The 72089-nt window shown below is 38.2% G+C and overlaps 1 protein-coding gene and 2 pseudogenes across 1 annotated transcript; 1 reads left to right on the top strand and 2 right to left on the bottom strand.

Annotated features, from left to right (window-relative positions):
• Positions 1–4742: 4742 nt before the first annotated feature.
• Positions 4743–9109, bottom strand: LOC149159134 (WUSCHEL-related homeobox 12-like; annotated as a pseudogene).
• A 7417-nt stretch (positions 9110–16526) lies between these two features.
• Positions 16527–17247, top strand: LOC149159133 (phenylcoumaran benzylic ether reductase PT1 pseudogene; annotated as a pseudogene).
• A 724-nt stretch (positions 17248–17971) lies between these two features.
• LOC149159132 (WUSCHEL-related homeobox 12-like) lies at positions 17972–50540 on the bottom strand. Its single transcript, XM_089434196.1, has 5 exons — positions 50429–50540; positions 48687–49208; positions 48339–48550; positions 48049–48132; positions 17972–18076 (listed from the first exon to the last, which is right to left on the bottom strand). The coding sequence occupies exons 1-5, from the start codon at positions 50532–50534 to the stop codon at positions 17972–17974; spliced, it is 1029 nt and encodes a 342-aa protein (XP_089290322.1). The 5' UTR covers positions 50535–50540.
• Positions 50541–72089: the final 21549 nt, after the last annotated feature.

Genomic DNA, 72089 nt, shown 5'->3' with positions numbered 1-72089 from the left:
AGTTTTCCATTATTGCTTATTTTTTAATTGAAAATAACAATAAAAATAATAAAATTTATTAAATAAAAAGTAATTATAGAATTTTTTTTTTTAAATAAAGTGATTAAAATTTATTTATAATAAATTTAATTATATTTACTCTAATTAAAATTTTAGTAAATATATAAAAATTATAAATTTTATAAATAAATCTATCAAAATAAAAGATAATTTCCAACAATAATTCATATTTAATAAAATTTATACTGCAATAATAAATAAATAAACATAACAACACAAATTTCCATTTACAATAATAATAATACATTTCACAATAATAATTATAATAACAACCAGATACTTTACCATAACGATAAAGAACAACAATATCATTGTTTACAATAATAACGGAGAAAAACAATAAATTTTTTCAATAATACCAATAAACTTAATTGTTATAAAGTTCTTCCATTATAAAGACCATACAATTATGACTTAGTATAAAAAGAGTAAACATAGTTATATAACATGGATATTAATAATGAACATTAATATTGTTAATCTATCAATTTTATCAACATTAGTTAATTATTATTTAATAATTTATATAAATATATAGTCTACCAATAAGTCATATATAAATATAGTTTATCAATAAGTTATACGTCATATTTAATGATTATTTTATTAAAATAGAGATAGTATTTATCTATATATATACCTACCTTGATAAAGATGAATGTTCACTAGGATGAATATGATTTATCAAATAATATAGTATTATATTAATATCTATGAATATAAATATAGGTCTATTAGCCTATTATAATGGTAATTAACTATATAAAAATTAGTCCACCACTTCAGTAATGGTTTATATAAATATGTTTTATCAATAAATTACACTTAATGGTTGTTTTATTAAATTAGAGAGATAACTTTTGAATTAAATATGAGAGTAGAACCATACATAAAACTAGAATGATATAAATATTAGACATCAATAACTATAACTATACATAAGAATAATTAGACACATTAATGTATGAACATAGTTTAGAGATTAGTAAACATTTATATACAAACATTAGTAGATGCTAATAAACATTAATAAATATTAGTAGAAGTCAATATATTAATTAATAGAAATTAACACAATTATTAATAAATGAAAATTGAAGTCGCAATGTGATTAACACAATCAATGTTGCAATGTGATGGACAACAAACAACATCACATTTTAACATCATAATTTGACAAACAACAAACAATGTCACAATGTGATGAATAAAATATGATGTTGTAATGTGATGGAAAACAAATGATGTTCCAATTAGACAAGAAATGATGTCACAATGTAATAACCAACAATTGGCATTGCAATGTGATGGACAATAATACACTTTGCAATGTCATGAACAACAAATGACCTCGCAATGTAAAAAACAACAAACATTGCAATGTAATGAACAAAAAATGACATCACAATGTGATAAACAACAAATGACATTGCAAATATGACAAACAACAATATATTTTGTAATACGATGAACAACAAACAACATTGTAACTAGACCAAAAAATAATGTGACAATGCAATGAATAAATATCAAATTTGTAATGTGACAAACAAAACCATAGCTAACCATGACTAACTAATTGTTGACCTCGATCAAACACAGTCAACCATGGTCATCCATGGTCAATCATAGTCGACCATAGACAACATGATCAACCATGGTCAACTTGGTCAAGATAGCCAACCTGGTCAACCAAGGTCAAACATGACAAAACCATATTCAATCATGGTCAACATAGTCATCTATAGTTAAATGATGACAAGGTTGGTTAACCATATTCACCCATAGTCAAATATATATTCACCGTAGTCAACCATGGTTATCCATGACCAACCATGGTTGACCATGCCCAACTATACTCAACATGGACTACCATGGTCACCTATGGACAACAAAGGGAAAACATGGTCAAACCAAGGTCAACCATGATCTACATGGTTAAGCATTGTCGACCATGGTCAACATAGTCAAGCATGGTTAAACATAATCAATCATTGTAAATCTAATCAATTATAGTCTACTATAGTTAGAAAAGGACAACCATTAAGAAGAAACTTTGAGTAGAAATCACATAGGATAATTTTTTCCAACGCGTTTCGAACCATCTAGTGTGGTTCATCATTAGAATACGATGAAGAGGCAGATCTAGGCAAAAGCTTAAATAGAGAACGACGTAGAGACCCCTGGTTCCAATAACGACTATAAAAATGACTAGTTTATAAGTATATATATATATATATATATATATATATATATATATATATATATATATAAACAACTAGTATATATATAACATTAATTATTAGTAATAGGCTAAATTTGGATAGAAAAAGAATAAAAAAAATTCAAAGTCAAACTTTAAATAAAGAGTGAGGTAAAAAAATAATATAAATCAAGACCCATTACTAAATAAATGAGTGAAGACCCTATAATAACTAAAAAATTCTTATTAATTTAATGAGAAAAATTCCAAAATGCCAAAATAATCATAAATATAAAAATAAAAATAAAATTATAATTAAAGTAAGACTAAGAAACAAAGTCAACTATAAAATAAGGGGCCAAGGCCCTAAAGATAATGCAAGAAATTAATAACCTAAATAAAGTCTAACAAAAATGCAAGCTAAGAGAGATCAAGATGATAAAACTATACTTAAACAAGGTGGTAAAAACCAATCCAAAAAACTTATTAACAAAAACTTGGGAAACAAAAACAACAAACACATAAAAAAATAAAAAAATAAATAAAATTAACAATTAAGAAGATAGGATGGGGACCCAACTTATGCTAATATTCCAACCACCGCCTCTATTCAAATTATTGGGTCTTTTTTCAATTTCTAGGGCCTCCCTAAATTTTCAATGATGGAAATGACTAATCCTGGCAATGACTTGGGCACCCTCAATGCATATGTGATACTTAGAATTATCAGCATGCTCCGCCAAAGTAGAGGAGCAGGTCCTACCATTCTTATTGTCAGTGGCGTGCTCATGAATCCTTTGATTAATTGAGCAATTGGTCTCACCTATGTAAGGAGACCCACAAGAGCAAGGGGTAACATAAACACCTTTTAATTATTTAAGGTCCACTGAGTCTTTGACGAATCTTAGGGAACTTCAGATGGTATTTAGAGGCCTTAAGGCTGAGGGAACCTTATGTTTCCTTAAGATCTTCACAATCTTGTGAGTGGTCCCTTGGATAAAAGGGAGGTGTTTCCCAAAGTTTTTGTTAATAAGTTTTTTGGATTGGTTTTTACCACCTTGTTTATGTATAGTTTTATCGTCTTGATCTTTCTTAGCTTGGATTTTTGTTAGAATTTATTTAAGTTATTAATTTCTTGAATTATCTGTAGGGCCTTGACTCCTTATTTTATAGTTGACTTTGTTTCTTAGTGTTTCTTTAATTATAATTATAATTATAATTTTATTTTTATGATTATTTTTTGATTTTGACATTTTTCTCATTAAATTAATAAGATTTTTTAAGTTATTATAGGATCTTGATTCATTTATTTAGTAATAGGGTCTTAATTTCTTTTATTTTTTTGACCTAGCTTGTTATTTAAAGTTTGACTTTTGTTTTATTTTATTCTTTTTCTATTCAAATTTAACCTATTACTAATAATTAATGTTATATATACTACTTGTTAAGTTGTTTATTATTGGCACACACACACATATAAACTAGCCATTTTTATAGCCCTTATCTGAGCCAAGGGTCTCTACATTGCTTTCTATTTAAGCTTTTGCCTAGATCCTACATTGCTTTCTATTTAAGCTTTTGCTTAGATCCGCCTCTTCATATTGTCCTGACGATGAACCACACTAGATGGTTCGAAACATGTCAACAAAAACTCTCTTATGTGATTTCTACTCAAAGTTTCTTCTTAATTCAATATGGATCACAAAACCCTGAATTAGAAATTAAGGTCAACTATTGTCAACTATAACTTACTATATTTAACCATACTCAACTAAGGTCAGCAATGTGTAACATGGTCAAGCCATGGTCAATCATCATCAACATATTCAACCATAATCAACATGGTTAACCATTATCAACATGGCCAATTATAGTACACCATGGCCATTATTAACATGGCTAATTATAGTACACCATGGTCAACCTTTTTCTCCTACTTTGAAAATGGTGAACCACAGTCAACCACAATCAACTATATGCGACATGGTCAACCATACTCAATTATAAAGTATCATAAACAACTTTAGTTTAACATAAACAACCATAGTCACCTAAAGTCAAAGATCTATTAACCATACTCTACTATCAACTATTACTATATTTAAGCATAATAAACCAAAATCAACCATAATCAATTATGATCTATTAATCCTCCCTAATTATGTACCCGTGATAAACCAATCATGGTTGATAAAAAATAGCGAAACATAATAATAATGTAATGATTTATTTTTCACAGTTCACACATGTTTCCAAGGAATTATACTTCAAAGTTAGGGATTTGGAAGTTGCATAATTAAAACTTTGTGCACCTGAATTGTTTACTTAGCATCCATTAATAGAAACTAATAATTCAGCACGTGAGCCACCCAATTTTGGGCCCCGTCATCCTGATGAGGTCCATAGCAACAAAAATGATTTAAACTAATGCCGTACAGTGCCTAAGGCCTTTTGTTTTGGTACCATAGAATATAAAATATCAATTTATAAATAAATAAAACATATGGCCTCGATATATCAAATCTGAAGTGTCGAATCTAACAGTAACAGAGAATTTTGCTGCAAAAGCAACAGTGTTCAACGAGAAGCTGAACCAGGAAAGCAGATCCACCATTGATAAAATAGCCTTCATATCTGCAAAAATAGAATAAAAACGTACCCATAAGGCCACTTAGATCAAACCAATACATTTCTAGATTTAATATCGAGAAATATACCCATAAGGCCACTCAGATCAGACCAATACACTTCTATATTTATTTAATTTTTTGAGACTTAATTATACTAAGGCTGATTCCATATAAATGAACATAAGGAATATGTATAGCATACCAAGAAATATTTAGCTCCATGCTCCAGGCCTTCCAAGGTGAATCCCCATTCATTCACTAGCACCAACTCGCCAGAGGAATGGAGTAAAAGTGCATCATCCCCGAAGAAAGCCCTGAAGTTCAGGGGCTCCTTGGGGACTTCCATTGGAATGTCATTGTATTGATCGGTTAGCGTTAGTCACGGAGTCCTCCTGCACACCTCCTGCAGACCGAGCTTAATATTAGACATGAAAACAATTGTGTCACAACAGAGCACAAATATATGTATATGATATGTTGGCAGCTTGAAATTTAGACATGGTAACAATACTATTCCACTAGTATCAGTGCCTATGTACCTTCATTCAAAATTCCGCTGTTTCCTGTTGTCCCTGCCCCTCCTAATGCTTGCATGTTACTGCATTGAGTATTGCTCATTTATTGGTTCACCTGCATCTCGTAATGGTTCCCAGGCAATGAAGATACTGGCACAGTAGAAGATGAGGGGGCTTGATTTCCAACCGTTATAGGTTTAGACTGCACTGATGTTGACGTTGATGTTGTTGAGGTTGATGCAGTTGAAGATGTGGTCTTTGCACCCTTGGGGCAAGGTTTAGACTTTTGTGCATCTTGGACATGTCGCTTTCGCTTTCCTCTGGCCTTTCTATTCTGGAACCAGTAGAACACATTTACATCACCAACTTGCCCGAATTCTTCGAGCTGTGCTCTGATCCTTTTTATTTCTTCTCTGGGAGGGTTTACCACGCCAGAACTGAATATAGCTTCCAGGATCTGGATCTGCTCTGGTTTTGGATGCCATCTTTTTGTTGTGGGCATGCTCGTTTCCTTCTCCCGCAAATAATTACGTGACAATGCACCTGCTCTATGGAAAAAATATTTATGAATACTAATATCAAATCTCTATTAGGGTATATTCACCGATATTGCCAATTACCGTATGAAATTCTATCAAAACTTAATCTTTTACTGTACATGCGACTTTTAATTGAAATGGCACATCATTTTAAAACCTAAAGAAAATGGTTTTTAGTTTTTATTACGGTCAGAGAGTTAGAGTGAGGTTGGTACCTACGGCTGTAAGACAACAAAACCATATTCATAGACTCAAAGCTATTACAACAATTTACAGATGCAATTGCAATATTTATAGATGCCAAGCTATTATAACAGCATTTATCAACATATTATAGAATTATATCATTAACATAAAATAATAACCATTCCCCAACTTAACGTTATCAAATTACAGTTTGATTAATCAAACTAGCTGCGATCCCTATGTCACTACCTATATCAATCTGATGACGGAGAAAGTACTATATTTGCTTATGGAAATGTAAACATGACTGAGACAATATTATATCTATGTATTTGTGTATGCTCCTGTGTATACAAGCTTGATTTAGTTTGGACATGCAACAGAAAAATATTGCTGACCTTCAGAATATGTTGGCCTCACGGCTGAAAAATTAGAAGTTTCTGGCAATTGATTGGAGGACTTTGATTTCAGGAACATTCTGGGCCAATGCTTTTTGGAATTCATATTGTGCGAATGGTCTGATCTGCAGGAGATATTTTTCCGTAGTTGCCTTTGACCCGGTACTTTGTTGCCGCTCCTGCAATTTATAGACTCAACGAGAACAACGAAACTACACTGGGCTCTCCAAGAAGTGTGAATAGATCACTATCACATTTCTCAATTTATAAAGCACCCAGAAATGCCATGATCAAGAAAATAGTACAACTGAATAGCTGCAAGCTCACGGTGGAATGATTTCATGGTGCAGTTACTTACATAAGGGCATTGAATGGTTCGTTGAACGCCAATGATTTGAAGGTCAAATGACAATATGGCCGTCTGTGACCTAGGAGTCACATAGCATTGAATGGTTGAGTGCAAATGGTTTGAAAGTCAAATGAACATATTCATATAAATGACATATGGTGTATATAAATGACATATGCATCGAACACCCTTTTCACGAATGAGATTACACTCATTCAAACGACATATCTCATACGAATGAGCATTACATGTTTCCCTCTCAAAGAAATCTTTCTAGATGGAGCTTCGAAACCCGCTCGACAAGGGCTAGGGTTTCTCTGCAGTCACTTCTGAAGCACCTTACCCTTTCCTATCATCCTAAATCGACTATCCCTGCTGTTGTACTTGACGCCGTTTCAGCCTTCACCACTTACCCCATTCGCGGCTTCATCTTTTCACCTCCCGTGATTCAGCAAGAATTTTTTACTGCCTTCCCCATCTAGCCCTTGGTTACACTGTGACAGTCATTCACAAATTACGGAGGCAATTAGCGAGAAATTTTCGGGAGCAGCTATGGATATGTACATGGTAGACTATTCGGAAGACCCGTTAGAGGGTGCCTCCATCTGGACGACTCCCCATGTGACATTGGAAAGCCTGCTCCCTTTCTGTAGCGATTTGTTGGACACCATCGCGACCCTGCCCTCGATCTCGGGTCCCTCTTGCTTGATTGTAACCTTACCTGAGCCCTCCCCCTGCTGGATGGCACTCTCCACCCCACCCCCATCGCCATCCTTACTACATTTTGCAGCCGGTTTCATTAACCCTAACCTAGCTGCCGTTTCCTCGCACTGTCCTCCTCCCCCCCGTTCGCTGGTTCTCATATCCCCTCCTACCCTCTCCCCAAAGAACCCTCGATTACAGTTCAGGGGACTCCCCTTGCGACTCTTCTATCTGCTCCCCTCTCTGGTAGCTTCATAGGAATCCCTCCACTCTCGGACACCTTCCCCACCAGACCGCACCTGAACCCTGAACACTCTCAACCAAACCCTCCTTCAAGCGAATGTCGACAGGACACCACTGACGCGGGTCATCAACCGAGCAAGAAACACAAGTGTGTTAAATCCAGGGCAGAAGAGGTCATCATTCGCCTTGGCGAGGATATTCAGTGGGGAGACACAATGGACATCGCTGACCAAGTCTTGGTTGGAATGGTTCGGGGTAGGAGCTACACCAAGGCTCGATTGAAGCTATGGATGCCAGAGGTATGGGGACAACACTTGGCCGAATTACCCTTCGTCCAAACCTTTGTAAGAGGATGGTTCGCGTTGCGTTTTGCTAGAGCTGAGCATATGAATTGGGCCCTATCCTCGTTATGGCACATTAAACAGGCCCCTGTCCTCCTACGCCAATGGAACCCTCTTTTCAACCCAGAGAGAGAACAGCTAGGTGTTGGGCTAGTATGGGTCCATCTAATAGGTTTACCCCTTCAATTTTGGTCTGAAGACATCTTTCGACACATTGGAAACTCTATGGGCTCCTATCTGGAGCATGATAAGTCATAACTCTCCATTGGTATGATGGAATACACAAGGATTTTGGTTCACCTAGATACCAGGGAGGGTTTACAGGAGCACATCACCCTACAATGGAGGAATTTCTCCCGATTGCAGATACTTTATTACGAGGGGGTTCTATTTCGATGCAGAGGGTGCCACAATGTGGGTCACCTATATAAGGAATGCCCTCTAAATGGCAAGGCTCGAGTAGGGGAAAAAGGAAAGACCATACCTACAAAGGACCCTCAAGCTCCAGAGAATCCACCCTCATCTGAAGATGTAGTGACTCACACTGTCCCTGTTGCAACAGTGGAGGCACCAGTCAAAGAGGCCACGAAGAAGGATGGCAAAGCACCATATTGGCCTCCCTCACCTCCTCTGACCAGGGAAAGGTTGACTACAAAGGCTGCGCTCTCCACGGGTATGTTCGACTCTACCCCCTCCTCTGTACATCTCTCTTCTCCATCTGTTTTCTTGGAATTTACTCCAGTTAATTATCAGGCCTATGCTTCCATTACTTAGCCTCCGATTACCCTGTCATGCTCTCTTCACCCCCTCCCCCCATCTTCTCTTGCACCCCGCTATCCTTTTCGGAGGTTGCCCCTGCAAAATCCTCTGACTCTGAACAAGGAACCCTATCCCCCAGATACCCTCTTCGATCCTGGGTACATTCATAGGCCCTTGATTCCATGGGCATTGGATTGGACACCCCCCATTCCCCCGAAGCCACCTTGAGGTCGACCTTCCTCCTTGTCTAAAGAAAAATTGCAGGATGGGGAGGAGATAACATCTAAAAGACAACACTATCGATCGGGTACTTAGAGAATTAAACACCCTAGATGCTCCCCCCCCCATGAAGCTTTTTTCTTTCAATTGTTGAGGGTTAGCTAGCCGTGGGAAAAAACTAGCTCTTCGTAGACTGCTTAACACTGAATTGGTTGATGTCCTTTTCCTCCAAGAAACTCTAGGCCTAGCTAATGCTATCACCCTCCTGCTCAAATCCTGGCTCCTTGGATGGTATTTTCAATCCCTTGATTTTAATGGACGGTCGAGAGGTATAACCCCGTGTATTCATTCATGCACCATAAAAACCTGTAACATTTGGGGTGGCATTGGACACATAGGGGCGAAAATATACTCATCAGATCTTGACATAGATATTAGGATCATCAATGTGTATGGATCTTGCCAAAACTAGGCTGAATACTAGAATCGTTTGCTCAACACTAATCTCCTACAACAGGACAATATAATCCTTGGGGGGACCTAAATTTTTCTATTGGATTCGCGGAATCCTAGAGACATCATGCCCATATTTACCCCCTATCTGCATTCTTTGAGAACATCCTGGAGAATCACAGTCTTATTGATATCCCATCAACCAAAATTCAACCTACCTGGAGGAATAACAAGACTGGAGAGGATAGCTTTGCCAGAAGGCCTGATCGCTTCCTCATAAAGGAGCGATTGCTGAGTATGGGATTTATGTGCCATCAATGGGTTGGATCTGGGGGCATATCAGACCATCTGCCAATTTACCTTGAAATTAGAGGAGGACTGAATAAAGCAAAAGCCCCCTACAAATTCAACTCCTCTTGGATAAGGGATACAACCTATTCTCGAATGGTAACTGAATATTCGAAGTCTCACCCCCTTGTTGCTGGAGGGAACATTGTTGAAGGTTTTTGCACACAACATGAGGGAACAGAAGAGACTATCCAAAATCTGGGCACATAATAAGAGAGAACAGGATGACCAAATACTTAGGGCAACTGAAGAAGAGATAGATGCATTCGAAAATGTTCAAGGAGGGATATACACCTCTCAAGAGCATAAGGATAAGATTACATCCCCTTATCCAAGAGAAGCAAAATATTAAAGGACTGAGAAGAAACCTAGAGACTAAGAAGCAGAGCTATCTGGCTACTAGAAGGAGATGATAATACAAAATTCTTTCACAAATTTGCGAATGGGTGCAAAGCCATCAACACCATCTGGAAACTAAAAAATGAGCAGGGAAACACTATGAACACCTTCCTGCAATTAGCAGGCATGGCCACATCCCATTTCAAGTAGATCTACGGGGCACCCCCAAATGCTACACTGGCTGAAGTCATTCGCATAGCACAAATTTTCCCTAGGTTTGTAGCTCAAGAAGCTGCCTTGGACTTCAACAAGGAGGTCACAATGGGGGAAATTGAGGCCACGTTAAAATGGTTCAAGCACGACAAGAGCCCAGGGCCGGATGGTTGGTCCATGGAATTCTACATGGATTTCTTCGATACACTTGGAGAATATCTTCTAAAAGTTGTAGAAGACTACTGATCAATGGGAAGATGTATGAGGCCTTCAATACCACCTTCATCACCCTCATCCCCAAATCAGACAACCCTGCCTCCTATGATGACTTCCGCCCATCTCCTTATGCAATTGCATATACAAAATCATCGCCAAAATTATAGCCAATCGCCTCTAGCCAATTCTGTCTGCCCACATTTCGTCTGAGCAATTTTCTTTCCTACAAGATTGACAGATCCATGAGGTTGTTGGGACTGCACAATAAGTATTGCACTCCATCCAGATAAAGAAGATTAAAGGTATGATTCTAAAGGTAGATCTTTCAAAAGCATTTGACAGAGTAATCTGGCTCTACATTAGAATGCTCCTAACTCACTTAGGCTTCCCCTATGAATTTATAAAATGGATTAGGTGTTGTATAACTAATGTATATTTTAGTGACCTTGTAAATGGGGTGGCATCACCCTTCTTTCACTCTGAAAGAGGATTCAGGAAGGGCTGCCCTCTGTCCTCATTATTATTTTTACTCATCATGGAAGGGCTCAACAGACTCATAAAAGAGGAACATAGCAGGGGAAGGCTTAGAGGAATCATAATTACTGACAGATGCACCCTGACACACTTACTCTTTGTGGATGATGTATTGATTTTTCTCAATGGAGGCATTGGGGACTTGACTACATTGCAGAACACCTTCTCTTTATTTCATGTCCCCTCAGGAATGGTCATAAACAACACCAAGTCCACCTTAACAGCCACTGGATGCTCTTCCCATGAGATATAGTATGCTCTGCACAAATTTCCTTTTACTCTACTCCACATGGAAGATGGCATAAGGTATCTGGGATACAGGCTAAAGCCCCATAGCTATAAGATAGCAAATTGGACTTGGTTAATATCTAAGATGGAAAAGAGACTCAAAATTTTGTACCACAAGTACCTATCCAGAGCAGACAGACTAGATCTTATCAAAGTTATTCTAGAAGCCACCCCGGTGTATTGGATGTCTTTGGCATGGATACCCAAAGGTATACTCTCTAGAATACAAAAACTTTGTTGCAGGTTCCTATGGAAAGGTAATTAGCCAAGGAAAATATATGCATGGGTCAAATGGGAGGCGCTTGCTCTCCCAAAGAAATGGGGAGGGGCTGAATGATTTCTCCTCCGCACTGGCGGCCAAGCTTGGATGGCAACTAATCACCTCAAACAAACTGTGGAATAAGGTGGCCTCTTCAAAATACATAGCCCCCCTAAACCTAATGGACTGGCTTCAACAACCATAGTTGAATAAATCAGGGATATCAATCATCTGGAAAGTTGTTCTTAATTCACTGCTCATTATCTGCGGGGGACTCACATGGAGAATCCAATTTGGCACATTACTGAGAATAGGTGTCGATTCCTGGATCGGATGTGGTAACACAAATAGGCTGCCTGATGAGCTTAAGCTACACCTGACAAATGCGGATATCATCCATATCGGCCTGTTGTAGCTATGGCAACAGCGCCCCCAAAAATCTGGGTAACGATTAAATTTTTTGGAGCCCCTACATCAGGTCTAAGCTTTGACCCCGCTAGGTCCCACCCGAAGGTTCATCAATGTTGGTAAACCTGAAGAGAAATCCATGTTTTTGACTAAGTTAAGCCAAGTCGCTAGTTCCTGCCTTGGTAGGTTGGTCGCAGAGTCATAACGCGACTATCACTAATAATTGTGACCATGGCAACCATTGAAACCACAGCGACTCACGGGTCGCAAGGTTGCATAGTCGCACCTCCAACCTCTCAGCTATCTTGCGACCTCATGACCTTCTGAGTCGGAAAGTCGCAAAGTCGCCTTAATTACCATCAGTCAATTGTGCGACTATGTGACTCTGAAACTCATAAGGTCTCAAGGTCGCATTGTGCACATTCCGCAGCTAAAGTCCAATTCCGCAGTTGTTCCCCAATTCCGCAGCCAGAAAAAAACTCATTGTTCAAATCAGCCTAACTTTTTCATACAAAATCAGATTTTGATGATTTAAGTACCATTGGAAAGATCTCAACAAGATCTACACAATGAGAAATCCATCATTTGGGTTTGAAATGGCAAATAATGAAATAAATTGTTGAAAAGAAGCAACATCAACTTGAGGCACTAATTCCAAATCAGGTATAAATTCTTTTGATTTTTCCTTTGAGAACTTGTTTCACTAATACAAATTCTTAGTTTTTTGTGTAAATATCATAACTAGAGAGATTGGCCATCTCTCTCCTTTGATAATCTTACATTCCATTGCAGAAGAAGTATTAGTTTTTTTTTTTTTTTTTTTTGCAGGTTCCAGGAGGAAGGACAAATGACTACAAGAGAATGGTGTCTCTCTAAGAGATCAATTTGTTTCATAAGAGGATGATCAACAACAAAGAAAAATTATGCTGATGCAAAATCAGATCCAAACACTTGAAAAACTTTCAGATACTATTGTCTCCATCACATCCATCCATCACATCCATACTTCATAATAAACAATTCACCTCATTCCACTCCATATTTTCCATTTACATTCACATACACTTTCCATCTCTTTTTGTCCATTCATAACCCACAAATAAAAGCAAGAGGCTCATTCATATGCTTATTGCCCATTGTCATTTCTACTCTCCATTGCCATCTTCCATTTTCATCTTCCATTTCCTGTCATTTTCATTCAGCAAATAAGCCCTGCTTCAATGAAAATTATTGAGTCCATAGTCCTTTGAGTCTAATTTCTTTGTAAAAAGACCTTGAGGCTTGCATGCCTTAATGGCAAGTCCTCATGCTGACAAACAATGGGAATACATTAATGTCCCTTGTTCGTTAGATCTTCTAGGTGACTCGACTTCAGCAAATTCATTCGTACCTAGCAAGATGTGTTTGGGCATCTTGACTCTCATTGTCATCATTGGTGAGAGTTCTCGTGTTGACTAGTGGCATCCATTAATGGCCACTAAGCCAACAATTTCCTACTATGTTCGACATCAGAACATCTTTTCACATAGTAGGAATTGTGCCAATGAGTTTTGAAGACATGAAGACTATTATTTTCAGCATTTTGGAGCAGATTCAGCAAGTTTTAGTAGAAGCAATAAAAAGTCATCTTATCTCTCTATCCATGAATCCTCTTGTTCAGCCACTTGAAGAAGAATATGATCAGAAATTTTTCAGCCACCACACATACAAATCATCCATTCCAGAGGGTAAGTGAAGGTACGTCATTTTCTAACTTTTGACCATAGAATTCCATAAAAAGCTAGAATGATAATTGTTGGAAAAACATTTCTCTTCCTCATTTCATAAAATTGCCAATACCATCAGTTGGGGGGGGAATACATTCATATTCATATCTTTCCATGTCCATATCATATTCAGGGGCTCACATACTTCCAACATATATTAATTATTACATTGCTATTATGAGCATACAATGGCTTTTGAAAAAGTGCTTAAAGGATAAATTGGATACAAACAAAATCATGGTTGTCACACAAAAACCAACCATCATGCAATCCAATAAAGATATACTTTGCAACAATAATCAAAATATCATTATGCAAAGTTCAAAAATCAAAATAGAAGGCAACAATAAAAAAATTGGTTGTAACACAAGAACCAACCATGTTGCAATTCAAGTGAAACACTTTGCAGAAATATGAAGTTATCAAATGATATCATGCAAAGTTAAGCCAAAGCTCAAGGATCAAAAAAGTTAATGTAATATATGTTGCATGAGGACATGCAATAGCTTCAGTTGGGGGGTATGTTGAGTCTTGAAAATGTCATTCATTTCCATTACACTTTCACTATTATGTCCATTATATCACCTCCATTTCACTACTATGTCACCACATTCATCCCACTTTCATTATCATTGGGCCACCTTTATGTTTTTCCAATCTTTATTATTTCTAAGCCTTTTAAGTGAATTTGTGGTTAAACATTAGAAAATAATGTGCATATGCTTATACCTAACAAATGGGTTGAGATTGTTGACATGTGTAGGTTGAAAGGAGACTTCTAGAAGACCCTTATGTGGCACTCTAAGGCCAAATTCGAATTTGGTTGGAAAGAATCATGGGATCATGAGGATATGTGTCACATCCCCTAATTGTATTGTAACTCTAAAAAGACATGTGTCTTATCAGTTCCTATTTTGATTAGGACTCTAGAGGTAGAGGAAGAGATTCATGGATTATCATTAATGAGATGGCTCTCATCTTTTTGTATAAATAGGAGATCTCTCTCCTTCATTAGTTAGTCCTTTTTAGTCCCTAGTTCTTAAGTTTGTAGTTCTTCCTTGATGGCTTTTGAAAGCTTTGGAGAACTTTGTTGTACTTTGTACTTTTGAAGAAATTGAATAAAGCTTTGATGTTCTCAACATGGAAGGAGATGTGAAGTAGATGTCATGGAGCATATTAGAATGTAAGGTAGAGTAGATTTCATTTTGTAAATATTGCTTTGTAGAATGTAAGGTAGATTAGATTTTTAATTCATGCAATTTTAATTCATGCAAGTGTGTTCAATTTTGCTTTGATTTCATAGGTGGTAGAGGGGCCCCTGCCTTGTATAGTTGTCACTTTAATTTCTTGCATTTCTTTTTCTTATTTCATGTATATTAATGTATAGATGTCTTTTTAAATTGCTGCATTTTTTTTTTTTTTAAAAACATGTATATTAGTGTACATAAATTGCTTTCAAGTTGATTGTAGATTAGTGATGCACATAACCTTTTAATGAACTAATGACGTGATAGAATTGTCTTGTCCTTTTGCTGAAGCAGCAAGGATACTGGGTCACATAGTCATTCTCTCATTATTTGATTATTGCATTTTATTTTGATTGAACTAGTTGTATATTTACACTTTTGTTTAAATACTAACTCCATCAATAACATGTTTTAAGTTCTTTTGAAGTGCTAAGTTTTGGAAGTTACCATTAAGGACATAGGCCTTGTCTTGAAATCTTTATCCATACTTGTCCTTTAAAAGTATTCTTAAGACCTTAGAATAAGATTTCCATTTGCATTAAACACTTTAGAAAACCAACAAGAACAAAACCCCAAAAACAACATAAACTATAAAACAACGAAATAAGAGAAAGGTTAACTAAGCACATATAGTGCACCACACTTCATCAGTTTACGATACCGGATTGATAATTTATGTAGAGCAATTTAAGACATTAAATTGACTAGACATTTTGGCGCCGTTGCCGGGGAAGTGTAATTAGGAGACCTTATTTCTTACATCTGGAAAAAAGTTAATAATTCTTGAGTATGCTCTCCTCTTGCACTTTGTGTGATCTAGAGGATCAGAAAAAGGATTGTTAAGTAAAAAAAAAAAGAAAAATAATAATTTTTGAGTATGCTCTCCTCCTACACTTTGTGTGATCTGGAGGATCAAAAAAAGAATTGTTAAGAAAAAATATAGGAGACAAAATAAACTTCATCACTTCAATTGATTCAAAAAAAAAAGAAAAAAAGAAAAAAATAAACTTCATTTCATTTCCATTTTCACTCCATGCCATCCATTTCATTTCATCAATAAAAGTTATTTCCCCATGATCATTTCCATTAAGATTGCCTAACTATCTCTATTTAGCTAAGTGGTTGCTGTGCCAAGTTTCCGCAGCTGACACTGGTTTCCGCAGCTGTAATCAGTTTCCGCAGCCACCACTCTGTTTTTCATATTTACAGTCAAGATGTTAGTGCAATAAAATGAAAATGCGGGTATGACTAAGCAATATAAAAATTCAAAAATTCAGAGAAAAAAATGCATATAGAAGTGAGTTTATATTCCCCACTGCACTTGTCGTTATCTTGTTGCAGAACAGTTAGAATTTGAAAGTAGACATGGGAAGCATCAACCGAATTTTGATAATTGGAGCAACAGGCTACATTGGTCGTCATGTCGCCAATGCCAGCGTTGCTCTTGGCCACCCCACCTTCCTTCTCGTCCGAAGACTCACCGGCTTCTGCTAAGCCTGAGAGAGCCCAGCTTCTGGACTCTTTCAAGTCTTTAGGAGCTAACATACTCAATGGATCATTAGAGGATCATGCAAGCCTTGTGGAGGCATTGAAGAAGGTGGATGTGGTAATCTCCACAGTAGGAGGAGAACAGACAGCCAATCAGTTGAATATTATCCAAGCAATTAAAGAAGTTGGAACCATCAAGAGGTTTTTTCCATCTGAGTTTGGGAATGATGTTGATAACGTCCATGCAATGGAGCCTGCCAAGAGTGCATTTGAGCTGAAAGTCAAAATCCGTAGGGCAATCGAGGCAGCGGGCATCCCTTATACATATGTCTCCAGCAACTTTTTTGCTGGTTATCTCCTTCCGACACTGTCACAGGCTGGCCTTACAACTCCTCCAAGGGATAAAGTAGTCATTTTTGGAGATGGAAATGTTAAAACCGTGTATGTGAGGGAGGAAGACATTGGAACATACATAATCAGGGCAGTGGACGATCCCAGAACTTTGAACAAGACCTTATACTTGAGATTTCCTGCAGAACAGTAGATCAAACAAGAAAAATGAATGCAGCAATAAAAACATCAACTCAGAAAGAATGCAGAACAGAGAACAGTTAACTCAGGAAAAACGTAAACACAGAAAAAACATCAAACTTCAAACGTTCGATTTGACCAAACAGAGACGAATTTAGAAAAACTAAAACATGGGTTTTTTTTCCAGGTGGGTTAATTAGATAACCCAGAAACCGTTTGAAGAAATTTGTGGCGGTCTGGGAGAAATCTTTGGTTCTTTGGAGCCTCTTTTTTTGCTGCCGCGTGAAAAAAACTAGATTTGAATTGATTAACTGATAGTTTGAATGCTTGATTCGACTCCACGTGCCTGAGGGAAGGAATTCTAATTGGGATCAACTGCATGCTGGCATCTAAAACCAATTACACGCCTTCCATCTTATTCAATTCAAACCTGTTTAGAGACGTGTTCCAATTGAACACGACTCTCTGCCATTAAATCCCATGAAGTCGCTGCCAGTTAAATGTTGGGAGAAAATCATGTTTGAAGAACTCAGGGAAATGAAGGATTCCCTCACATTTCAGATTACTTGTCCTAAAAGTCCGGATCAGTATACACCACTTGTGTCAATTTCTTTATTGCATTCTGCGTTTATTGTGATTTAGGGGTGAAAATGTATGCTCCACCAAGTGCTCAGGAAATGACTTACTATGAACATGTTCAGAAGCGCCATGAGGAGAAAGGCTACTTGTATGCCTGCCTATTCACCATGTGCTGCTGCTTTTGTTGTTACAAAAATTGCGAGTGCTGCATGGATATACTCTGTTGTTGCTGCCCTTGAGAGAGCAGAGAATGATGCGGTCATCTTCCCATATAGGAAATTCATGTCAAAAAAAAAAAAAAAAAAAAAAAACAACAACAAAAACAAAACATTAGGATTTGGACTCCAAAGGATCAAAATAATTTTGTTATCGACTTTTTGTCATATGATCTGAGGTTTTTGTTGTAAAAGGTTTTGGGTATTATTAATAAATTTCCGATATTTATGGAGAATGAAAAAAAAATTTCAAAACTGATGGTTGATTGTTTCAGTTAGCTCAACTTTCCGCAGCCAGCCCAAACTTTCCGCAGCTATTTTGTTAGACTCTAGGTTGCAGGTGTAATCAAGCAAAACAAGCCACATGGGTAGCTAGGGGAATGTCAGTACATGAATGGTGTCCTATTCATTTGGTCAAATTTGATGAAAAAGACCCCGGTCAAAAGGAAGTCAAATTGTGTGTTATCACTGAGTCGCCACACTGAGTCGCTGCATGTCAAGAAAAAAATAATAATTTTGAATCAATGAATTGAACAAGTTATTTTCTCACTTTTCTGAAGGTATTAATTAATTTTGGATTGATGGTGAAAGATGAATGGCTAACTTTGTATTCAAGATTTTTAGCTACAGAACTGTGCACATTCCGCAGCTGTTCCCCAATTCCGCAGTCAGAAAAAACCTCATTGTTCAAATCAGCCTAACTTTTTCATACAAAATCAGATTTTGATGATTTAAGTACCATTGGAAAGATCTCAACAAGATCTACACAATGAGAAATCCATCATTTGGGTTTGAAATGGCAAATAATGAAATAAATTGCTGAAAAGAAGCAACATCAACTTGAGGCACTAATTCCAAATCAGGTATAAATTCTTTTGATTTTTCCTTTGAGAACTTGTTTCACTAATACAAATTCTTAGTTTTTTGTGTAAATATCATAACTAGAGAGATTGGCCATCTCTCTCCTTTGATAATCTTACATTCCATTGCAGAAGAAGTATTAGTTTTTTTTTTTGCAGGTTCCAGGAGGAAGGACAAATGACTACAAGAGAATGGTGTCTCTCTAAGAGATCAATTTGTTTCATAAGAGGATTATCAACAACAAAGAGGAATTATGCTGATGCAAAATCAGATCCAAACACTTGAAAAACTTTTAGATACTATTGTCTCCATCACATCCATCCATCACATCCATACTTCATAATAAACTATTCACCTCATTCCACTCCATATTTTCCATTTACATTCACATACACTTTCCATCTCTTTTTGTCTATTCATAACCCACAAATAAAAGCAAGAGGCTCATTCATATGCTTATTGCCCATTGTCATTTCTACTCTCCATTTCCATCTTCCATTTCCTGTCATTTTCATTCAGCAAATAAGCCCTGCTTCAATGCAAATTATTGAGTCCATAGTCCTTTGAGTCTAATTTCTTTGTAAAAACACCTTGAGGCTTGCATGCCTTAATGGTAAGTCCTCATGCTGACAAACAATGGGAATACATTAATGTCCCTTGTTCGTTAGATCTTCTAGGTGACTCGACTTCAGCAAATTCATTCGTACCTAGCAAGATGTGTTTGGGCATCTTGACTCTCATTGTCATCAATGGTGAGAGTTCTCGTGTTGACTAGTGGCATCCATTAATGGCCACTAAGCCAACAATTTTCTACTATGTTTGACATCAGAACATCTTTTCACATAGTAGGAATTGTGCCAATGAGTTTTGAAGACATGAAGACTATTATTTTCAGCATTTTGGAGCAGATTCAGCAAGTTTTAGTAGAAGCAATAAAAAGTCATCTTATCTCTCTATCCATGAATCCTCTTGTTCAGCCACTTGAAGAAGAATATGATCAGAAATTTTTCAGCCACCACACATACAACTCATCCATTCCAAAGGGTAAGTGAAGGTACGTCATTTTCTAACTTTTGACCATAGAATTCCATAAAAAGCTAGAATGATAATTGTTGGAAAAACATTTCTCTTCCTCATTTCATAAAATTGCCAATACCATCAGTTGGGGGGGGAATACATTCATATTCATATCTTGCCATGTCCATATCATATTCAGGGGCTCACATACTTCCAACATATATTAATTATTACATTGCTATTATGAGCATACAATGGCTTTTGAAAAAGTGCTTAAAGGATAAATTGGATACAAACAAAATCATGGTTGTCACACAAAAACTAACCATCATGCAATCCAATAAAGATATACTTTGCAACAATAATCAAAATATCATTATGCAAAGTTCAAAAATCAAAATAGAAGGCAACAATAAAAAAATTGGTTGTAACACAAGAACCAACCATGTTGCAATTCAAGTGAAACACTTTGCAGAAATATGAAGTTATCAAATGATATCATGCAAAGTTAAGCCAAAGCTCAAGGATCAAAAGAGTTAATGTAATATATGTTGCATGAGGACATGCAATAGCTTCAGTTGGGGGGTATGTTGAGTCTTGAAAATGTCATTCATTTCCATTACACTTTCACTATTATGTCCATTATATCACCTCCATTTCACTACTATGTCACCACAGTCATCCCACTTTCATTATCATTGGGCCACCTTTATGTTTTTCCAATCTTTATTATTTCTAAGCCTTTTAAGTGAATTTGTGGTTAAACATTAGAAAATAATGTGCATATGCTTATACCTAACAAATGGGTTGAGATTGTTGACATGTGTAGGTTGAAAGGAGACTTCTAGAAGACCCTTATGTGGCACTCTAAGGCCAAATTCGAATTTGGTTGGAAAGAATCATGGGATCATGAGGATATGTGTCACATCCCCTAATTGTATTGTAACTCTAAAAAGACATGTGTCTTATCAGTTCCTATTTTGATCAGGACTCTAGAGGTAGAGGGAGAGATTCATGGATTATCATTAACGAGATGGCTCTCATCTTTTTGTATAAATAGAAGATCTCTCTCCTTCATTAGTTAGTCCTTTTTAGTCTTTTTAGTCCCTAGTTCTTAAGTTTATAGTTCTTCCTTGATGGCTTTTGAAAGCTTTGGAGAACTTTGTTGTACTTTGTACTTTTGAAGAAATTGAATAAAGCTTTGATGTTCTCAACATGGAAGGAGATGTGAAGTAGATGTCATGGAGCATATTAGAATGTAAGGTAGAGTAGATTTCATTTTGTAAATATTGCTTTGTAGAATGTAAGGTAGATTAGATTTTTAATTCATGCAAGTGTGTTCAATTTTGCTTTGATTTCATAGGTGGTAGAGGGGCCCCTGCCTTGTATAGTTGTCACTTTAATTTCTTGCATTTCTTTTTCTTATTTCATGTATATTAATGTATAGATGTCTTTTTAAATTGCTGCATTTTTTTTTTTTAAACATGTATATTAGTGTACATAAATTGCTTTCAAGTTGATTGTAGATTAGTGATGCACATAGCCTTTTAATGAAATAATGACGTGATAGAATCGTCTTGTCCTTTTGCTGAAGCAGCAAGGATACTGGGTCACATAGTCACTCTCTCATTATTTGATTATTTCAGTTTATTTTGGTTGAAGTAGTTGTATATTTACACTTTTGTTTAAATACTAACTCCATCAATAACATGTTTTAAGTTCTTTTGAAGTGCTAAGTTTTGGAAGTTACCATTAAGGACATAGGCCTTGTCTTGAAATCTTTATCTATACTTGTCCTTTAAAAGTATTCTTAAGACCTTAGAATAGGATTTCCATTTGCATTAAACACTTTAGAAAACCAACAAGAACAAAACCCTAAAAACAACATAAACTATAAAACAACGAAGTAAGAGAAAGGTTAACTAAGCACATATAGTGCACCACACTTCATCAGTTTATGATACCGGATTGATAATTTATGTAGAGAAATTTAAGACATTAAATTGACTAGACACTAACTAATGAAGTATCTGAGCTAAAGCAAAGAACTAGTGATGCTTCGGAGGGTCCAAGCCCACTAAGCCCTTTTTCCAGAAGACCAATAATCTTCCCCCTAAAGTCTCGCAAAATCCCAGCTCAACCTTCAACATGGAAGATTTAGGCAAAGATAACTTTTACACTTTCCACCAGGCCTCACACTCCAAAAAAACCTGCCCACAATGGCTCCATAATATGATCGCCGTTGTCACCCATTTCTTAGAAGACCAGACCATCAGGGAAGCAGAAGAGGAAACTTAGGAGTTGGGAGAAGATGTTCCTCCCCTTGGTGACGACTCACCATCCGCTGTGTTAACTTTCGAGGTCATCCGGGGAGGAGAGTGTGCGCTACACAAGAAGCCTTTATCTGGGAGATTCCCCAAAAGCCTCCAAAAAGTTACAATCTCAGGAGTAAAGGCATTGTATTGTAGCCTTCCCTGGAAGACAAGAAAAGTGTTTTGTTGCGTAGGATCTTATGCTCGACTGATACCAGCCAACTATCTTCCTCCTCACCTAGAGGAACGGATGATATATGCCCAAACAAATCGCCAGGCAACGTGAAAAGGAACTCCTCCACACCTAAGGATGCATCCACAGGGGTTACCACTAAGACCACCACGACAACATCGTGCACAATGCCAGAATCTTTACCCGCGGATTTAGATTATAATATCATCGAAGATTTGAAGAAAACGCGAGCTAATATCTCATTATTCAAGTTGTGAAAATTGACCGCTCAGCGTGAGCTAATAGTCAAAGCCTTCGCTCTCTCCCCTGCCCCTGTTAAATCATCTACATCAAACAAGGGATATTTCGTAGCCCGATCCCCAGCTGTGGTCGACCTCCAAGCTATAGTAAATGCCGCAAAAACCAACTCGAGAGGCTCAACTCCCCTATTCTTCTTAAACTTCGAAATGTTTAATTTCAATGTCCACAACTGCCTCATCGATTTTGGCGCATCAACCAACGTTATGCCCTGGTTAGTATGCAAGAAACTGAATATTCATCCAGAAAAAACTGACGCCAAAATTATCCAACTTGACAGGTCTCAAGTCCTCACCATAGGAGAATTAAATAATGTCATCATTCGGTTATCTTTTGATTCCTGATTGCACTAGTGCGTTGACATAATCGTTGTGGACATCCCATAAGCTTACAGTCTTCTTCTCAACGGAGATTGGTCTTGCAACCTGCAAGGCTAATTCTCCATAGATTGGTCTCATTTGTGGCTGCCTTACAAAAGAAGGATAACTAGATCAGGATAAATAGTGAGCCTTGTATGAAACATACTGTAACCAACCTTGGAAGCTCCAATGAGCCAATCAGTTGAATATGCCTCCTTGAATCTTCATTTGGGTGCTATCACCCTTAGACATCAACTGTTTCCCTGGATACCCCGGTTGAAATCCCCATGCAAACCCTGAGCCATGGTGAAGAAATTTTTTTCTTAAACTTACATACGTTAGGTTTACCTTCCCCCAACACGGAGACGTGGACATTGTACTATGATGGTTCAAAAACCCATGATGGAGTAGGGACAGGATGCGTCCTACTAAATCCCAAAGGGGATAGATTTTTGATCTCATGCAGGTTAGAATTCCAATGTACCAAAAACACTAGAGAATATGAGGCATTGGTGCTTGGCCTAAAAAAGGCTATCGACTTAAGAGAAAACTTCCTAAAAGTAATTGGTGGTTCGGAAATCATTACGAGACAGGTACACAATACCATCCATTGTTTGTCCCTGCATTTGAAGAACTACAAGCAAGAGGTATGGCATCTCATAAATTATTTTAAAGCTTTCATTGTCATGTCTATTCCTAGGTTTAACAACGCTGTTGATGATACTCTAGCTAATGCCGCAGTTAGGTTCACACCCCTTAGAGATGGTTTTTCTATTGAAATTATGTATAAACCAGCAGTACTTGACAACATAACTAACTTGCACGTGTTCAATGATGACCAATAGATCCTGGAATTCATGGCAAACGTGGAAGTATTCAAAGACGCGACTATCAATGAAGAGGAACATGAGAAATAATTACAAGATGAGGCAAATTCTCGGAAGGGAAATCCCTTACCAAAAGGAGTGGTGTCATTGGAAATTTTTTTTGACCTTTAGAATCATTTCAGATGTCCACCAAATGCCAAGACACATAGTTCCATTTTCTTGCATGGGCAAATCAATCTTGAAACTGAGTCTGATCCCAAGTACGTTTAACTTGGGAACATGGTTCACCCCAGAGGAAAGACATGCTTTCATCAGTTTATTTCGAAAGTATTGCGATGTCTTTGCTTGGACTTATGATGACCTGAAGGCATATGATACTTGGATTATTCAGTGTGTTATCCCTACGAGAGAGGGAGTCAAACCATTTTAGCAGAAACTGAGGAAGGTGTACCCCGCATTGGAACCCATCATACAAAAGGAGTTAAAGAAATTTCTGGATGCCCGCATTATTTTCAAGGTCAAACACTCGACATGGGTATCTAATCTGGTGCCAGTAAGGAAAAAATCCAAAGAAATACGCCTATGCATCAATTTCCGGAACCTTAATCAGGAATTGGAAAAATATAACTACCGAATTCCCTCCATGGAGAAAATCCTCCAAACCATCTCAGTAGCCAAGGTATTTTCTCTACTGGATGGATTCTCCAGTTACAATTAGGTTTTGGTATCAGAGCCAGACCGGATTAAGAAAACATTCCAAACGAAGTGGGGGATATTCACGTTTTGCCATATTGCATTCAGACTCATAAACATTGGGGTGACTTTCCAGATGGCTATGTATATCAATTTTTGAGGGTTAATGGGTTAGAGTGTGGTGGTCTACCTAGACGACTTCACCGTTTAAAAAAGAAGAAGAAGTGACCATCTACAACACTTGGAACAGATTTTTGAAAGATGCTGGAAATATAAGATCTCTCTCAACCCTAAGAAGAGCATATTTGCGGTTTCAGAAGGTAACTTACTAGGCCAAATCATCACCAAGAAAGGAATCATCATCGACCTAGACCGTGTAAAATCCATAGCACATATCCCTTAGCCGAACACCAAGAAAGGTATGCAATCTTTCCTTGGAAAATTTAATTTCCTTCGCAAGTTTATTTTAGATTTTGCGCAAATTGTTAAACCTTTACAGAGCATAATAAAGAAAGATACAGTTTTCAAATGGGATCAAGAAGAAAAGGAATATTTTGATTGGATTAAAGCAGCTATTGCAAAAGCACCTTCCCTTTCAAGCCTCGATTTCAACAAAGATTTTATCTTGTATACTTTCGCTTCAGATTCATCATTGGACACGGTTCTTACCCAAAAGGAATGCGATCATGAAGAACATCCTATATCATTCATGAGTACAGGACTCCAAGGGGTTGAGCTAAACTACCCAGGCATCGATCCCCAAGGAAAAGTCCTGGTAGAATCAACCAATAAGAACGTCATTCCTATTATCAAGAAAACCTTGCTCTTGCAGCAGAAGAATTAGCACAAGGCCCTTAGTAATGCTCTTTGGGTTGATCAGGTCACTTCCAAAACCTCAATCAACACATCCCCGCATTTCCTTGTATACGAAAAAGAAGCCATCCTACCACCCAATATGTATCTCCCCACCCTTAGGCTAGCTCAAGAGTTGCAGGGCACCCTATGCCCATCTATACAAAGTTGAATCAATACCTTGCTAAAACTAGAGGAGGAAAGGTCTAAAACTAAGGAGAAGTTCGCCATCCACCAAGGTTGGATCAAAAGATGGTTCGATAGGAAATCTGCAGGGTCCCACAAATTTGAGGTAGGGGACCTCATGCTCAAATGGGACTGGGCTCATTAGGACAAAGGAAAACACACAAAGTTTCAAGATTTGTGGGTAGGCCCATTCTAGATTGTAGAAAAAATTGGTCATCACACTTTCAAATTACAAACCCTGTGAGGGCGAGTGGAAGCCCTCCCAGTGAACGACCATGACCTCAAACATTATTTCACCTAGAAACCCCAAAGTTACTGGCCCCACATTGTACTATAGTCTACCATTTCTTTCATAGATAATCGCCATTTATTTTCTGTGAGTTTTGATTTCTAGTTTAATCGTTGTATTTTGGAATAAAGTAGATATGGTAGGTTAAAGTTAAAGCAACCCTGCATTTTGGATCCCACAAATGTTTTCCAGATTTGTTAACAGAATAAAGCTTAATTCGTGACAAGAATATAATAGGCCAGATTGGTGACGAGGGGGAACTCGATGGCACACACAGGTCCTCATTCGCGCCCACGTCAGTCTATCCCCACTACTTACATGGTCAAAAATTCTTGAAGCCGTTCTAGCTCACCCGCTGTCCTGGGAACAAAAGAGAAACTGAATAAGCCAGTAATGAGTATACATATATCCCGGGAAAACAATAAGGACTCTGAAAAACTATAAACAACCTCTTTGCAAGTCAAATAAGTCAGGATCCCTCGTTCGCCCAGGATTTAAGCCTTCATTAAATAAGTGCATATATGCACAGGAAAAATAAGTGCCAATGAGCACCTAAATCATTTTATAATAAGGGCTAAAGGACTGAGAAAGACTTCCTACGCAAATAGGTGAAGCGACGACTCCACCGGAGTACTGACCAGGCTCGCTGGCAGTGGAGCAACATTCACGATTTCTAGGTAGTGACTTTACCGGGGTACTGTTCAGGCTAGATGGTAGCAGAGAAACACCAGAGTACCATGACCACTATACCAGGAATACCTCAAAACTCATACTGTAACTTCAGTTTCCATTTTGGGTCCAAGACAACGGGAGGTAGTGCCCTATTGCATGTGCAAAGATCATGTCGGGCCAGTCGTGACAACTGACCAAGTTCGAAAGGGAGGCCCAGAATACCATCAGTGGGACCTGCAGCTCCATGAAGCGATATTTACTTAAGTCCCCTTAAGTGAGGCCCATAAACATCAGAGATCCTAGATTCTTCCAGGAAATCTCCAATTGTTGTGGCTATGGCAACGACACCCCTAAAAATTTAGGTAACAATTAAATTTTTTGGAGCCCCTACATCAGGTCTAAGCTATGCCCCGCTAGGTCTTGCCCAAAGGTTCATCAGTGTCAGTAAACCTAAAGAGAAATCCAAGTTTTTAACTAAGTTAAGCCAAGTCGCTAGTTCCCGCCTTGGTAGGTTGGTTTCAGAGTCGGAACATGACTATCACTAATAATTGTGACCATGGAAACCATTGCAAGGTTGCATAGTTGCACCTCCAAGCTCTTAGCGATCTTGTGACCTCGCAACCTTTCGAGTATAAAAGTCACAAAGTTACAAAGTCGCCTTAATTACCATCAGTCACTTGTGCAACTATGTGACTTTGTGACTCACAAGGTCGCAAGGTCGAACCACCTATTCACGTCCTCAACGTGACCTCACGACTCATGCGACGTCATGACTTGCGAGTCGCAAAGTTGCAATAGTTACACTCCCCACCGTCGTGACCTCCGCACGTGTGATTATTTTATAAATATGAGGGCACCTAGTCGCATTTGTCAAGGCTTTGTTGGTCGCATTGGAAGCTGGAAGCCTCTCCGATCCAAAGTCGCGCATGCGTCCGACTCCAGTAAGTAATGGTCCTCCCTCTTATAATCATTATTTCCTTCCAAGTGTCACTGCCTGCCCCTCCTCACTTCTGGTTCATTCCTCGCCCTAGGGTTTAGCCTTTTACTTAGTATTACTCTCCTTTTCATGCTTCATAGGTTTCGCTGGCCTTTTCCCTGTGCCTGCACTTAGAATTTTTTAGTTTCGCCTTGCATATGATCTCCTCATTTTATCAGGAAGCTAAAATTCCATCCCTCTGAGAGTGACCCCAGTCTCTCAAATCCATTTAGGGCCTTCCTTGAGCCTTTCTGAGCCATAGTCATGCGCCCTGTGGCCGCGATACCGTTCCCCTCGCAACTTCGCGACTCCTCATCTTCGCGACTTGCGACCATTTGCGACTTGCGACCACCACCCGCTATGTGATTTACGACCAAATTTTGCGCATTGCAACCTTGCATTTGCTCCCCGACCTTTTGGCCTCAATCGTACAGTCGCATTCTTAACATCTGCGACTGTGCGACTTGCCTTCCCCATAACCTTCCTTTCATTGGCTAAGTCTCCTTTTAGTTTACAGTTGCAATTGATTTTCCTGCCATCTCTCTCATCATGAGATTTCCTTTTTGACATGCCATCTCTGGGAGTGCATATCCATTTCTTCTTTTGAAGACGAGGTGGGTCACCTGATTACTAAAGTAGCTCAAGGCACCTCGGGGACTGGGGCATGGGAGGCCAATCTAGAAGAACAACCACCTATATTTATAGACACGACTTGCAACATAAATGAAACCTTCAGGCTCCCCTGGTATGCAATTTACGAGGAATTTGCTAAGAAGGATATCCTAGAAGCACAGGAGTACTTCTAAGCATATATCAACATAAATAGGTCAAAATTACATAAAGTAGCGGCTCATCCAATAGTATTCCCGTGCACTGAAACCATCGAATGGATCTTGCAGTGTACAAGCACAAATGACTGGATGATCATGGGTCATGATGGAGCACCCATAGCCACCATCGCTTCGACAAACATCAACACCTACTACAAATTTCCTGAGAAGCAACAAATTTTTAATACCAAGTGGATCGCCAGGTTCATCATCCCAATGAAAGAAATCTTGAGGGATTTTTGGAAAGAACCTACGAAATTCCGGGTCAGGACAGACCAAGCTTACAAGATAGAGGGGCTATGCAATGCATATCAATTAATCGCTGCAATTATGTTCTGGCTATATGGCAAGGCCGACTGTGATGTTTTTTTCAACATGTGGGTTCCACTCATGAATTCTGTCGCCACTCAAGGAACTATTTTTAATTTGGAAGGCATCCTCTCATAATCCTTGAGGATAAACATAGCCACTGCCCAAAGCCCACCCCTCGAGAAACCTCCAGAATTTTATATGTCTTCATACCTCCTTGATGTTGTCTGTTTGAGGTGCCACTTTGAGCACTGGAGCTGTAATTGGGACACATCAGTAGCCCAACTCGTCCACTGCTGCTACAAAGTCTTCTCAGACGCAAATTATAGGAGCATGTTGGATGTAATCTTTGAAACATTTATCATCTTATTATACCAACTGCTGTTTGGGGGAGAACCGCCTTGCATGTCACAAAGAGCCATGAGATCCATGGTTAAAGTTGCTTATTGGTTCCCCATTGATGAAGGAATGATCGCGAGGGTGTTCGGTACTCATAAAGCTCCTCATGCTCTGCCAAAGTTTGTCACAGATAGGACACTTCAACGAGAGGTATGTTACCAAATGACACAGGGTTTCTCGAAGGTTTTGAACAAAGACAAGAAGAAATCTTGGCCGCCTTTCCCTCTCACTATTGGGGTGTACGTAGTAGAAAACTTCAAACAGGTAGAAGTGGAAGCCGAAGAACTATAAGGGAGCCATTTTGTGACCCTAAGTTACCGAACATATGATCCCGAGAAAGTCATAGCTGCCCATTGCAAGAAGGCGAAATTCAATTGGTCTTATGCCCACACTAGGAAGGATATCAAGGATGGGATTAGGAATTGGTATAACTCCACAAGGGAAATCAGCCCCAGTGAGCAGCATGCCATAAAAGATGAGATCCTTGATGATTTCAAGGAGGACATAAGCCTTAGAGAAAGAACACCAAAGGGAGCCAAGGAATCAGGGAAGTGAAAAGGAGCAGTTGAAGACCCCCTAAGCGACAACGAGGAAGAAGAAGTTATGCTCATACAAGGAAATTCCAGATTGGCAAGAAAGAAGTGAGAGCTAAAGAGACAAAGAGAACTGGAGAGAAAACAATCACAGGAATCCAGCGACCAAAGCCAAAACAAGAAAAGGAGAAAACAAGCGGAAGAGAAAAGGTGACAAGAAGAAGAAAGGAAAGTGCAAGATGAGATAGAGAAGAAAATGCAAGAAAATGAGAAAAGGCGGCAGAAAGAAGAAAAAAGAGCACAATATGAGATAGAGAGGAAAAGGCAAGAAGAAGCTGAAAAGTAGAGACAAGTAGAAGAAGCTGTCAAGAAGAAACAAGAGGAACAACAAAGATTAGAATAAGAACTGAAGAACATGGAGGAGGAGCTAGAAAAGCAACAGGCACTAGTAGAAGGGGAAAAGAGGCAACATGAGGAGGAGCTTAGGAGAGATAGGGAAAGGGAAACTGAGGTAAATGAACAAGGAGAGACAAGAAAAGAAGTTGACTCGGGCTCAAAACAAAGTGAGCTTCCTCCTTTGGATGTACCTCCCGTTATTCCCCTCACTAGTGGACACCTTCCCCTTCGAGAGCTAGGCATCTCAGAAGAGCAAGACGAAGAGGTTCTAGATCTAACTAAAATCACATTTGATGAAGTAAACCTAAAAATTACACAGGAGAGGAAGAAATCTTGTAGCAGGAACCCAACGACCCATTGTCAGTAACTACGACAACAGATATTGTGCCAAATATCATGACAAATCATCAAATGATCACCTCCACCGGAACAACATTCGTGGCCACCATAGAACACAATGTAGATTGGATGAGTAAGAAAATTGAAGATTTGAAAAACAGGCTATACGCATCTGAGCAGAGGGCCACCATTGTGGAACAAGGGAAGAGAAGGATGGAGGAGGAAAATGCGACACTTTGCTTATTACACACAATCTCAACTGAATTCCAGGTGGTAGTCGCATCAAAAATAGAGATCTTGGGGGAGACTATGGTAGTGGTGTATGAAGAAATGGTAAAACAACACCACACTATAACACCCATTGTGACCATTCAAACTCACTCAAAATAAAGGGTTGCCATGCTCAAAGAGGCCATGACTGCTTTAGATAAAATACATGAGTGGTCTGAAAAATACTCTGATGCCCTGACAGTAGTCCCTAGGAAAGATTGGATTGCTATGCAAAATACCAGGGTCCAGCTTCATATCAAAGTTCAGTCCAGAGAAAACTTAGCCAAATATGTGGAGAGGGTGCTGGCCTCCTACATACAATTTTCCAACAATTTGGAATCAGTGATCCAACTACATGGGCCCCCCTCTATAGGAGAGATTGGACACGTAAAAAATCAAGAGGAAATCAACAATGAGGTGCAGGCATTCGTAGAGACATATATACAAGTTGCCTGCACGGGAGATATGCTGATCTCAAGAGAAAATATCAAGCGTTACATAGTAGAACTAGTGAGGTTGTCTCTTAATCTATGCATTCTCCAAAACTGACATTTTATACATGCCAATATTCGGAAGTGGTGCATCTTGTTGCAATTGAATTTCGTTGGATTCCTCTTTTTGAAGGTAACCCTTCAGGTTCCTAAAATATCTTTTCATAAGTATTAACAACTTCAACCAATACATTCTTGATTTTAGAATCACATCCTAAGAAAGTTTAAGATTCAACAATATCTTTAGCTTTAATCATCAACAACACAAAATTCTTACTAGCATTCACAAGCCTTTTCATTTGACCAACACTAACAAGAGATAAGTTCATCTTCTTGCGGTGTTCTCTAACAATACACTGAAATCCATCTTTGAAAATATGATATTTTTTCTCATGACAATAGAATATGTATTTTCGTTCATATAAATATGGACTCCCTAAGACAATCCCACAAATATCAAGTGGTACAACATCAAGCTCTACCTCATCTATAAAATTAGTAGTGATGGAAAATTTGAGTTTACATTTTCTTGTCACTCGTAATTTGGAATCCTCACATACCCAACCCAAAGGTTAAGGTTTTCCATGAGGTGTAGTATCTAAATTAAGTTTCTTGACAATTTCTTTAGAGATAATATTTACTTGAGATCCACTATCAGATAATGTATCAACCTTTGTATGTTTTGTAATGACTCTAATATGGAAATCCTGACTTATTTCTTTATCATTTGACATTCAATAGGATTTCTAGAAGAACTAGCGCTTGCATTAGAATCTATACCTTTCATTCCCATGACTGTGATTTTGGTTTCATCACATGAATCAGGTCCTAAATCTTTTTGAGACATTGTAGCAACAATCTTTTGTTTCCCCTTGTTATTGAACTTCTTTGGTTTCAATTCTAGATGTAATTTCCATCAGTGGTCTTCATCATGGCCATCTTTTGAACAATTTTTACAGGTAAGTTTCTCTCCCTCTTTCTTGACAGCAACATTATTCTTACTTTTTCCTTTAGACTTCCCCTCTCCTTTGTCTCTATATTTAAAAGGTTTCTTGCTGGAATTTTGAGGAACATTCTTGCCTCTTGATTCTAAATGATTTGTTTGAATGCATACTTCATCTAGATTGGTGGGATTAAACATAAGTATAGTATGTATCAAATAACTATGTAATCCACCTATATACTTAAGGAGTGTATCTTGTGAAGTAAAATCAACACCCAAGATTAAAGCTTTTCTTCTAAATTATTTGTGTAACTTTGGACACTTTGACCTTTAGCTTGTCTAAAATTTTGCCAATCCATAATTTCTTTTTGCATGTAAGCTAATGGATAAAATTGCCTTCTTAATGAAACTATAAAATTAGTCCAAGAAGAGATAATTTTACCACTTTTCTTCAAATCTACTTGAGTTCTGGCTTCCCACCAGATGAGGGTTGCACCTTCCAAGGGAAGAGAATAAAGCTGGATCTTTGTGACATCATCATCAATATTTTGAATCCTGCAAAAGAATTCAATTTCATGAATGTAATTATCCAAATTTTCAAAATTTACTTCCCCATTGTATATTGGCAATTCAAACTTGACATCAAGCTTAATCAAAGGAGACTTATCATGTCCTCTTGGATATGTAGGAGGAGTAGGTATATCTGATGAAGGAGGTGAGGATGGAGGTGTAGATGGAGGTGAAGGAGGAGGAGGAGGTGGAGGCTTTCTCCCATTACCACCATCACCTTTTGGTAGATTCAAAATTTCTCCTTGCAACCTTGCTATTCTCTCATTGTACAACACTTTCACCATCTCAGTCATATCAAAGAAAGCCTTTATAAAAGCTCACTCATCCTCAGACATCAACACTTACCCTTGTCATACTTTATGTGCCACTACTTGTGGAGTTTGTTGCCTCATTGAGCCAATTTGAGGGTTAATTTATTCAAGTACTCCTTCTCCTCTTCTCAATGTAGACCTTGTAAGCATTCAAAAACCTTGCAAATTCTGTCAAAATTTCACAAAAACCATGCTTTGATACCAAACTAATCCAAAATTAAAAAGAGAAGGTTTCATAAAAAAATCTGCAAGCTAGTTTATGTCTTTTAGGCAATAGATCGTGATTACAAAAGCACACAAACTAAAGTAAATTTTGCAGAATTTGAACAATTAAAAAGGGACAAATATGTAACATCAAACACAACAAATTGATAATGGAGTTCACCCCTCCTAGGCTACGTCTCCGGGCCTAGATTCCAATGGTGGAATTTTTTACTATATGCTCAAATGATTGAATACATCAACATAAAAGTATCAATCTACAAAAATAACATTTCCATTACATCTAGAATGCCCAAAAACTCCTCTCTAGGCTCTTCTTGGGCTCAGAAAGGTTAAAAATTCGCCAAGATAGGCCTCCTTGAAGTTTCACTACAAAAAATATTCTACAAACTATCTCATTCTACAAAAATGAGCAACAAAGTCATTCTAGTCCAATTGGTAGGGAGCTCAGTTGGAAATTTGAAGGTTCTAGGTTCGATCCACAAATATTAGTGGTGGTTTCATTTTGATTGTTATAAAAATTAAATTTATTTATTCATTGGGGTGAAGCCCTCTCTCGACCTTTGTGTGCTTGGTCACATGAAGCCCACAGGATCGAGGGTTGTAGGCCATAGGCCATGCACTCTCCCTGTCCCTCGCTCCGAATATTGTGTTGGCATATGACTTGGGCTTGGGGCGTGGGCAAGGTGCCACATGCCCCACCCCTCCAAACTTTCTGCTTGCGGTCACATGCACACCAATGTAATCACGGGCCGTTGGCCCCTCCTACACGCCCTCTCTGCTATCTGTGCCATAGTGATGGGGTATGGAATATAACCAAGCATCGGGCCTAGCAGGCTAGCCGGCTGGCCCGGTGTTAATGCCAAACAACAAATGGTTCAACCTTAAATAGAACCTGCCGACTATGGTTAACAAGTGGTACTTGTGGCCCATTGGTTGGGCGGTAGACTTGTGCACTAGAGGTCTCAGTTTTTATTCCGCCAAAGGTGGTTGATTGCCATATGTTTTTTAATGAACCACAACGGGCCATGTGGTGCCCTCTAATTGGGCCATGTGGCACAATGGGATTGACCCTAATTCAACCAATCAAAAAAACCCATATGTAACTTCTTGAGCATGCCATGTGTCAATCCCTAATTGCCTCCTCTACTGAAAAATCATCAGATGATGTCAACAGTATGTCATTGTACGAATTTACATGTGGCATCTGTATCTTGCACAGTAAAACCCTACAAGTTGAAATTTTAGCTGTTTTCCAAAAACTTCAAAATGTGATAACTTCTTCATATGGTGTCAGATTGAGGTGATTCAAGTGTTGTTGGAATCAAAACGATGAGATATACGAAGTGGAAATGATTTTAGGAGATTTCAAGAAATTTGATTTTGAGCATATTTTTGATCCTTTGGATCAAAAGGAATACCAGGAAACTAGCTATGGAATTAATTACAATTTATTACAAAAAAATAAAAGACCCTTGGGGAAACATCCATGCAGTCTAGTCACTCTATGTTGCTGGTCGATTAAGATCAATATACCTTTTTCCAGGCTCATTCTGATTCTAACCAGTACATGTAGGAGTTTCATTTCTCAATTTGAGTTACATAATTATGTTTTGGAGTGAATCTATCTCATCAGCTGAGCAATCTGATTCTGAAGGACTAATAATTTCTCATTTTGGTCCACCTGGGTGTCAAACATTTGACAAAATTTTACCTGCAAGTCATAATCTTACCTGTGGAGGGATTCAAGTGCTGACAGACATTGAGAATAAGGGTTTTTTTGCTGAGGAGTCCTCTAAGTTGAAATTTGAGTTCATGGAGGAACATTGACACAAAATTTGACATAAACCAAAAGCAAAGGGAAACTGCTAGATAATTCCCACAATGGATTTATATCCAATCTAAAAGAGATTATAGCTTTACTGGTCCAAATCAACTTTACCAAGATGATAATTTTCAGAATTATTCGATGAGGGAGTTAGAGCCGACTACAAGTTAAAGGACACAAGTGTACAACTCTATTCATGAATTGAATACCATCACAAAGGTCTGAGATCTTGCTGAATAGATGAGGTATCATCCAACAAGGCCTTGGAAATTCTTAATTAATTACTATTCGAAACCCCTATAAATTGGCCTAGGCCTTTAGAATTACCAACTAGTGCAAGAATATTTCCAAAATTTGAAGCGAAATCATGAAACAGAATTGTACCTTTTAGAAAAGGAGCATGAATCAAACTGAGGTAATCTAGGAAAGGTTTTCCAGGCAATGCCGATGTGGCTTTCGAGCCAGAGAGCCCAAACCTCTAGAATTCCCATGAGCTTGAATGAAAAATCCACAGAGTCAACCCACAAAGAGGGGGAAGCCGTGGTTTGATGCAGAGCTCTTCATAGAGCTACCGAAAAATTGACCTCCTTAACGCCACACTTGAAACCTAAACCTGCACCAAAACCACATTCATGAACTTCTGAGAGAATAGAAAATTTGGAGGAACACATAGAAGCATGAATGTAATCGGACTAGGACTCAGCCCAAATTTAACATTAATTTCCCTGTCAAGTCACACGATGTGCACTATATTGGAATTAAATTTCCCGGTACTTCTATCGAAGAGTTCTATCATTATCTGAGAGGATGGTGATTCAAGGTCCAGGGTAGGGGAATACTGATAATCCAAGCATGTGAGAAGGAGTGCATTGTTATTGCATGGCGAAGTTTCACAACAATCACTGCGTCAAGTGTGAAGAGAGTGCTAACATAAGGTATAACTTAATACACTCTTCATAATTCCAAAGGTAATAAGGAGAAAAGCGGAAGAGGGAAGAGGGGATTTAGGGGTAGGGATAGGGATTAGAGTTATTTCATAGGGAAACTATATTTATATAATGAAAGGGCCAAGGAGAAAACCACCCACTTATTCTCAAGATCATTTAGAGAAGGGTGGGGATGAGGAGGAGAGGGAACCCACCCACTTATTCTCAAGATCATATAGAGAAGGTTGAATTCTGAGAGGAATATGCTCAAGACAAAGTGAGACGGTCTTGATTGTTACAAACTTAGACAAGAGAGAGGTTTCTTTAAAGATAACAAAGTTACAAGAGATCCGTATCGGCCAACAAATAAATTTTGGGAGGGTGATCTAGATAGAATTAAAATAAGGTTTGGATTGAAAGGATCCCAGGTAATGTATGTGGTAGGAGGAGAAGAAATTTAGGATGCTAACAAGCCATTGAATTCTATGAAATAGTGGGCCCAGGGCAATAGACTGGACAACCTTAGCGTAAGGAAAGGAAAAGAGATGAGGGATGGTTCCTTGTGATTTTGAAACAAAGGGAATCATAAGGGGCCCTGAATCCCATTATTTCTGAGATTTTCCAAAGTTAATATATTTTTATGAGATAATAGACAACAAAAGATATTAACTTTAGGGAGAGAATTTTGTATCCAAATTTTGTTCCAAATTGAGGAGTTAGGCAGGATTCTAGATTGAAAAAGAAGTTCCATATAGCCTTCTTTGACAAAATATGATGATGACTTCGAACCAATTTTTTCCTCTAGGTTCTGATTTATTGTGGTGCATCTAAACAACTTCTTCTTTAGCAGATCACCGAGAGGCTTAATGTGGTTTGGGAGTTCCCCCAAATTCCAATCCATCCAAATACCTTCGATGTTCAAAAGATATATGTGGGTCAGAGTGATCATACCTTTCTGTCACAGAGTGTCCATAAGGGGCTGAAGTTCCTCCTCTTGCTCTGACAACCTATGATGGAGAATTGAGTCCTCCCACAACTTGATTGATTCTCCATTTCTAGGGTTTCGGGTTTTTGGAGAGAATGACCCCACTTTCCAGATTAAGCCACCAAGATCACCAATTCTCCATTTTATTTTTTTATTTTGTCCAAGATGTTATTCCATGGCATAGAGGAATATTTATTTAAACAAATTGGAATTCCCAGGTACTTGAAATCCTTCCAAGCTGCCACCACCTTAAAACCCAACATGTTTGAAATTTTATTTTGACAATTTGTGTTGATGTTCTAGGAATAAACTTGAGATTTAGCATCATTTACCATTCGTCCAACAGATGTAAGGAATTTGTCCAAGATCCTTTTATATATTTTGGATATCACTACTGATACTCCTCCCAGCAGGATCATATCATCTACAAATTGGCCATGGCTAATACTTTTGATGCTAGACAAGAATCTAATTCCCAACAACCAATCAGTTCTTCTTTTATTATCCAAATGATTTCTCAGATAATTGACCTTTATAATATACAAAAATGGAGAGAGAGGGCACCCTTACCTAAGTCCCTGGGAGGCCTTAAAGAAATGAGATCCTCTCTCATTGACTAGAGGGGAAATCCAAGGGGAGGTAATACAAAGATCCACCCATTGGATATACCTTTCATGAAAGCCCATTTTTTCATTACTTTAAGAGGAAGCTGTGATTGAGCCTATCAAAATAATTTTCCATGTCAAGTTTTATAGTCATGCCTTGATCACATTTTCTCCAGTTGGAACCTATTTCTTCTTGGATCATAATAACATTATCTATAATATGCTTTCTTGGAACAAACCCTCCTTGGTTATCAGAGATAATGTAGGGGAGAAATTTCTTGAGTTGCATTGCCAATTGTTTAAATATTATCATTTAGGAAACATTACAGAGGAAAACGGGATGAGACAAAGGAGGAGGGGTTGCCTCTTTGGGATAAGGAACAAGAAAGAGGAGTTTATTCCCCCTCCCATGAAAATATTCTTGAGTTAATATCCAATCTTTCTGACCAAATCCTTTTGAATTAAATCCCAAAATCACTGATAGAAGAGGGCAGGGAAACCATATGGGCTTAAAGCATTATCTTGATGGAATGAAAAATAACTTGTTTTATTTCTTGGACCATTAGGGGAGATATAATAAGAGAATTCATTTCTTCTGTAACTATTTCTAGAACATGGTGTAGCATGAAAATCTTTGCTTCTTTGTTTATTTGGTCTAGGGATTTATACATATTGTTGAAGTGGTCATACAGAATCTCTTGGATTTTTTGGAAATCGTCAAGCTTTTGTCCTTAAACTTGGATTTCTAAGATGTTATTTTTATGTTCCCCGTTCTTTGCTTGATTACGAAAAGAATTTGTATTCCTTTCTCCTACTTTTAACTAGACACTTCATGATTTTAAACACCATAATTGTTCTTCATGTTTTAGAAGAGTGTGGTAAGAATTGAATGTTTTCACTTCTTATTGCAACGGATCCTATGAGACATATTTTGTCTCCATTTGAGTATGAATATATTCTTTTTTTTCTAGAGCTATACAAGAGATTTGGTTGTCCTTTTTCCTATTTTTTAGCCATTGCTTGATATCCCTTTTGAGCTCTTGATTTTGGATTCCCAAATACAAATTGGGTTGCCATCCACCCATTGCGACCAGGAAGATGTGAAAACCTCTGAGAACCCTGGAGATTGGAGCGAGAGAGCTCATAATAAAAAGAGAATAGGGCCATAATTCAGAGAGGGGATAATTTTAAGTGAGAAAAGACTATGATCAGATCCATTCCAAGGGAGGATAATGGATTGAAGAACTAGGTTCAGAGAGAGGAATTTTTCAGAGGCCAAGAACCTATATAATCTCGCTACTTTGTGCCCAGATCTAGACCACTTGTTATTCCAAGTGAAGTAGAGTCGGGGGGGGGGGGTTAATATCTATTAGGTGCAAGGAGTTTATAAGATCTTCCCTATATTCTTGGAAATGATATCTAACTACAAATACTCCTCTCTTCTCCTTCTAATGGATGATCGTATTGAGATCGCCTCCAATAATGAAATTATCTCCATATCCTATTTTTTTTTAAATCCATAAGGGATTGCCAACATTCTTGCTTTTCTTTAAAATGGATAGGATTGCAAAGGTTAATCACAGTGCATACTTGATTGAGGGCCAAAATTTTGAAGGAGGTCAGTATCCAATGTTGTGTCTTACAAATGTTCAAGAGCTTAATTGATCAAGGTCCCATAAGGTACATAAGCCTCTTGATGCACCCCGAGAACTGACTATAAGGTGAAGGCTTTTATTCCAAATATTCTTCTGTTTGGATGAGAGATCTCTCTCATTAATTTTTGTCTCCTCGAAGAGGGAAACAACTAGATTTTATTTAATTATCAAATATTTTTATTTTGCTATTCGTTTGCTAGTTCTGAAGCCCCTGCAATTCCAGGAGACAATATTATTCATTACTTATTCTTAGGTTGAGTTTCCACCTTCAAGGGCCTTGTTCCTGAACCTTTTTTCCCTTCTTTACTTCCAATATTTTCTAATTGATGAGTGATAGTGCTCTGGTATCCCATCTCTTTGTCATTTTATGCTTGTTCCTTTTGGATTTCCCTATTAGTTTTCCTCCCAATGCACCAAATATTTCTTTCTATTCATTTAGTTTTTTTAGCCTATGATTTCTCATCAGCTGGGTTGGCTATCAGAACCATGCTTGTATCTTCCTTTGAGGAATGATAAGTGTCTTTCTCTTCTTTCGACGAGTCATCCATGGAGTTATGGGAGTCTTCTAATGGCTTGTTCTCCTTAGCTGAGGTTTTTTCAGGACTCTGATGGGAGGTAGCTTGAAGAGATGGATTTGAAACTTTCTATAGGGGGCCTTTTTCTTTGTTTAGATATGATAGTTTTTCATATTTTTTGGACTCAACTTTGCAACTTCTTGATTGGCTCAAACCTTCCTTATTTGCAATGGAATTATTGGTATTTGACGTGCCTTTGGTATGTTGTGTTGGTTTTCCTTGTTGAGGTTTTTTCTGTCTGTTGGGGCCTCTTCTTCTCTTAGATTGCTACCATTCATCCCCTTGTTCTCTCTGATTTTCTTGAGTGGTTGGAGATTTGGTTCAATTTCTGGTAAAATTTCCATATTCATGGAAAATTTGGCACTTGAATGGGATTTAGTCATAATCCAATTCCTGGAGGTATGTCTTATCATCCATGCAACAATTTATTGCTGTCAGAAACCCCTCCTCGAAATCCAATTCAACAAAAGTTCAGGCACATGCAAATAAGCCTTCATGGGGTTTTGCACAGTCAAGATATTTTCCCAAAGAATTTCCAAGGAGTTTAAAGGTGGCATCATTCTAGAAACTTTACCTAGCCCTCTAAAGGTGAAATCATTCTAGCAACTTGACCTAGCCTTCTAAAGGTGGCATTATTCTAGTGACTTGACATAGCTCTCTAAAGGTGACATGATTCTACCAACTTGACCTATCCCATAATGTTTATGAGGATATCACAATTTTCCCAAATAATTTCCAATGAGTCTAAAGGTGACATCATTCCAGCAACTTGACCTTGACCTTGACCTTGAGGTTAAAGTTTGGATTCCATGGATCAAGCCCTACTTCTAAAAATCAAATCTCAATCTTCCTTGAGTTCAAAATAAAATGTTAAAAAACCCTTTTCTACAAAGGAAGAAACCACCTCCCCCTTCATCTTGGGCTTTTAGTTTGTTTCTATTTAAGATCCAATAGATCAAAGTGGAAACCACCTCCCCCTTCATCTTGGGATTTTAATTTGTTCCTATGTAAGATCCGATAGATCAAGGTGAGGGACATAGACCCTTGAATTGCCCAATCAAACCCCAATTTACAAGTTGAAGAGCCCTTGATCTTGCTTGAGGAGTCTAGATCACAATTTTTGGGATCTCATCAATCTTGTTCACAAACTTGGAAGAAGGGCCTTTTGAAACTTAGGGCCATTTTCCACTAAGATATTGAAATCCATGACCTCTTGAGAGCGCTAGCTATCCTGGGCCAGACTAGCCATCACGACCAGTCGGCCAGTGAAAAACAATTTTTTTTAGGTCTTACAACTCGAAAATGAACTTTTGGAAAAAACTCAGATCTGGAAGGCTCACAATTTTGATTGGGTCATAATGCCTAGGGGGAAGTTGAAAAAACATTCTTCCCCAAATCAGATCCGATCTCTAAGAACCTTTGCGACTGAAATGAGAAAAATGCTATTGAACAATCGGTTCAAAGTTGGAAGTCCTAGGGTTACTGGAGGCGGACTTCGCATCTTCGCGCCAGCTATAAAGCTTATGGTGAAGTTAAAGTCTTCTATGTATATATATATATATATATATATATATATATATATATATATATATATATATATATATATATATATATATATATATATATATATATAGATATATATATATATATGATGTAGAGTTTGTTTCACATATATATCTAATGTCAATTTTGTTCGTGAATAGAATGTCTCATCTCTTTTTAAAAGGAAGAGAATGTCATATATATATGTGGCTTTTGGAATTTTAGTATTTGGAATCATTTTGCAGTAATTTTACTGGTGTTATTTCTTATGCAATTTCTGCTTAAACTCTATAAAAATATAAATAAATAATTTAAGAAAGAAAAAGTAATAAGCTAATCACATATGAAAAGGGTTTCTCCATATTTCTCCTAGGTTTGACATTTTGTTACTAGCATTAAAAACATATAGTAGTGGTTGCAACAATGTTAGTGAGTAAAATCTTTGCACCTTCACTGGTTTCATTAGTAAACAATCATATGGATGAAAATTTATTAAACACATTTACTAAAAAAGCTATAAACAAACCATATGGTAATTTAGTGACCAAATTTTAGTTGACCTTTTCAGATTTCAGTTGATTAATATTAAAATTGAAATTTTAATGAAGGACAACTTCCTATTCTAGCATAGGTGGATAGTATAAATTTCTTGGACCTTAGCCATATGAAAGGAAATGGAAGGGCCTTTGATGTTGTGCCAAGAAGAGCCGTAGAGCGTGCATGTTAGATAGAAGAGGTCCTATGGTGAATGTTGGGTAGTATTGTATGCTTACATTTTGAAATATTTGATATCCTGTGCTTTAAATTATGAAAGTATTCATATATAAGATTTATCTAATTTTTAAACAACCTTTCCAGCATTATATCTATATATGTATGTATGTATGTATGTATGTATGTATGTACATACATACATACATACATACATATATACATACCTACATACATACATACATATATATATATCTAAAGTCCATCTTGACTTCCATGTTAATTTATTAAATTATTGGAGCTATTGCAATGGCACCATAATAAAGTCATCCCACGAATATTGCAATTGAAATTGCATTAACAGTCGAGAGTCTTTGAAATTGCACCACAATTGAGATTCTTTGAAATGGTTATAGTGGTGGATTGGAATTGAATTTTCAAGTGATGGTTGGAGGCTTATCGTGGTGGATTGCAACGCTAATTTTTAAGTGATGTTGGGTAGATTGTCAACCTAGCATTTTGTGTTTGTTATCACTATTACATGGAATTGTAATTAACGTGATGTGCCTTTGATTATCAAATTTGATATAACTATAATTTATTTATTATATGATTATAGGTTGTCTTTTTTAACCTGATTATTGGTTTAATTTTTTAACATATCACGATTTTGTAACGCTGATTATGTTGGTAGGAAAATTGATGCATTAAAGTATGAAGCAAAATTTTTATATGATATAATTTTTAATAGTTATCTGGAGTTACATTTAAGTTTCAATACAGAGGTTAATATTTCATTTCAATATTCAATTTTGATAATGCACTTTTCTATATTTACATTGATATTTCGTTTAACATTGAATTTATATTTGGTTTATAGTTTATAATATTATAACAACCAGGGAACAATAGAGAATAACATTATAGTTGTTTACAATGATAAACTAAAATAACAATAAAGAACAATAAATTTTATAAGTTTAGCAAGATACAATTTACACTTTATGATGTGATGGAGGAGTAAACTATAAATAATAATATTTTCATGGTTTACTATGATAAATCACAAAGAATAACATTAACAGTGATAAATGAAAATAACCATAAAAACAATAAACTTTATGAAGAAATTGAATAGAGTAAATAAAAATTTACAATAGTTTTCCATTATTGCTTATTTTTTATTGAAAATAACCATAAAAATAATAAAATTTATTAAATAAAAAGTAATTATAGAAATTATTTTTTTTAAATAAAGTGATTCGAATTTATTTATAATAAATTTAATTATATTTACTCCAATTAAAATTTTAGTAAATATATAAAAATTATAAATTTTATAAATAAATCTATTAAAATAAATAATAATTTACAATAATAATTCATATTTAATAAAATTTATACTACAATAATAAATAAATAAACATAACAACACAAATTTTTACAATAATAATAATACATTTCACAATAATAATTATAATAACAACCAGATACTTTACCATAACTATAAAGAATAACAATATCATTGTTTACAATAATAACGGAGAATAACAATAAATTTTTTCAATAATAACAATAAACTTAATTGTTATAAAGTTCTTTCATTATAAAGACCATACAATTATAACTTAGTATAAAAAGAGTAAACATAGTTATATAACATTGATATTAATAATAAGCATTAATATTGTTAATCTATCAACTTTATAAAAATTAGTTAATTATTATTTAATAATTTATATAAATATATAGTCTACCAATAAGTCATATATAAATATAATTTATCAAGTTATACGTCATATTTAATAATTATTTTATTAAAATAGAGATAGTATTTATCTATATATATATACCTTGATAAGGATGAATAGGATGATAAGGATGAATGTTCACTAGGATGAATATGATTTATCAAATAATATATTATTATATTAATATTTATGAATATAATATAGGTCTATTAGCCTATTATAATGGTAATTAACTATATAAAAATTAGTCCACCACTTCAGTAATGGTTTATATAAATATGTTTGATCAATAAATTACACTTGATGATTGTTCTATTAGAGAGATAATTTTTGAATTAAATATGAGAGTAGAACCATACATAAAACTGGAATGATATAAATATTAGACATCAATAACTATAACTATACATAAAAATAATTGGACATATTAATGTATGAACATAGTTTAGAGATTAGTAAACATTTATATACAAACATTAGTAGATGCTAATAAACATTAATAAATATTAGTAGAAGTCAATATATTACTTAATAGAAATTAACACAATTATTAATAAATGAAAATTGAAGTCGCAATGTGATTAACACAATCAATGTTGCAATGTGATGGACAACAAACAAAATCACATTTTAACATCATAATTTGACAAACAACAAACAATGTCACAATGTGATGAATAAAATATGATGCTGTAATGTGATGGAAAACAAATGATGTTCCAATTAGACAAGAAATGATGTCACAATGTAATAACCAACAATTGGCATTGCAATGTGATGGACAATAATACACTTTGCAATGTCATGAACAACAAATGACCTCGCAATGTAAAAAACAACAAACATTGCAATGTAATGAATAAAAAATGACATCACAATGTGATAAACAACAAATGACATTGCAAATATGACAAACAACAATATATTTTGTAATACGATGAACAACAAACAACATTGTAACTAGACCAAAAAATAATGTGACAATGCAATGAATAAATATCAAATTTGTAATGTGACAAACAAAACCATAGCTAACCATGACTAACTAATTGTTGACCTCGATCAAACACAGTCAACCATGGTCATCCATGGTCAATCATAGTCGACCATAGACAACATGATTAACCATGGTCAACTTGGTCAAGATGGCCAACCTGGTCAACCAAGGTCAAACATGACAAAACCATATTCAATCATGGTCAACATAGTCATCTATAGTTAAATGATGACAAGGTTGGTTAACCATATTCACCCATAGTCAAATATATATTCACCATAGTCAACCATGGTTAACCATGACCAACCATGGTTGACCATGGCCAACTATACTCAACATGGACTACCATGGTCACCTATGGACAACAAAGGGAAAACATGGTCAAACCAAGGTCAACCATGATCTACATGGTTAAGCATTGTCAACCATGGTCAACATAGTCAAGCATGGTTAAACATAATCAATCATTGTAAATCTAATCAATTATAGTCTACTATAGTTAGACAAGGACAACCATTAAGAAGAAACTTTCAGTAGAAATCACATAGGATAATTTTTACCAACGCATTTCAAACCATCTAGTGTGGTTCATCATTAGAATATGATGAAGAGGCAGATCTGGGCAAAAGCTTAAATAGAGAACGATGTAGAGACCCCTGGTTCCAATAACGACTATAAAAATGACTAGTTTATAAGTATATATATATATATATATATATATATATATATATATATATAGATATATATATATATATATATAAACAACTAGTATATATATAACATTAATTATTAGTAATAGGCTAAATTTGGATAGAAAAAGAATAAAAAAAATTCAAAGTCAAACTTTAAATAAGGAGTGAGGTAAAAAAATAATATAAATCAAGACCCATTACTAAATAAATGAGTGAAGACCCTATAATAACTAAAAAATTCTTATTAATTTAATGAGAAAAATGCCAAAATGCCAAAATAATCATAAATATAAAAATAAAAATAAAATTATAATTAAAGAAAGACTAAGAAACAAAGTCAACTATAAAATAAGGGGCCAAGGCCCTAAAGATATTGCAAGAAATTAATAACCTAAATAAAGTCTAACAAAAATGCAAGCTAAGAAAGATCAAGATGATAAAACTATACTTAAACAAGGTGGTAAAAACCAATCCAAAAAACTTATTAACAAAAACTTTGGGAAACAAGAAAAACAAACACATAAAAAAATAAAAAAATAAATAAAATTAACAATTAAGAAGATAGGATGGGGACCCAACTTATGCTAATATTCCAACCACTGTCTCTATTCAAATTATTGGGTCTTTTTTCAATTTCTAGGGCCTCCCTAAATTTTCGATGACGGAAATGACTAATCCTGGCAATGACTTGGGCACCCTCAATGCATATGTGATACTTAGATTCATCAGCATGCTCCGCCAAAGTAGAGGAGCGGGTCCTACCATTCTTAATGTCAGTGGCGTGCTCATGAATCCTTTGATTAATTGAGCAATTGGTCTCACCTATGTAAGGAGACCCACAAGAGCAAAGGGTAACATAAACACCTTTTAATTATTTAAGGTCCACCGAGTCTTTGACGAATCTTAGGGAACTTCAGATGGTATTTAGAGGCCTAAAGGCTGAGGGAACCTTATGTTTCCTTAAGTTCTTCACAATCTTGTGAGTGGTCCCTTGGATAAAAGGGAGGTGTTTCCCAAAGTTTTTGTTAATAAGTTTTTTGGATTGGTTTTTACCACCTTGTTTATGTATAGTTTTATCGTCTTGATCTTTCTTAGCTTGGATTTTTGTTAGAATTTATTTAAGTTATTAGTTTCTTGAATTATCTGTAGGGCCTTGACTCCTTATTTTATAGTTGACTTTGTTTCTTAGTCTTTCTTTAATTATAATTATAATTATAATTATAATTTTATTTTTATGATTATTTTTTGATTTTGACATTTTTCTCATTAAATTAATAAGATTTTTTTAGTTATTATAGGATCTTGATTCATTTTTTTAGTAATAGGGTCTTGATTTCTTTTATTTTTTTGACCTAGCTTGTTATTTAAAGTTTGACTTTTGTTTTATTTTATTCTTTTTCTATTCAAATTTAACCTATTACTAATAATTAATGTTATATATACTACTTGTTAAGTTGTTTATTATTGGCGCACACACACATATAAACTAGCCATTTTTATAGCCCTTATCTGAGCCAAGGGTCTCTACATTGCTTTCTATTTAAGCTTTTGCCTAGATCCCCCTCTTCATATTGTCTTGACGATGAACCACACTAGATAGTTCGAAACATGTCAACAAAAACTATCTTATGTGATTTCTACTGAAAGTTTCTTCTTAATTCAATATGGATCACAAAACCCTAAATTAGAAATTAAGGTCAACTATTGTAAACTATAACTTACTATATTTAACCATACTCAACCAAGGTCAGCGATGTGTAACATGGTCAAGCTATGGTCAATCATCATCAATATATTCAACCATAATCAACATGGTTAACCATTATCAACATGGCCAATTATAGTACACCATGGCCATTATTAACATGGCTAATTATAGTACACCATGGTCAACCTTTTTCTCCTACGTTGAAAATGGTGAACCACAGTCAACCACAATCAACTATATGCGACATGGTCAACCATACTCAATTATAAAGTATCATAAACAACTTTGGTTTAACATAAACAACCATAGTCACCCAAAGTCAAAGATCTATTAACCATACTCTACTATCAACCATTACTATATTTAGGCATAATAAACCAAAATCAACCCTAATCAATTATCATCTATTAATCCTCCCTAATTATGTACCCGTGATAAACCAACCATGGTTGATAAAAAATAACGAAACCTAATAATAATGTAATAATTTATTTTTGTTTATGATTCAACGTATGCTTCACAGTTCACACATGTTTCCAAGGAATTATACTTCAAAGTTAGGGATTTGGAAGGTGCAAAATTAAAACTTTGTGCACCTGAATTGTTTACTTAGTATTAATTACTTCAAAGTTAGGGATTTGGAAGGTGCATAATTAAAACTTTGTGCACCTGAATTGTTTACTTAGCATCCATTAATAGAAACTAATAATTCAGCACGTGAGCCACCCAATTTTGGCCCCGTCATCCTGATGAGGTCCATAGCAACAAAAATGATTTAAACTAATGCCGTACAGTGCCACAGGCCTTTTGTTTTGGTACCATAGAATATAAAATATCAATCTATAAATAAATAAAACATATGGCCTCGATATATCAAATCTGAAGTGTCGAATCTAACAGTAACAGAGAATTTTGCTGCAAAAGCAACAGTGTTCAACGAGAAGCTGAACCAGGAAAGCAGATCCACCATTGATAAAATAGCCTTCATATCTGCAAAAATAGAATAAAAACGTACCCATAAGGCCACTCAGATCAAACCAATACATTTCTAGATTTAATATCGAGAAATATACCCATAAGGCCACTCAGATCAGACCAATACACTTCTATATTTATTTAATTTTTTGAGACTTAATTATACTAAGGCTGATTCCATATAAATGAACATAAGGAATATGTATAGCATACCAAGAAATATTTAGCTCCATGCTGCAGGCCTTCCAAGGTGAATCCCCATTCATTCACTAGCACCAACTCGCCAGAGGAATGGAGTAAAAGTGCATCATCCCCGAAGAAAGCCCTGAAGTTCAGGGGCTCCTTGGGGACTTCCATTGGAATGTCATCGATGAATACAATTATTGATCGGTTAGCGTTAGTCACGGAGTCCTCCTGCACACCTCCTGCAGACCGAGCTTAATATTAGACATGAAAACAATTGTGTCACAACAGAGCACAAATATATGTATATGATATGTTGGCAGCTTGAAATTAAGACATGGTAACAATACTATTCCACTAGTATCAGTGCCTATGTACCTTCATTCAAAATTCCGCTGTTTCCTGTTGTCCCTGCCCCTCCTAATGCTTGCATGTTACTGCATTGAGTATTGCTCATTTCTTGGTTCACCTGCATCTCGTAATGGTTCCCGGGCAATGAAGATACTGGCACAGTAGAAGATGAGGGGGGTTGATTTCCAACCGTTATAGGTTTAGACTGCACTGATGTTGACGTTGATGTTGTTGATGTTGATGCAGTTGAAGATGTGGTCTTTGCACCCTTGGGGCGAAGTTTAGACTTTTGTGCATCTTGGACATGTCGCTTTCGCTTTCCCCTGGCCTTTCTATTCTGGAACCAGTAGAACACATTTACATCACCAACTTGCCCGAATTCTTCTAGCTGTGCTCTGATCCTTTTTATTTCTTCTCTAGGAGGGTTTACCACGCCAGAATTGAATATAGCTTCCAGGATCTGGATCTGCTCTGGTTTTGGATGCCATCTTGACTTTGTTGTGGGCATGCTCGTTTCCTTCTCCCGCAAATAATTACGTGACAATGCACCTGCTGTATGGAAAAAATATTTATGAAAACTAATATCAAATCTCTATTAGGGTAACTTGAATGAGAATGGGAACCGGAACGGTAACTTGAATGAGAATGGGAACCGGAACGGTAACGGCCAGGCATCATCATATCCATGATCCTTCTTTTACAAGAAACCCAGCTGGACTTCTTCATTGTCGTCGAGCACCATGGTTTATGATTTGCTTTTATAGGCGAAATTAAGATCAGAGATGATGAGGATTTAGAGTCGATACAAATAGGATGTTAAACTTGGGTTCGGGTAGAGTTAATTATGCGGCATGCTCTCTGATGACAAAATAAAAAGTTCGAGATTCCATATATATAGATAGAACCCATAGTTTTAGAACGTATAGGTTTTAAACTAGAACGTATAGGTTTTAGAACGTATAAGTTTTAAACTGCAAGAACGTATATATTTAATAAGGATGGCCAGCGCCCAAATATATCTCTAATTCTAACTAAACTCAAGTAACGAGGCTTCAAGAATTTATAAACATAAATATTTATTAATTTGCATTCCGTCTAATTTTAGCTTCTGACTCAATCAATAATATATCGAAAAATCAATCTCAAACTGTTTGATTGACTCGTGTTTTCTTTCTGTTTAAATTTACTCATTTTTTACTGATTTCTAGACTATTATGAAATATGCCCCCCAAAAAAACACCGGTGCAATATATATTTAATTATTTTGTAATATAATATATATATATATATATATATATATATATATATTTATGAATTATGTTTTATAGTCTTGTTAATATTAATAAATTTTAAAAAATAATAACAAAAATATTAATATTAGCAATTAATAAAATATTTCAATTATTATCTTAATTTTATGTTAACTTTCTTTAAAAATAAATTGTCCCATCATATTCAAAGCTATTACAACAATTTATATTTATAGATGCAATTGCAATATTTAGAGATGCCAAGCTATTATAACAACATTTATCAACATATTATAGAATTATATCATTAACATAAAATAATAACCATTCCCCCAACTTAACGTTATCAAATTACAGTTTGATTAATCAAACTAGCTGCGATCCCTATGTCACTACCTATATCAATCTGATGACCGAGAAAGTACTATATTTGTTTATGCAAATGTAAGTATTATATCCATGTATTTGTGTATACGAGCTTGATTTAGTTTGGACATGCAAGAGAAAAATATTGCTGACCTTCAGAATATGTTGGCCTCATGGCTGAAAAATTAGAAGTTTCTGGCAATTGATTAGAGGACTTTGATTTCAGGAACATTCTGGGCCAATGCTTTTTGGAATTCATATTGTGCGAATGGAATTCATATAGTTTTGCGTAGTTGCCTTTGACCCGCTACTTTGTTGCTGCTCCTGCAATTTATAGACTCAACGAGAACAACGAAACTACACTGGGCTCTCCAAGAAGTGTGAATAGATCACTATCACATTTCTCAATTTATAAAGCACCCAGAAATGCCATTATCAAGAAAATAGTATAACTGAATAGCTGCAAGCTCACGGTGGAATGATTTCATGGTGCAGTTAGTTACATAAGGGCATTGAATGGTTCGTTGAACGCCAATGATTTGAAGGTCAAATGACAATAGCATTGAATGGTTGAGTGCAAATGGTTTGAAAGTCAAATGAAAATATAACCTAGGACCCAGAGGGCATGAATGTTTGAAGACAAACGGTTTGAAAGTCAAATAACAATGTGGCTGTCTGTAACCTATGATCCAGATGGCATTGAATGGTTGAACACAAATTGTTTGAAAGTCAAATAACAATATGGCAGTCTATAACCGAGGCTCCAAAATACTCTCTTGCAGAGGGTGTCTATGGAATATTAACGACGCCTTTTAACTTAAGTTAACATGCCATATTTAATGTATAACCGTGATCATTGTCACACTATATATTTTTTTTATATTTGGGTGCAATCTCATCATCTTTTTTTTTTTAATTTTCCAAAGTTGGAATTGGTGGGTTAAAAAAAAATAAGAGTTTGAATTTTTGTTATTCCATTTTTATCTTTTTAAATATATTTTAGGAGAATTCATATTTTGATTTTTTTTGAATAATTAAAATTTATCGATTATAAAACTTAAATTTATTATTTTATTTTTATTTTTAATAAATTTAATTAACAATAAAAAATTAAAAAAATCAAATAATTAAACCTTACCAAATTTCAAACAAAATGCAAATTAAAAAAATCAAATAATTCAACTATACATATTTATACTTACAAAATCTACACCAAATCTATACTCAAAAATATCGAAAAAAAACAAAACATAAAATAATTATACTACACTTCATATTTATATTTATATATGTAATACTTTTTAATGTGGTCGTCATCTTACACTCTCATTCCATGGTCAAACTGCATAGAGTTCAGATGATTGGCATAGTAAAAAGTTCTTTACAACTACTAAATAAATTTTTTGAAAAAAGTATTTTTATTTCACAACAAAATATATTGTTATTTTCTTATTGAAGATGTACCATAAATTTTAATAGTGATTAATGTAAAGAAAAAATTCCAAAAACATATAAATATAATAATTAAGAATAATCTAAATATAATAGTTAGAAGGAGGGAAATCAATTTTTCCTTAATTACTCTCTCTTTTTCTACAGAAGTTGGGCTTCTTTTTGGTTACTATTCCTAAAATGAAAAGAATAGGATCTTTTTCTGGTTTTGTTTCGTATGATATTATAAAGATAATTTTATGGGAAGTTGAAGACAATTTTAGTTATTAAAGTAATATTAGTAAAGTAAAGAGAGGTGTAGTTTGTGACGAAGTAGATTTCAAGTTAGGTTAGTTATTTTATATAGATTTTGTTATTTGAAATTAATGGTGAGGTTATTTATCTATTCTTTTAATTTTAGATAAAATTGTTTTAAACTTAAGATATAGAAAATGTGTTATAAGATAGTTTATTATAAATAAGTACTAGCATAATCACATCAATAAATGTGACTGATATATACTGATAAGTTTATATCAATTACATGCAAAACCACATTATTAAATGTAATTAATATACACCTATAAACATCAATAGATATAGATTAAATATATAATAATAATAATAATAATAACAACATTATATTATAAATAAACTATTAGTTATAACAATTATAATAATCATTTGAGAAGAGCCATCTCAATTAATATTTCAATCATTTTGCAAAAGAATATTGTATATAAATGACATATGCATCGAACACCCTTTTCACGAATGAGATTGCACTCATTCAAACGACATATCTCATACGAATGAGCATAACATGTTTCCCTCTTGAAGAAATCTTTCCAGATGGAGCTCCGAAACCTGCTCGACAAGGTCTAGGGTTTCTCTGCAGTCACTTCTGAAGCACCTTACCCTTTGCTATCATCCTAAATCGACTATCGCTGCTGCCATACCTGACGCCGTTTCAACCTTCACCACTTACCCCATTCGCGGCTTCATATTTTCACCTCCCATGACTCCGTAAGCATTTTCTACTGCCTCCCCCATCCAGCCCTTGGTTACACTGTGACAGTTATTCACAAATTACGGAGGCAATTGGCGAGAAATTTTCGGGAGCGGCTATGGATATGGACATGGTAGACTATTCAGAAGACCCGTTACAGGGTGCCTCCATCTGGACGACTCCCCATGCAACCACAGAAAGCCTACTCCCTTTCTACAATGATTTTTCGGACACCATCATGACCCTGCCCTCGATCTCGGGGCCCTCTTGCTCGATTGTGACCTTACCTGAGCCCTCCCCCTGCTGGATGGCACTCTCCACCCCACCCCCATCGCCATCCTTACTACATTTTGCAACTGGTTTCATTAACCCTAACCTAGCTGCTGTTTCCTCGGACTGTCCTCCTCCCCCCCGTTTGCCGGTTCTCATATCCCCTCCTACCCTCTCCCCGAAGAACCCTCGATTACAGTTCAGGGGACTCCCCTTGCGACTCTTCTATCTGCTCCCCTCTTTGGTAGCTTCATAGGAATCCCTCCACTCTCGGACGCCTTCCCCACCTGACCGCACCTGAACCCTGAACACCCTCAACCAGACCCTCCTTCAAGTGAATGCCGACAGGACACCACCGACGCGGGTCATCGACCGAGCAAGAAACACAAGTGTGTTAAATCCAGGGCAGAAGAGGTCATCATTCGCCTTGGTGAGGATATTCAGTGGAGAGACACAATGGACACAGCTGACCAAGTCCTGGTTGGAAGGGTTTAGGGTAGGAGCTACACTAAGGCTCGATTGAAGCTATGGATGTCGGAGGTATGGGGACAAAACTTAGCCGAATTTCCCTTCATCCAAACCTTTGTAAGAGGATGGTTCGCGTTGCTTTTTGCTAGAGCTGAGCATATGAATTGGGCCTTGTCCTCGTTATGGCACATTGAACAAGCCCCCGTCCTCCTACGCCGATGGAACCCTTTTTTCGACCCAGAGAGAGAACAACTAGGCGTTGGGCTAGTATGGGTCCATCTACTAGGTTTACCCCTTCAATTTTGGTCTGAAGACATCTTTCAGCGCATTGGAAACTCTCTGGGCTCCTATCTGGAGCATGATAAATCATACCTCTCCATTGGTATGACGGAATACGTGAGGATTTTTGTTCACCTAGATACCAGGGAGTGTTTACAGGAGCACATCACCCTACAATGGAGGAATTTCTTCCGATTCCAGATAATTTATTACGAGGGGGTTCTATTTCAATGCAGAAGGTGCCACAATGTGGGTCACCTATATAAGGAATGCCCTCTAAATGGCAAGGCTCCAGCAGGGGAAAAAGGAAATACCATACCTAAAAAGGACCCTCAAGCTCCAGAGAATCCACCCTCATTTGAAGATGTAGTGACTCACATTGTCCCTGTTGCAACAGTGGAGGCACTAGTCAAAGAGGCCATGAAGAAGCATGGCAAAGCACCATATCGGCCTCCCTCACCTCCTTTGACCAGGGAAAGGGTGACTACAGAGGCTGCGCTCTCCACGGGTATGTTCGACTCTACCCCTCCTTTGTACATCTCTCTTCTCATCTATTTGCTTGGCATTTACTTCGGTTAATTATCAGACCTATGCTTCCATTAATCAGCCTCCCATTACCCTGTCATGCTCTCTTCACCCCCATGTGATTTTTTTTCGGCACGTGGGTTCCACTTGGTATGGCAAGGCCGTTTGTGATTTTTTTTCGGCACGTGGGTTCCACTCATGTATGTTGTCGCCACTCAAGGAACTATTTTTAATTGGGCGAGCATCCTCTCATCATCATTGAGGAAAAACATAGCCACTACCTAAAGCCCACCCCTCGAGCAACCTCCAAAATTTTATATGTCTTCATACCTCCTTGATGCTGTCTATTTGAGGTGCCACTTCGAGCACTGGAGCTGTAATTGGGACACATTGGTAGCCCAACCTGTCCACTGGCACTACAAAGTCTTCTGGGACATAACTTATAGGAGCATGTTGGATGTAATTTCTGAAACATTTATCATCCCATTATACCAACTGGTGTTCAGGGAAGAACCACCTTGCATGTAGCTCATTGGTTCCCCATTGATGAAGGAACGATCGTCAGGGTGTTCGGTACTCATAAAGCTCCTCATGCTCTACCCAAGTTTGTCACAGATAGGACACTTCTACAAGAGGTTTGTTACCAAATGACACAGGGTTTCTCGAAGGTTTTGAACAAAGGCAAGAAGAAACCTTGACCGCCTTCCCCTCTCACTATTGGGGCGTACATAGTATAAATATTCAAATAGGTAGAAGTGGAAGCCAAAGAACTGGAAGGGAGCCGTTTTGTGACCCTAAATTACTGAACATATGACCTCAAGAAAGTCGTAGCTACCCATTACAAGAAGGAAAAATTCAGTTGCACCCACACCAGGAAGGATCTCGAGGATGAGATTAGGAATTGGTATAACCCCACAAAGGAAATCAACCCTAGTGAGCAATATGCTATAAAATATGAGCTCCTTCATGATTTCGAAGAGGATGTAAGCCTTGGAGAAAGAACACTAAAGGGATTCGAGGAATCAGCAAAGCAAAAAGGAAAAGCAGTTGAAGATCCCCTAAGCAGCAACGAGGAAGAAGAAGTTACACTCATACAAAGAAATGCCAAATTGGAAAGAAAGAAGCAAGAGGTAAAGAGGATAAGAGAACTGGAGAGAAAACAATCATAGGAATCCGATGACTAAAACCAGAACGAGAAAAGAGAAAACAAGTGGAAGAGAAAAGGCGGTAAGAAGAAGAAAGGAAAGTGCAAGATGAGATAGAGAAGAAAAGGCAAGAAGATGAGAAAAGGCAGTAGGAGAAAGAAAAAAGATTACAAGATGAGATAGAGAGGAAAACGCAAGAAGAAGCTGAAAAGCAAAGACAAGAAAAATAAGTTGCAAAGAAAAACTAGTAGGAACAATAAAGATTAGAACAAGAACTAAAGAACATGGAGGAGGAGCTAGAAAGGCAACGTGCACTAGTAGAAGGGGAAAGAGGCAACAGGAGGAGGAGCTTAGGATAGACAGGGAAAATGAAACTAAGGTAAAGGAACAAGGAGAGACAAGCAAAGCAGTCGACTCAGGATCAGGACAAAGTGAGCTTCCTCCTTTGGATGTACCTCCCATTACTCCTGTCACCGGTGGACACTTTCCCCTCTGAGAGCTAGGCATCTCAAAATAGCAAGACGAAGAGGTTCTAGATCTAACTAAAATCACATTTGATGAAGTAAACCTCAAAATTATACAAGAGAGGAAGACATCTTACAGCAGGAACCTAGTTGACGCATTGTCAGTAACTACGACAATGGATATTGTGCCAAATATCACAACAAATCCTCAAATGATCGCCTCTGTCGGAACAACATTCGTGGCTGCCACAGAACACAATGTAGCCTGAATGAGTAAGCAAATTGCAAATTTGCAAAACAGGCTATACACATCTGAGAAAAGGGCCATCGTTGTGGAATAAGGGAAGAGAAGGATGGAGGAGGAAAATGTGACACTCTGCTTATTACACACAAGCTCAACTAAATTCCAAGCGGTAGTCGCATCAGAAACATAGATCCTAAGGGAGACTATGGCAGCAGTGTATGAAGAAATGACAAAAATGCACCACACTATAGCACCCATAGTGACCATTAAAACTCACTCAAATGAAAGGGTTTCCATGCTCAAAGAGGCCATGACCACATTAGATAAAATACATGAGTGGTTTGAAAAATACCCCGAAGCCCTGACAGTAGTCCCCAGGAAATATTGGATCTCTATGCAAAATACCAGGGTCCAACTTCATATCAATGTTCAGTCCAGAGAAAAATTTGCCAAAGATGCGGAGAGGGTGCTGGCCACCTACAGACAATTGTTCAGTAGTTTGGAATCAGCTTTCCAAGTTCATGGGGCCCCCTCCATAGGAGATATTGGATAGGTAAAAAATTAGGAGGAGATAAAAAATGAGGTGCAGGCATTAATAGAGACATATAGACAAGCCGCTCGCACGAGAGATATGTCGATCTCAAGAGAAAATATCAAGTGTTTCATAGTAGAACTAGTGAGGCTCTACACCAAGTTAGGTACCTTTAATAATCATGTACATGACAAACAAAATACCCTTCTCCTAGACACACTGGAATGCTTACACCGACATGATGAAGGCTAGCCACAGATCTCTCCCATCGTAGTGAAATACAACATATGGCGCACTTACCTGATAGAAAAGCTCGGCCTCAACATTCCGGAACTTGCCATCTGTAGATTAGTTAATTAGGATGGTAGTCATTTTTCTTTTTGTATAACATTGCGTACTATGGTAGCACAAAATTCCCTATGAACGTGAAAGGTCACATTGAATTCCAAAAGTCATATGGTAGGTGAAAGGTCATGAGAAAGCCCAAGAGTTAGGAGTAGACCAAGGGTCACTCTTATCCTATAAATGTAACCTCATGCCTCATTTGTAAGGGCTTTTTGTTGAGAACTATCTTGGAGATACACATATAAATTACTTGAGAGGATTATTGTCCTTCTAGTTAATACAAGAGTTAATTGTAGGTATTCACTATTGAGTTCTTCAAATTTCTATGTGCTTGTGCCATGAGTATTTTCCTCAGTTTACAGATCATATGTTCCTAAAAGCTATTTGATGTGAGGTCTTCCCACATGCATACTTCAAATCTGGTTTTGCTACGTACGAATGGTATTTATCTTACTAATTCTATGCTCGTGCTAGTGAACTATTTCTTTTGGTATTAGTATAATCTGTTTTGACTGCACAGTTATGTACGCTTATAAATGGTTGATTGTTGTGAACTAATTTAAAATTGTTAAGCGTTATTTATCTAGTATGCACAAGTCTTATCTAAAGCCCTGATAACAGTAACTTTATATAAGATTGTGTTGTTTACATTTTTTGCTATTCATGTTATATATATGGTACATGGTATTTTCCAATTATTCTCTTGTGTTTATTAAAGCTCATATATTCTACTAAGTTTATATCCCACCTCCGTCCAAAGCTAGCTCCACAAAACTGAACGACAACCGAGCCTACATACCAGAAGGGATCTCCAGCACACTCGGTGTAGGCTCTAGTTGGGAACCTACACTAGAGAGGTCCCTTTGACTGTTGGTGTAGAATTCGAGACCATTAACAGATTTTGGCGCTAGAAGCAGGGCATGGCAAGCACTAAATCCATCCTCACACTGAGACTTCCCATCAAGGAAGTAATCAACCTCGGCCTCCCACACCCCTTGAGATATGATATAATCCTCCTTTCGAGCAACCCTTCACTAAGCCACTCTAGGAAGAACCCATATTCTCCTCCTTGAAGACCCCCCTAGAGGAGAGTAGCTCCCCATGTATGAAGTCACTAGTGAACAACTCAGGGATCTACGCCCTATCACATGCCAATTCGCGAGGGGTCTAAGATGTATCCCCACCACTAACTCCCTAGCCAACTCTCACACCTCCAACCATCAACATACACGTCAAGGTGTCCTGGTTGACTCCATATCACAGTTAATCGACTTAGCACTGGATGACTACGCGGATGTTGTTGAGAGACTATCTATCAAAGGATTGGAAAGACAACCTGAAGATGAAGAAGGGGAGCCTAAGAATACCTTTACTTGTGAGAATATCGAATACATAGAGAGGAAATACACGGGAACAACTGAAGAATCATTGAGGAAACCCCCGTTAACAATCAACCTCTCACCGGGGGCACACATGCGATCTTAGGACAAGGAGCGAGGGACTACCTTAGGGACCGCATAAACTTCTACAACAATCAACGTCTCCTAAGAAACCTAAGAAACACCCAGAATGTGAGAAACACAAGAGACCTAGGACACCTCAAAGTGCTAAGAAGAGAATCCCCTCGCACCAGCGGGGCCTCAAGCACAGATAGTGAATCAGAAAGCAATGATTGCTACCTCCTTTTCAACCCTAGAGAAAACCACTGTCCCCTGCTGCTAGCCTAGATGGCTCAATCCCCTTTAAACCTTAGAGGAATCCTTCATGATATGCATCGGCAATCTAAGAAGCATCTCCCAAAGTTCGACCTGGAGAAAGGGACCTTAGCCGATGACCACATTAGAAATTTCTACTTGGCTTTGAAAATGATGAAGTTCTAGTTCGATGACGTAGCATGTCGCTTATTTCCGAATACCCTTGAAAATAAAGCAGGCCACTTTGTATTCGGTGCTAATTGTCGCCTCCATCAGAACATGGGACGAGTTCCGAAAATCCTTTCTGGACAAATTTTCAGAAGATAAGACACCTTCTATGCTCCTCATCGAGCTCAGCATGTTGAAATTCCACAAGAAGGAGAAGGTAAAATATTTTAATCAACGTGTCACCACTATTTTGAACAAATTCCCCATGGATGTAGCCCTTGATGATTCCATCACGATTGATTATTACACAAGGGCCCTATCTCGGGACATTGCCGTATTCGTTAAGTGTGAAGCAAAGCTCACTTTGGTTGATAATTTTTCTGCGGTGCTCGAGGTCAAAAAGGATATTCTTTTGATCGGTGCCTTGGAACATGAGTCAAAAGACGACAAAAGTCCTCCGGTAAGAAAAACCAGCCTCCTCAAGTAAAACGACAGACAAGGATAAAGACTCCTTTGATTTTTAGGGACTGACCAAATCTCTAAAATAGCTAACTAATGAAGTATCTGAGCTAAAGCGAAGAACTAGTGATGCTTCGGGAGGGTCCAAGGCCGCTAAGCCCTTTTTCTAGAAGACCAATAATCTTCCCCCTAAAGTCTTGTAAAATCCCAGCTCAACCTTCAACGTGGAAGAGTTAGGCAAAGATAACTTTTACACTTTCCACCAGGCCTCACACTCCAAAAAACCTTCCCACAATGGCTCCATAATATGATCGCCGTTGTCACCCAATTCTTAGAAGACCAGATTGTCGAGGAAGTAGAAGACGAAACTGATGAGTTGGGAGAAGATGTTCCTCCCCTTGGTGACGACTCCCCATCCGCTGTGTTAACTTTCGATGTCATCCGGGGAGGAGAGTGTGCACTACACAAGAAGCCTTTGTCTGTGAGATTCCCCAAAAGCCTCCAAAACGTTACAATCTCAGGAGTAAAGGCACTGTAGTGGAACCTTCCTTGGAAGACAAGAAAAGGGTTTTGTTGCGTAGGATCTTATGCTCAACTGATACCAGCCAACCATCTTCCTCCTCACCTAGAGGAACAGATGATCTATGCCCGAAAAAATCGCCAGGCAACGCGAAAAGGAACTCCTCCACACCTAAGGATGTATCCAAAGGGGTTACCACTAAGACCACCACGACAACATCGTGCACAATGCCAAAATATTTACCCATAGATTTAGATTATAATATCATCGAAGATTTGAAGAAAACGCGAGCTAATGTCTCATTATTAGAGTTGTGCAAATTGACTGCTCAGCGTGAGCTAATAGTCAAAGCCTTCACTCTCTCCCCTGCCCCTGTTAAATCCTCTGCATCAAACAAGGGATATTCTGTAGCCCAATCCCTAGCTGTGGTCGACCTCCAAGCTATAGTAAATGCCGCAAACACCAACTCGAGAGGCTCAAATCCCCTATTCTTCTTAACCTTCGAAATGTTTAATTTCAATGTCCACAACAGCCTCGTCGATTCTGGTGCATCAACCAACATTATGCCCTAGTTAGTATGCAAGAAACTGAATATTCAACCAGAAAAAACTGATGCCAAAATTGTCCAACTTGACAGGTCTCAAGTCCTCACCATAGGATAATTAAATAATGTCATCATTCGGTTATCTTTTGATTCCTGATTGCACCAGTGCATCGACATAATCGTTGTGGACATCCCAGAAGCTTACAATCTTCTTCTCAGCAGAGATTGGTCTTGCAACCTGCAGGGCTAATTCTCCACAGTTTGGTCTGATTTGTGGCTGCCTTACAAAAGAAGGAATAACTAGATCAGGATAAATAGTGAACCTTGTATGAAACATATTGTAACCAACCTTGAAAGCTCCAATGAGCTAATCAGTTATGCACAACAAGATCTACAAATATGCCTCCTTGAATGTTCATTCGGGTGCTATCACCCTCAGACATCGACTGTTTCCTCGGATACCCAGGTTGCCATCCCTGAGTATCTGGAGATCTTTCTCCTCCAAAGTACTGATCAAAATTTTGTCACCAGTCATGTGGAAAGAAACTCCACTGTCAAGAAACCAACCACTTCCCATCATGGATGAAACCATGCATGCGAAGAGTGTGAAGTCCAACTCAAACTGTGAAGCAAGTGAGGCTGCCTCACCTTCAGATCCTTCCCCGGATCCCTTCTTGGACTTCTTCTTTGGGAAATTAGTAGAATAATGACCCAACTCATGACAACGAAAGCATCTCACCTTCGCCTTGTCAACCTTCTTCCCATCATTGGAAGAACTGGATTCGGAAAGAGAAACCTTCCCCTTCCCCTTCTTCGCCTTACTCGCTAAGGCACAGTTCTCCTCATCCTGCGTGGATGAAGAACCGTCTCTGGTGATCCGTCTAATCTCCTCCTGTGCAAGATCCGACCAAAGTCTCTCCCATCCTGGCAGTTTCTCGCTTCCATTCACCGAGTCCTGGTAGCTATGCCAACTCTTAGGAAGGTCAAGGAGTGCTAGACTCACCATCCTCATCCTCAACAGTTACCCCCACACTTCCCAGCTCATCCCGGCATTGGGTGAACTTCGTGAGTTACCTGAGCATACTATCTCCATTCTCACATTGAATGTTTTTAAGTTTTATCTCTTGCTTTGGAATTAAATTCAAATTCCACCAGCTCAAAACTCAACCGCTTCTGATCTAGAATTCGTGAGAACAAAGTATTTCTCGTACAGAGATTGACTGTATGGGCTTTTACCGGATATCTCACCTTCCAAAAGAAGGACGAATCCAGAGGCTACCTGGCCCGATTACAGACTCTGCCTGAAGAAATAAAATGTAAACACTTTTTGAATAATAGATCCGATGATCAATCCTCGCTTGATATCCTGTAAAAATCTCTTCTACAAATCAAGCAGCTCCGATACCATGTAGAAACTTTTTCTACAAATCATCTAGCTCTGATATCATGTAGAAACTTTGAATAATTTAACACATATTCACAGAGATTATCCTGATCATACAATTATAGCGGAACATGTATAATACATAATCTCCTCTACGTTGATCATCAATTTACAGAAGCAGAAACATTCACAGGCACACATAGAAGCATCAATCAAACTCATAAACACAATATGTATCCCGGGGAAAGCATCTCGCTAAAAAACCCCACACTATTTGTATATTATATTGATTGAATCATGTAACATTACAAAGTACAATGCTTATCACAAGAAATCCAGTACCTGCTCCACTTGTTACACACAATACAGCTCAGATCTGATCTCCAAATCTATTCCACTGCTTGCCTGCCTCCACTGCTCAATACCTGCTCAAGAACTTATGATAATGGCTTCCCAAACTCGTATTTCACCTCAAAATAATCACTCGCACTTTGTTGGACGTGAGCAAAGGCTACAATACTAGGAAAATACGTGAGCAAACTCATTGGCATACTCAATCCCTTGATTGTGCAAGATCTGGTGCACAACTATAGTCACAACTGATAGCAATCTGATTCTCTACCACCTGTCCCTGTTGAACTGAACATGCAATGACATGCAACTGAGTTAACTGATGTATTCATTAGTTGCATCATGAGTTAATAATTAGTTTAACAACTCATCATTAGTCTATATGCAGTTAGACTAACTACAACTAGTTTAACCAAGTCAAACTGAACACAACTCCATCAACTCCACAATCAACTCCACCAAACTCAACTGATCGAGTTCTAACTGAAGTCCTGCATGCAAATATTAGTCATCCCATAGGTAACCACGTATTTCCTTCTGGGATCTGCATGTACCACATCCGTAGCTCATCCTGAAGTGCTCCAAGAGAATAAGATCAAGTTTATAGTCCAAATATTATTATGAGACAATAATATTTGACTTTTCTATTTTTGACAGCTAGTCTAAAAATAGACTTTGATCACTCACACTGTGATCATTCACACTTTCATAAAAAATAGAAGTCCATCTATTTTTCCCAACTTGACCAATCATCCATAAATAACAACCTGCAATCCATAGACATGATCCATATATCTAAAAATAGACATAGTCTAAAAATAGACTTGCGCCAAAAATAGCCTGCGGGCCCACTTAGTGAAGGCGACTCTTTTCACTAAGCTCCATCATCTTGTTGCACTCTCAACAAGCATTTCTTGTTGCACACTTTTCAACAGGTCTAGCAACAATCAAAAAATGCTAACACGCAGGTTCCTAATTACAAATTAAAGGTAAATTATGAGAGCCTACTTGGATTCCAACGCTAGTGTTGTAGAAGAGTCGACACTCTCGTTCCTTTGCTCCGGCCGGTCACGATCCTCACGATCTCGTGAATGGACACCTACACATGCAAAGAATGACACAAATACAAGCATAAAATCCAATAGATGCAATTATATACCAGTCAGAAAAGATATAACTCAAAACATCATTACAATGAACAACAAGAGTGGAACCATAATGATAGTCATCTATTATTGATAAACAACAAAGAAGAATAAAACCATAGTTCTGACGTTAAATCCTCCTTTGGCTGGGTGATCAGCTACATATGTATTGCAAAGCTTGTCGGGATTGGGAACAAGCCTCTCTCTCTTTGATTATGAATGCAAAGAAGACTCTTACAGCAATCTCTTAGACTTCTGAAAGTATAATTCTCCCTATGCTCGAACTAGCTTGTCAAAGGTAACAAAACAAGCTTTTATAGATGGAGGAGAAGGAGATAAGATCAATCACACCATCTATGGGATTGGGTATATCCTCAGAAAGCTATTATCGATAGAGGAAAGGGAGATAAGATTAATCACGACATCCATGGGATTGGCATTATCCTTAAGAAGCTTCATGAGTCGAAAGGAAAAAACCTTCCACGTGTGTTTGTTAAAAAGCTTTCCCAAACTCGGTTGGTGCGAGTATAGCTCTGAGATAGTGCCAACTGGCTCGCCCTCTTTGGAGGATTTCCCCCATTGGCGCTAGTAATACACTGTGGATCCACGCTAATGGAAAGATGGAACTTTTTAAGGATATTCTGCAGGAGATGTCTTCAGGGCATATGAAGTCCATACTTAGGGGAACATAATGCAAGTGTTTTCAAGTTATGTCACTTCTCACAGGTCTCGGAATGAGTCCTCCAAAGTGCGGGAGAGGGGTAACAGGGACGGTGACAAATGGTGACAAATTACTGTGTAACAGATGCCCCTTAAAGCATGAGGCCTGAGAGAGAGAGGGGGGTGAAATTCTTTACAAGAACACATGCAACTGAAAATATTTCCGCCGGAGAAACTGATATCTCAAGTACATGGTATATGTGGTATGGGCGCAACCATCCATAACAGAGTACATAATAATCTAGATCCAAGGTATGGGCGCAACCATCCGGTGAGGATCGATGAATAGACTCAGGCATGGTCGCAACCATCCAGTGAATGAGTCATGTAATAATCACAATAATCCATAAAATCGCAGCCTAGATTCCAACAGACAAAATCCAGGGTCTTGTGCTCCATCTTGACCCGAACAAAAGTACAAGTTCAAGCATGCAAATACATGAGTTGAAGTCGAACATGCATGAACATCGTCTGATTACCAGTCAATAATGAAAATTGTTAACAGACGCGAGAGGTACCACCAATAATGAAAATGGCCCTCAAGGTACTATAGGTACAATCTACGGCATGCGAATTAGTGAGCTTACGTCGAACACCCGTAGAATCATTCGATCGGAGGCCAATGATTAAAACCTCACGTCGAACACGAAGAACCTGCCATTGAGGCATGTAGGCTCCAAGGCATCAGAAGGGAGTCTCTAGATCAGCTTCTTGGATAATGAGCTGAAGTCGATAGGAAGTGACCTTGATCGAAGGTGGGCCATAGTGTTTCCCACATCATCGACACAAGACAGAGGAAGAATGTTGTGGTGAATCAGAATTATGCGAGCTATCATAGGGAGGTTGTTATTCTGAAGACGTCAACTTCTCTTGAACATATCGGCAGCACGACAGTGGACTTGGCAGTATTTGACATCAATGGATCAAAGGTCATGTTGACGAGGTAATGAGAAAAGGAGAGGTCAAACAGGATCACCCAAATCCACGGAGGCAAGTGAAAAATGAGATGAGATGTCCCTACCCAGACACGAAAGCAGACAAGTGCCATGTTCAAGAGTGACATACTACCGACACGACAATAATTATGGTTCCATTTTCCCCCACCATTTCTGGCGAGTACCCCAGTTATTTTTATTAACAAGCTTGACGGTGATAGCATATGCTTGTAAAGCGTCATCTCGACGGACTCCAATGTCATCAAGTTTTAACGAGTCTGACAGAGGAAGAACTCGACGTCTTTTCATGTTTAGAGAGTTTGAAAAGACAGCAGAAAAGAAAACTCCAAGGGTGTCCTTTTTCGTAAATTTGTGTCTCTCGAGCCCGAAAAAGTATAAAACAATGCTCGAAAGAACCACCCGACCATTACGATCGAGGAGTACTTTTCATGAGTAGTGATTTCAACCTAAAAAAGTAAAAAAGCGATCGAATCCACGTCGCTTTGTAACCGTTAATGAACCTGAAACAACAAGGGTCCGACGATCTTTTCATTTTTACACCGTCGGAAAAGAGTTTAAAGACAACCGCCTCTTATTTACGTTTAACGAGTCAAGAGGGATAACTCAGCGATCTTTTGATGTTTAGAGAGTCAGAAAAGAGCTGAAGGATGACTCCACAGTGACTTTTTCGTGTATTTACCGAGTCCGAAAAAGTATAAAACAACACGTTTCACCATCGAAGTTGTGTAAAAGACCTGTCGCTGCACAAAAGGAAAGTGTAAAATCCATTTTCGACCAAGATATATTCAAAAGGTAACTTTTCAAATCTTATTATAAGTCAAAAAGTTATAAATATGGTGAAAATGGTAAAAATAGAATTACTTTTACTTTTTACATCTCTGAAGAGTAGCAGTGGTCTGTTTGGGGAGTGAACTTCAGATGGTGATTATGGCCAATCCGTGCAACCATTTGGGATTTCGTCCATTCCAGGTAAGAGGCGCTTCCCTTGGCTCCATTTCCATACATTCTTTTATGCCTTTTGCTTCCTGATTGGCCTCTGCAAGGGGGTATTGCAAAATTTAGGGCTTCGCCCATTGGCACAGGTATCCGGCACAGACCCGCGCTAATGGGGCGATTTTTCCAAGAGGGTCGCGCCCATTGGCGCGACTGTTTTAGAAACAGTCATGCCAACCGCGCAACTCAACTTTTCGCTTAAAATTTCCCAATGCATTTTGAATCTAACTGGATTTCAAGCTTACCAATGATCTAATTGTGATTTATGTGTTCTTGTGGTTGCAGGAAAGTAGGCAAAATGGTAGTAGAATGGAAGGAACGAGAATATGCTAACGTGGATGCTTTGGCCCTTGAGGATGAAGGGTGCATGAATGCCCTGAGGGACTGCGGGCTTAAGAAATTCTTTCTTACGCCTTACTTGCATGCTCAGCCCGAGCTACTGCAATTCATAATTGATCTGTGGGATGTTAATAACCAAGTGTTCCGTTTATGGGACCAAGTGCTGGAGCTTGATGTGTCCGATGTCTACTTCATCATGGGGTTGTCATGGAGAGGGGTGAGGCCCATTTTGACCGGGAGTAGACCTTCCGGGGAGAAGATGACCGAAGTGAGAGACCGAGTGTGCCCAGGGGCACAATTTGGAAGGAACAGTGCAAAGGTGCATATTCCCACCGTTCTGGACTTGACTCTCAGGGTGATACTGTTCACCATTACTCGAGCTGCAGGGGTGCAGGTGCCCCATGAGGCGAGCAAAAACAATCTTCTGTTAGCCACAGAATGCCTAAATCCTACCATCTTTGACTGGGCCACAATAGTGACCACTAACATCAAGAGGCAGCTTACAAAGTGTAAGCAAGGAAGAGTAAAGCAGTTTGGGTACGACTCAATCGTGGTATTGTTTTTCTTGGAACGATTACCAATTTTTCAGGGACAGGGAGCTATAGTGGCTGATCCTTTGCCACGAGAGCCTAGGATGGCTCACTGGGCAGCACTGATGCCCAGGGGAGGAGGGGGCCAGCAGATGTCATGGAGGCCCGAGTTCTTTATATGGCTCCACCGTCAGCTGATTGTGGTGGAGGATTGGCCATATGCAAGGACTGACTTCACCAGAGACCCAGATCTCCCACTGCCTGAGGGAGAGGAGTGGGATGAGGAGCTGGGTAAGATCTCTTTTTGTTTTTGATGTTTTATATGTCTTTTTTGTTAATGCATGTTTGTCCTAACAACAATTGTATATATATGCAGGTGTTGGCCTAGAGCGACCAGTTGGCATGTCTCCCATCGCTCAGAGGAACCAGCCCGCTGTCGACCCTCAGGAAGAGGGTGCCGAGGGGGAGGAACTGATTCAGAATCTCGAGGGACTCGCCCGAGGGATCCCTGATTACGTTAGACTGGCAGATATGCCACTAGCATACCAGAGGCACACAGTGGGGATGCTTAATCGTGTCCATCGTCTGTTGAGACGCTTGTTGCGCGCGGTGTTGTGCTACCATGAGCACCACCGGGACTAGACTCCTAGGTTTCTTTTTCATGCATATTTTTTGAGAGACATGTCGTCTCCGGATGTATTTGAGATGAACATGTATTATTTTTTGAACTATATGATGCACGTCATGCAAACATTTCGACACACACATATATATATATATATATATACATATGCCTATTTCTATGGTTTTATTATTGTGCTTTATATGCTTTCTTGTATGATGTTTTATATATTACGCAAATGTCTATCTAATACATGGTTAGCTAATGCATCATTAATGTGTTCAATTGTCTTGGAATATGCTGATATGTAATGAAATCAAAGTTCCTTTCTAACAATCTCACACGTAAATACAACCTTAGAATGCGATGGTCTCTGATGGAATATTTCCCGTTGAGCTGGTGGACGACAAGTTGAGAGTCTAGGTTCACTACCAATGCACGAATGCCGAGATTAATTGCTTCAGCAAGTAGTTCAATTACAACACAATATTCGGCAACATTGTTAGTGGTACAGGCCAAACACACACCTTGAAGATCTATCAACTCGCCATGAGGATCATAGATCACCCATGCTGTAGAGGACAAGTTGCGAGTACTGCGGCAGGCACCATCTTCGAAACCAACATAAGGTGTATCAGACATCTGCACAAGAAGCGAAAGACACAATAAGCGACAGTCACGCCTTCAAAACTAAAACACACACACACACAACACACTTGCTAAAGTACATGTATGTACAAAACAAAGTGTATAAGCATCACGTGTAGTACTTTTTCAAGTACAGCCTATTTCGGGGCTTCTCGAGGGGATTCCTTTCATAGTCAATTAGCTCGTAGGCCCCTTTTTGCAAAACTTTCTTGACAATATAAGGACCTAGCCACATAGGCTCGAGTTTTCTCGCCCCCAGCTTATCATTTGCCTGATCGTATAGCAGGACTAAATTTCCCTCAATGAAAGAACGCAGATGGAAAGTATGATCAAAGTGAGCCTTGACTCGCTTCTTTTGTGCTTTAATGGCCAGAGAGTCTAGGCGACGGGTCTCATCTAGCCGTTCCAGGTAAAGAAGGTGTTCTTCTACCGGAGTAGTGTTAGGAAGTAGTTCGACGGCCAATTTTAATGAAGGGATTTCGCACTCGATTGAAAGGGTGGCCTCCAGTCCATAAACTAGTTGAAATGGAGTGAAACCGGTGGCATCCATCACAGAGGTTCGGTAGGCCCACAAAGCAGGGAACAATATCAAGTGCCAGTTAGACTTATGCATGCCAACGGTACCTTGAAGCATTGTAACCAAAATCTTGTTGATAGCTTCAACTTGGCCATTGGCCTGAGGATAGTATGGAGTCGAACTATCGTGCCGTAAGCCCAGCTGGGTTGTTAGTTCTGTCATCATATGATTACGGAAATGCTTCCCGTGATCAGTGACGATGGCTTGAGGGATGCCGAATCGCGAGATAACATGGTTGAACAAGAATTGCACCGCTGTGTGACCGTCTTCAGTTAATGTGGGCATCACCTTGGCCCATTTAGTGAAGTAATCGATGGCAACAATAATATACCCATGCCCCCCCGACCGAGCGAGGGTTACATGTCGTATAATCAATGCCCCATTTTGCAAAAGGGCCGATGGTGACAACAGGGTGCAATGGAGTGGGAGGCGCACGCATCTTCCATTGGTATATCTGGCACTCATGACAAGAGCGGACGGCAGGAATGAAATCCTTAAAGGTAGAGGGCCAAAAGTAGCCAGCACAGAGGATTTTTTGGGTAGTGGTATATCCGGACATGTGACCACCACAGGCGCCAGAGTGGCAGTCATTCAAAACACGCTCAGTTTCCTCGAGAGTTAGAGATCGGCGGAGAACAGAGTCGACGTCGAGGCGGTATAGTGTATCCCCAATGATACGGTATGGTTGAGACTGATGACGGATCCGTCACCGAGCGTCTTTGGACATGGCGGGGCGAAAGGAGGACGTTTGCAGATATACGATGATATCCCCGTACTAGGGGTCGAGGGTGCTAATGAGAAACAAGGTCTCATCCGGAATATGATCCTCTGAGTGAGAGGGCGTGGAAGAAGATGGCAAAGAGCAAAGTAACTCAACGAATACAAGGGATTTCTTGGACTTGGCAGTGGTAAATTCCAAGTCGAACTCTTGGAGGATGACAATCCACTTTGAGTACTTGCCCCCCAGCAACTGGCATGACAAAATGTACGTCATGGGGTTGCAATCAGAAACCACGGTGGTAGTGCGCAGCAAAATGTAGAGATGAAAGCGTTGGATGACACAAACAATGGCCAAAGCTAACTTCTCGACATAAGCATATCGAGTTTCCGTGTCTAAAAGGTTGCGGCTGAGATAATATATAACATGCTCAGTTTCATCATTGTCACTTTGAACGAGAACCATGCCGATAGTGGTGTCGGCGGCGACCAAATACAGAGTATAGTCGCGATGATAGTTCGGAGGACGCAACAATGGAGCGGAAACCAAGAGATTCTTGAGATGCTCGAAAGACTTTTGAGCAAGAGCATCCCAATGAAAAGGAACGTCTCGTTTTAGCAAACATGTGAAACCTTTAGCCACCTCGGCATAGTTTGGAACGAATCGTCTTAGAAAGTTTGCTTTACCCTGCAAGCTTTGCAATTTCTGTAAAGAAGCAGGGGGAGGAAGATTCACAATAGCCTCGACTTTAAGGGGATCCAAACGGATGCCCTCTCGGGAGACGATAAACCCGAGAAGTCGGTCGGATTCAACACAGAAGACACATTTGTGAGGATTGAGTCTGATACGGTAGTGTCGACAGTGAAGAAAGATATCGCGAAGATGGGTAGGGTGGTCCTGGCGTTTGGCTGAATGAGCTGGTAGATCATCCAGGTACGGTTGTACAATGTGGCGAATATCATGAAAAGCGTAAGACATTGCACGTTGGAAGGTAGCACCGGCATTTTTGAGACCGAAAGGGAGCTTCTTATAAGCAAAAGTGCCCCATGGACAGATAAAAGCGGTCTTGTGTTGATCAGCGGGGGCAATATTTATCTGGTTATACCTAGAAAAACCGTCCATAAAGGAGTACATTTTGCTTCTGGCACACTCATCAATAAGTTGATCAATGAATGGTGTGGGGAAATTATCTTTAGGACATGCCCGATTAATATCACAATAATCGACACAAACACGGATGGTACCCTATTTTTTATTCACAGGCACGATGTTGGAGACCCAATCTGTGAGTGGGATAGGGTAAATAAAACCACCTTTAGGAAGCTTTTCCACTTCCGCCTTAATAGTTGCAGCCTTGCGGGGGTGTATGGGGCGTAAACGTTGACGAAGAGGCTTAGCACTCAGATATGTGAGTATTTCATGCACCACTATGCTAGGATCAATGCTGGGCATTTCTTCGTAGGACCATGCAAAGACGTCAAGAAATTTGCGAAAAAGATTGGTATAGAGTCGAATCTCCTTCGGAGTACAAGTGACTCCAATGTGAAGATGTTCGACAATCCTTGGTTTCGCAGAGATGTCGATAGGCTGGGTTTGCGTGATGTTCCCCATATTTCCTTCAGAGGACACTTGATAAAATTGGATAGGTGTTTGAAGGGTTTGAAATGGGAGACAAGGAGCAAACCGTTCGAGACAAGTAAGCATATTCTGATGGGCAGGGAGAAATGAGGAACAATGGTGATAATCATGCCAAGGAGGTTACTCGGGAGACATAGTCTCAATAATGGCTTCGTCAAAAGGGAATATTTATTTTAAAGGGTCCAAAGAAGTCTCATCTCCAAGCCATGAGGATGGAGCGAACGAGTCGGGAACCTTGCTCGAAGGAGCAGGTTCAGGAGAGGGAGCCGATGCAGCAATGATTTCGACGTAGTTGAGCTCGGCTGGACTCAATGGCATCTCATCGCCCCAAAATTCTACTTGATCAGTGGGAGGGAGGATCCACGGATCAGAATGAACAGTAATCATGTTGACAGAAGCGACGTTAGGAGGTGGGAGCGGAAAAACACCCATGAGGGCGGGATCTTTAAAAAGCCTGGCTCCCAGACTCTCATATGATTTGGAGGTATACTCCACAAAAGGGATGTTGCCTTTGGAAGAGGAAGCGAAGAATGAAAGCTGGTCTACGGTAACAATCTTCCCTTGATGAGGGAAACAGATGATATGAAACAAAGACGAAGCTACAGCTTGCATTGCGTATGTCCAGCTACGTCTGAGAAGGAGGTTGTAGGTAAGATTAGCATCAACAACTTCAACTTCCATCTCGACCGTCTTCCCTTCCAAAGAGATGGGCAAACGTTGGAGTATACCATAGGGACGGGATGCTCTTCCATCAAAAGCTTCCAAGGTTGTGAGAGACTGGCTCAGCGTCGGAGAACCAATAGCTTTCCAACAAGCAACAGACATGATGCAAGTTGAAGCACCTTCATCAATGACTGTACGATGAATCGTTTTGGAATTAATAATAACCTGTATGAGGAATGCGATTTGGTGAGGCAGTCTCGGTGTATGGCTTTTCAAATCAAAAGTAATCAGGTCCGAGTCGGCCGGGTCTATGCCATCGATGGCTGATAGCAAGGACTTCCTCTGAGAAGGGCAGCTCTAGAGGACTTCTAAAGTGGACATAGCTGACGAAGCCTGAGCTAAGTCCTCAACAATACTGTAGTGCTGTGCAGCA

The sequence above is a fragment of the Pinus tabuliformis genome, chromosome 5_2, assembly GCF_031772625.1.
Source record: "Pinus tabuliformis cultivar Carrire ecotype Pingquan chromosome 5_2, CPIR1, whole genome shotgun sequence".
Classification (NCBI taxonomy): Eukaryota; Viridiplantae; Streptophyta; class Pinopsida; order Pinales; family Pinaceae; genus Pinus; species Pinus tabuliformis.
Note: the sequence above shows the minus strand (reverse complement) of the source record. Positions and strands in the feature narration are given on the sequence as shown.

Coding starts and splice junctions, on each gene's coding strand:
- LOC149159132 (XM_089434196.1), bottom strand. CDS start 50,534: ATGAATTCCAAAAAGCATTGGCCCAGAATGTTCCTGAAATCAAAGTCC. Junction 49,209..50,428: donor GAGGCCAACATATTCTGAAG/GTCAGCAATATT, acceptor TCCATACAGCAG/GTGCATTGTCACGTAATTAT. Junction 48,551..48,686: donor CAGCGGAATTTTGAATGAAG/GTACATAGGCAC, acceptor CTCGGTCTGCAG/GAGGTGTGCAGGAGGACTCC.